The sequence below is a fragment of the Polypterus senegalus genome, chromosome 13 (assembly GCF_016835505.1).
Source record: "Polypterus senegalus isolate Bchr_013 chromosome 13, ASM1683550v1, whole genome shotgun sequence".
Lineage (NCBI taxonomy): Eukaryota > Metazoa > Chordata > Cladistia > Polypteriformes > Polypteridae > Polypterus > Polypterus senegalus.
The window spans coordinates 21,271,244-21,332,191 of record NC_053166.1 but is presented as its reverse complement, the minus strand read 5'-3'; the positions used below and the strand labels follow the sequence as shown (position 1 = coordinate 21,332,191).

Sequence of the window (60,948 nt, the reverse complement as noted above, 5' to 3'; positions counted from 1 at the left end):
AGTTCTGTATCTATAAGCCTCCCACCCCTCCCAAAATGTTCTTTTCCCTGATTTCACCTGGCAGACTGCCAATACTTCCAGAATGAAGCAAAGCTTCTTCCTATGGGTAGTCAGACTGCTGAACACAATGTTTCCGCTTTGTCCCTGTTGTCACGCATGATCACCTTCCAGGCTCAGACAAGGTATGCAATACTCCACCACAGCAACAGAGGGCACCACTGCTAACCATACCATCTCTTTTGTCTTTCATAGCTCAGAGAAGTCGTAGAGTTGAGGGCACCTAAGCCATGCCCACAGTCACACCTTTTCTGGTCGGGACATCAACTCGAGGGCTCCTGGAAAAGGGTGGCCTGGTTGGCACCACAACTTTTCTTTGGTTCTCCTCAACATCATGTGCACCTCACACTGTAAGTCTTCTGTTATCACTAACTAGCCATGTGCGCCCAACTACGTTGCGCATGTTAAAGTTGTCTGTGAAGAGCTCCCCGTTTAAATGCAGCTGCCAGTCATGAACTGGGCCCTTCGTTGCACAGCATTATGATTTTTTATAAGGGAAACAAAATTACAAAAGAAAACCCTTGGACATTGATTCGATAGGAACGGCCTACTTGGAATCACTGTCCGAATAGTAATTATGTGGTGGTGCAGCAGCATTTCTGCTTCTGTTCGTTCACAGTCCGTCTCATTTTCACGATGCTATCATTTCCTCTGACGATGTCTTCTCAACCTTTCTCCAATCTCGCAGGTTGCTTTGTGGAAATCCAAAGAGTAAGGCAATATACACGGAGCAATGGTTATAAAAGGGGGACACATAGGTATCCAGGCTCTTTAAAGCATAAATAGGGATCACTTCACTGACATGTGAGCAAGCCACTGTACAACTGTGAGACGCGCAGCACTCGCCAGCTACAACATAACAATAATAATTTCTGGAACGTGCTGTTACGTTGTCATTCATTTTACCCACTGTCTTTCTTTCATTCATATGTTACGTAGGCAAGTACCTTTTATCTTCGGCAATCTCATTCTCTAACCAGGCCTCAGGAGCTAACCAGCGTAACACTGTCCACCACCCCTTTCGTTATTCCAGCACATTGTTGACATCCGTGAGTAACAACAACGTACTAAACTGGAAGGTGGTCTACGCATGCGTGGAATTCGCGGACAAACAAAGATCAAGATCTAAATGAAGATCTCTTTAGTTAATTTAAAGCACAACAATCTGTTTAGTTTGAATGTCTGTGTTTTGAGGTGTGACTGGAGTACTTCAGTCTTCAGTAGTATAAGCCTGGAGGAGATTCTTAATGCAATGCCTATGTTTTAGCTGTCTCTCTACTGCCATCTAGTGCTTCTTCTTCTAATTCATTCGCGGACAAACAAAGATCAAGATCCAAATGAAGATTATATATAGAGATTATGCAGAGATTAGCTTTCACTTTGACATTAAGGAACCTTTTCTATTGCTCAGTATCAACAAATCCAAATTAAATCCATTGCAGATTTGTGTAACAATGAAACAGGAAAACTTGCAAGGAGTGAATACTTTTTACAGTATAAGCACTGTATGATTAATGGTAGTAAATATCTATGTACAGTATGTAAAATTCTTTTCGCGTTTGAAACGGAAATTACGTATGACCACAGAACATATCATAATGCACTCGCGTTTGAAGCAGAAATCACGTATGACCACAACAGTCAAGTTACACAGAGAAAGTGAGACAGAAGCAGATCGAGAGAGAAGGCTCGCTGATCAGCGTATACGACAATCACAACTGATGGCCTCACAAACACTTGAACAACGTGCTGAACAGAATCGAATTTGATGGATGCAGTATTCACAAGCTACCACGTCACACTGGCGTCAGGGTCTGTATATGGAGGGATTCAATTATAACATTGAAAAAGATTATTGACCACATCCAAAAGTTACAATAGGAGAAATGGACATCATGTGTGAGTACTGCCAAGCACAGAGGTTTACATTTGAATCACATGGGATGTGTTGTTCAGATGGCAAGGTGAAATCAACACCTTTAAGCCATCCAGCTGAACCGTTGTTGTCTCTTATTTCTGGCGCAAATCCACAGTCAACCCATTTTCTACAGAACATTAGAAAATAGTTTTTGTTTTCAGATGACATTGTTTGGCACCACGGCTGCAACCGAGGAGTCTGTCTTTATGCCAACATTTAAAATGCAGGGGAAAACCTATCACAGAATTGGGTCATTAATGCCGTTGCCTCATGAGAGCCGCACATTTTTCCCTTCCACTCAGTGAGCGAAGCCACTGGGTAATCTGCTAGTTTTCTATGAAATAAAAAAAATCATAATGGTATGGAAACTGCTTAATCTAGGGCCAGGGGCTGGAATCAAAGAACCCAGCTTCTGGAAACAGCCTTGGACTGGCGGTCAGTCCATCCCAGGGTCTGTTCATTCACACTCTACACTCATACAGGGTAAACTTGGAATCAGAATTTCACGTCTTTAGAATATCATTGGAAAGTCTATGCAGACGCTGAGCCATGCAGCTGAAGCAAAAATTTTGATTACCTTTAAGAAGTACCTAGGGGGGATATTGAGACAGCTTAGCGATTGATGAGCTTGATGAACTGAATGGTCTCCTCTCTTTTGTCAAATATGATATATTTTTATGACACTGAATGGACATACAAGTGCCACATGAACAGCAACCAGGCCCAGGATTTGAATCCAGGATAATGAATTCATATGGAAGCAGGATCACTGTGCCACGATACTGCCCAGAGTAAAGAAGACATGGGGAGAACATGCAAGCTCTACACAGAAAGTGACTGGGCTAGGATTTAAGTCAAAGGTTGTAGACCTTCTATAAGAGGAAACAGCGTTAACTCCCGTGTTGAGAAAATCTGCAAATAACCAAACTACCTCAAAAAGATACTTAAAGTTAAGTACATGAAATATGACAAATAACAATAACAAAAGCAGGAACTGTCTCTTTACTTCTGAGCAACTTTCTTGTGAATATGTATATTCCAAACTCTGACGCCCAAACAAACACTTTCATTGTGGTTTATTTTAAGGAAGTTGGTGGCTTCGGAGTTTAATCATACTAAAGATGGAGCTCAGAAGCTTCTCATATTTGTAACTGGAAATCAAACATAATGCAATTAGTATGCTTGCCACTCACGTGTAAGCAGATCCTTGCTTGTACTTAAGGTGGAGAAGTGAACAAAAAAGGCAGTAACATAACACAACTGTCATGTTCCCTTTTGGGCTTGGTTCCTGGTTCCACACTTTTCCCCTTTTTGGTAAGCCCTTCATTTTACTCATTTTGTTAACTATTGCCTATTATAGTGTAAAGCAGCAGTGGCTCTAATTCATATATTTCTACTAGTTGCTACGGCAGAAAATAGAACAGTTACCTGACGAACAGACCACAGCTTAGTGGTATCAACACTGATTCCCATCTTTATATCTGCCTCTGAGACAGGGTGGTCTTAACAGCATCATAGGTCCCTGGACAAAGTAGAGCACTGGTGGCCCCGGTTTGATAGCAAAACAGAAACATACATAGGCATCAGAAAAAATGTGGGCCCCTATGCTTGTGGGGCCCCCGGGCAACTGCTCAGCGTGCCCATGATGTCGTTAAGATGGCCATTCTCTCAGAACGTCCTTGGTTATATCTCTAAGACTTTTGTGTGGTGTCATTTGAATGGTTTTGACCCTCACTTGATTTGTTGGAACACATACTAGTTTTGCTTTTCTGGATTAGTGATGTCAACCATGTGTTGGAGCAGGCTCCCTTATATGTCGGATTTGGAGGTATTTCCAGTCCAACATTATATCCTCTGGGAAACACTTCCAGACCTTAAAAAAAGTAGGGAGGTCCTCCCCTGACAGTGTTTTCTATCAATAAGTAGGGATCCTGAAAGAGCTGCACTAACACACTCCAATTCCCAAGCATCCCTGCAGGTGTCCTGACTGGGCTCCCATGTGAGGACAACTGCCACCCAACACAGAATGGATTGAACAAGTCCTGATTCCTGGCTATTGCTGGTCTGTCCATTATTTTCTGCAGGTTGTAAACAAAGTTATTTCTGTATATTTACCTGCCTCACTGTGAATGCCAGTTCTTCTCCTCTCTCTCTCTCTCTCTCTCTCTCTCTCTCTCTCTCTCTCTCTCTATATATATATATATATATATATATATATATATATACTGTCACAGGTGGCTGGGGGTGGAGCCCAGCCGGGACGCCCAAGGGGACCGGAGGAGGGCTGGTGCCTCCTCCCGACCACGAGGGGGCGACCACCCTGGTTTTGTTGGTGGCCTCAGGTAGGGGGTTTGGAAGCCCAACCCTGTAGGGGCCCGTGGCCACCGCCAGGCGGCGCCCCGGTGCCTGAAGAACCCTGGTGTGGCGGAAGTGCTGGGGGAAAGAAGAATGGGGACACCCGGAGGGCTTCAGGGTGCACAGCTAGCACTTCCGCCACATGGGGGCGTGTCCAAGGAGGAGTGCCGGGAAGCAGCTGGAGCCCATCCAGGGTGGTATAAAAGGGGCCGCCTCCCTGCATTCGAGAGCGGAAGTCGGGTGGAAGAGGACGGAGCTGGAGAGAGGACTGGAGGCGGCCTGAAGGAAGGCATAAAGGACTGTGTGAGAGGCTCGGACTTTTGGGGAATCGGTGCTGGAGGCACTGGGTTGAGCACTTATGAACTCTGTACATAGTGTAGATAATAAACGTGTGTTGGGTTAAAAAGCGATGTCCTGTCTGTGTCCGGGTCCCGTTCCACAATATATATATATTGTGGAAGGCGCTATATAGCGCCCGACCCGGCACAGACCACGCAGAGGCAACGTGTACAAAAACACACAGGTTTTATTTTCTTCAGCCGTGGGCACACGCCTTCCCCGTGTCCCACAGGCCCAACACAGTCCCAAACACAGTCCCAAAACACAATCTTACAATTCTCCACCACTCCTCCCAGGCAAGCTTCGTCTCCTTCTTCCTCCCAACTCTGGCTCGCCGAGTGGTGGTGGCTGGGCCCTTTTATAGCCCACCCGGAAGCATTCCAGGTGATTAACCACCTGGTCCCGATTGCACCTCCGGGTGGGGCTGAAAGCTCGTCCAGCCGGGCTGTGGGAAGCAGGCAGCTCCCCCTAGCGGCCACGCCGGGCCCCAACCAAGCTGTGGAGGACTCCATCTCCCATGGAGCCCTGCGGGTGGTTGGGGAGTCATCGACGGCCAGGGAGGCTGCCACCAAGCGTCCCGGGGGAGGTATTGGACTTCCCATGGCGGCTCCCCCGGAACATAAGCAGCAGAGGCGTCCCTACCGGGCATGGGACCCGGCTGTCCTTCACAATATATATATACACTCACACAGTACATAGACATTGTCACGGATGGAAGGGGCAACGACCCGGGCGGGATGCCTTGAGGGACTGGAGGAGGGTCTACGCCCACCGTGGATCACGTGGGGGCCACAGGTTAAGGGCATGGAAGCCCAACCCTGTAGGGGTCCGTGGTCACCCCTAGGGGGTGCCCCAGTGCCTTGGGAAACCTGGAACCCAGTACTTCCGCCACACCAGGAACTGCTGGGGGGAAGAGAAGCAGGGACACCCGGAGAGCTTCCGGGAGAACAACCGACACTTCCGCCACACTGGGGCGTGTCAGCGGAAGATTGCCGGGGAGCACCTGGAGCTCATCCGGGTGCGGATAAAAGAGACCGCATCCCTCCAGTCGGGGGCAAGAGTCAGGTGGAAGAGGGCGGAGCTCGGAGGAGAGGAGTGGAGGTGGTCAGAAGGACTGAGCAAGGCATTGTTGTGCGGCCAGGACGTTAAGGGGTGATTGGTGCTGCCGCGCTGGGTTGTGCACTGTAAATATTAGTAAAAATAAAACGTGTGTGGTGAACCAACATGTCTGCCTGTCTGTGTCCAGGCTGTACCCCACAACATATACTTATATATATTTTATTAAGCATCTATAAAAAGCTGAATTTCACCCTGGATACATATAACACTATCTATCTATCTATCTATCTATCTATCTAATCACTCCCCTAAGGAGTTTAGGATCACGGTCATGATGAGAGGGTGTATGAGGACTCCAAACAGCAGGTCAGGACCTTCACTGGCAGCCTAGAAGAGGTTCACCCAATCTATCTAGTCCTCTAACTACTACCTGTTGGTCTCTGGCCTAGCACAACCCAAAATGGGAAAACTAGCTTTTAAAGTTTAAAATATATCTCAAAATATCACAAATGCCTCACACGAGGGAAAAACTGTGTGAAGAGACAAACCAAAACATTGAATATTCATAAAAAAAGAATGTATTAACAAAAATAGAATAATGGAGAAGTTGAAAAAAAAAAAAACACAAAAAGGAATTGCCTAAAAAGCAGCCCAAACTGATCAAGACCTAATACAATATCCAAGAGCAGAACGCAATAAACAGTATCACAAAAAAAAACTGTTTGAAAATAAAGAAACAACAATACTCAGTATTAAAACCCATCACAAACTCAATGAACCACAGCTGAGTCAACTTCTGTTCTTCACTTATAAAGCCAGAGAGAGGACCCAGGAGCAGTAATGGTAGGGTAGCACCGTCTTCTGGGGGCTTCACCCACAAAGAATAAGGAATGGACTCCACTATAAAAAGACTATAAATAATGAATAATAAACAAACTAATGGAAATAACAAAGAACAATGAAAAAATATGATTTAAAGTTAACAAGACCAAAAACAACAACAAAAAGTAAAATTAATGGGGGGTGACCTTGGCTGTAATATAACACATAAGGAGCCATGGAGAAATGAAAACAACACAACGTTAAAACAAAATATTAAGAAAAATATGTAAGAGTCATGATGTAAGTGTACTTTTTTATTTTAACAAGTGTAGTTTTAAATAAATACACCATTGAGAGTTCTTGTGTACATGCGAGAAAGGTGTTATGTATTCCAGGATGTGGGAGAGGGGAAGCTAGTGATCAGACGGGAATGGAGCATTACAGGCTTTGACCGCGTCTTAACTTAAAACATTATTTTGTTATTGTTGTACAAAATAAAGTTGTTGAACTGTTAAAAGTAGACTCGCATTACATCTATGCTACAATTTGAAAAATTGGAAATTTCATCCAGCATACAAAAAGAAGAGGAAACATTGTAAACAATATAAAAATGGGCTACAATCCTAATATATGCAGTGCATAACATTGTAGGAGCGCCCTTTTGTTTTTGAAAGAACCATGGAACCCCCAGGCGTTTATTCTCTCCTGCGTTTTTCAGGAGCCCCTCCACATTCAATTGTATCATTCCATTACCATTTATTACTTGTTTCCCCATAATGTCTGTCTTAATGTTTCTAAGTGTTTTGTAGTTTTTTGTGTTTTAGTGTTGTCAAAGTTCTAAATCTGTGTTACTGCTTTATGATTGTATTCTAGGAAACCTACTATCAGAATATATTCAAGTGAAATCAATTGAAAGATAACTTCACCACCCCCTGCTCTTATTCTACATGCTTTTAGTGGGCTTACAGTCAGACTGCAGTAGCTTTCAGCCGTTTTTTTATTCTTAATGTTTTATTTTTAATTATATCATAGGCTATGCTTTAATTATATGTGGTTGACAGTATGGTAAGACAAACTTCAAATACATCTACAGTACTTTTGGAGATCTGTGAATATCTAAATTTGTTAGGTATGCGTGACAGTTGCTGACAAAACAAAAATGTCACAGCTTTTATGTATATTATGAAATGCAACATTTAAGTCTGGTTTGAAGTTTTCCTTAACTAATCTGATGAAGTCGTAGTAATAGAAATCACACAGCCAATGCTGTTGCACTCATTAACAGGATTTCTGTTTGAATTTCTTTAGGCTTTTCTGAGGCTATAAAAATCATCTAATCATCATTTATCAGGTTTATAAAATTAATTCTGTGGTCATTTGTTTGATTGCAGTGTTCATTTAGAAATTTCCTTTTATTTAACATCATTGTGGATGCCATTTTGTTTACACTATGGGAGCAGCCATTTTGTGGTTTCAGTTGTCATGATGCAGGTCCTGGTTGCTAGGGGCGTGGCCTCTAGGGTCATGACATCTAGCTAATTGGTGAGGGGTTAAAAGGTCGCCTCTGCTGCCATTTTGTATCTGACATTGGACTATGTTAATAGTGACTTGCTTTAATTTTTTATTTTGATTCCTGGTAATTGAAATTGCCTTTCCCAAGATCTTGTCTTTGAGGCTGGGGGAATGTCAAAAAACAGGGCCTGTTAAAGCCTATTGAGGAATTCTTTTTGTGATTTTGGACTATATGAGAAATAAATTGGTGTTGCTGTTGTTGAAGCAAAGCTCTGGCATTTGACTTTGATTTTTGGTTGTCAGTTCAGTTTTGACCCTTTCTCTTTTTAACTTTGGGTTTTGACCCTCACCTCACCTTAACTCATTCTTTTTTCTGTTACTTTCTCCTATTTTCTGAATTGGCTGCCCTTTTTGCAGACCTCAGTGAATGAAAACACTAGGCACTGTGTCCCATTAAGAGATACAGCAAAGTTCCTCACTGTACAAATCACAGTACATCACATTTGATAATACATTACAAGAGAACAATGAAATGCATAATAAAGAATATCCACCACACTGCACAATTTGCTGCATCCCCACTGAACTGCACCACTATAAAATATACCACAGTGAACTGCTCCTTGCAGACCTGTGACATTTTATACACTTTAAACAGCTCTTCTTTACAACATGTAACAGCTACCCAATGAACAGAGTTAACAGCACCACAATAAAATACCAAACGTTGACAAAGCACCCACTTATTGGAACCTCAATAAAAAGCTGAAAATGTTGTGAAAGCTGGCCCTGGCACAGACAGACGGACAGCATATTTTCACCCACACACCGTTTATTTACAATAATGTTATTTACAAATTGCTCACGTGCACCCCCAGTGCCTTCTTGCACCGATTTCCCCAATGTCCAGGCCCACAGTTTCTGTGCCTTCCTGGCCGCCTCCCGTCCTCTCTCTCCAGCTCTGTCTGCTTCCTCCCGACATCCACCAATGACTGGAGGGAGGCGGCCCCTTATATAATGCTCCCGGATGAGCCCCAGGTGTTCCCGGTATCCCCTCCTTAGCCACGCCCCAGCGTGGCGGAAGTGTCGGCTGTCCTCCTGGCAGCTCTCCGGGCGCCACATAAAGTCTTCCCCGTCACACCAGGAAGTGCTGGGCTCCAGGGACAATTAGGCACTGGGGCGCCGCCTGGCGGTGGCCACGGTCCCTACAGGGCTGGGCTTCAAAGCCCCCTACCCGAGGCCCCCTGCATAACCAGGACGGACGCCCCCACTCGGTCTGGAGGAGGCACACGCCCTCCTCTGGTCCTCCAAGGCGTCCCGGCCGGACTCCAGCCCCGGCCGAGGACCACACGGGATAAACCGGCATCGGGGCGCCGCCTGGCGGTGACCACGGGCCCCTACAGGGTAGGGCTTCCATGCCCTCGACCCGTGGCCCCCAACAGAACCAGGACGGATGCCTCCTCGCGGTCTGGAGGAGGCACAAGCCCTCCTCACGTCCTCCTGGGTGTCCCGGCCGGGGACCACAATGTAAATAGCATTCCAATAAATTGCATTCCAGTCAGCAGAATAACAGAAAACTGAATGGCACCTCACTATACTTGTAATGACCTAGGGAGTCCAAGAAGGAAAAGGCAATTGACCAGAAAATTAAACTGATCAGTGGGAAAAGCCAAAAAAGAAATCTGAAAACAGGCCAAAAGATTAAACTGGAACTAGCAAGAGCCTAGTGTCAAAACACAAAACAAGAAGCAAACAAATTATTCAAAAATAATATCTCTATGTACTGTAACATTGAGTATGCTGAACCACCATCTCAATTAGATGTTGCATGTCACAAAGTCAGCAGTCATGCAGTCTCACAGAGCCAGGCATAAATTGTACATGTCTGTTGATGACCAAGAGTGAATTTGTCTTAACCCTTTGAAACCTGCCATCCCCAGCATTCTGGCACTATAGCCCTATAACCCATGCCTCCCCTGCAGTTATCATTTTGGAAACCAAATATTTTGATTTATAAAAGTAAAATCCTTTTTATGTAACGATAATTGATACTATAGACCAAGCTGTATGTCATACAATGTTGCAGTTTTCATCATTTTGTAGAATCCATTGTTAGTCCCTAAGTACAAAGCTGATCCTTTGAGTAGTGCCAGAAGCAATGCAAAAAGACGCTTCATATAATTTTCACCACCTTTCGATTAATCGCCATGTGTCTCCCCTTATTACTTCTGCTGCCAAGCACCCAAAATCACTTGGGTGTGGTGCAACCACTCCGGAAAAAGTGGCAAGTGAAGACTTTGACTGGGGCGGTACACCTGTCACACTTTAACGCAGGGGTCCGAAGACAAGCTAAGGGAGAAAAGAAACTTCCCGTGGAGAACAAGAGCTAAAGGTTTCTTTGCCGCCTTGTATGTCTCTGTGCACACTAAGCATCTGTTGTTTTCAGTTACTTCCATGCTAAAGTACAACAGAAATCCTTTCCATTTTCTTCTGGAAACCTATGAGAAAAAACGAAGCAGACCTGCAGCGTAAGTAGCGTAACTAGACTGTGGTAGGGACGTTGAAAAGGTTTCTGCACTATTTTTTTGTAACTCTATTTATTAAGAATTTCAAAAACAAATTACATCACTTCACCTTCATTTGCGATGCAATTTTCCCAGCATCGTACCAACTTTTTAATGCCCAATTACTACACCTCCCACCTTCACTGTTTCCAACGAAAATATAAAAGTGCACAAGCTTTTTGAACGTCCCTTGTATTATATGCTTATTCTAATACAGTGAAGGCTGGTATTACGTCCAGCCGGGTTATGACAGCAGACGTGTAGCGGTCTTTTGCAAATATGTGTCTATGGCAGTGGACTGCAAGATATATTGAGCAGAGTAGAATAACAGTAGCATAGCATAACAGATGTGTAGGCCATTATTACTACAAGGACACTTTCAGTCATGTGCAGTTCCGCCAATCTCCTTGTTAGCACTCTGAGTTTTTAAATAAGGCACCGACACCCGCAGTAGTATAAAGGGGATGTCTATGCAGGATAGAGGGAGAGGGGGGCACAGTGTGATAAAAGTTGGAATGCGACATCAGAGTCCCTGTTTACTATCTATATCTGACAGAAAGGTGCTTTGAGGATCCTCCGTGATCGCTTTGATGTTTGAATGGTTTGATGTGGTGAAGCAAAATGGAGACATACAGATACATTCCCTGTGCTTTTATATTCAGGCGTTGCCTGTTCCCGATCGTAATGACACGATACATTTTAAAAGTCTCACATGCCATGTTTTGTGCTGTCTTTGTTTTTCTGGGACTTCCTCTTGATCTGACAGAAGTGGCAAACAGCAATAGATCACCACACAGAGCATATTAAATGTATGATATTCCAACTCTCCGCACATTTAGAATCCTTAGATTTATACTTGATATCACTTTCTTGATGAAATGCATTAAAGTATGTATGTTACATTTTATAGAGAAATTGGTAATTTCATTTAAATAATGAATACTGTTAATAATTGCACACATGAAACAGGCCAATGAATGGCTGTGACAGGAATTCCAACAGGCAAATGAAAGGCTCCGTCAAGAGGTGCAACTTGAGCTTCGACATGTGCTGGGTAAAATTGAAGAGCACATTCAGGAAAACTTGGTTAAACTGAGCACGCTTACTGATCAATTGGAGCATTTTAGGAGACATTCACGAATCGGATTGAAATGGCCAACATCTAGCTGCCAGTGCCGAGGAAAGAGCAGTAAATGTCAGTTCCGAATGCAAAAAACTCGGAGAAAAACTTGGAGACAGACTGGCTGCTTTAGAAGATGGGAGTAGAAGGTATAATGTCAGAATTGAAGGCTGCCGGAGAATCGAGAAAGTTTAAACCGTGAAATTCGCAGCTGAACTTTTTCTAAAATAATCGGGGACAACTTTAAAGCAGAATCTGAGATAGCAGCGGCTTACTGCGTACGCGGATCAAACACCGTCAGACCCCAACCAAGATCTTTTATAGTTCGTTTTGAACGATTATCATTTAAGTTAGAGGTGATGGAACTCCTCAGGAAAAAAGGAAGATATTATATATGAAGATTGCCACATTCGTCTTCCTGACTTCTCTCCAGCAACAGCTATCAAGCGCGCGCTTCTATAATATTAAACAGTGGCTACGGCAAGCCAATGTCAAATACGGCCTCCTGTATCCGTCAAAACTGAAAGTGGAATGGCAGGGTCATTTCTATGTTTTCGCTAGCAAGGAGGAGGCAGAAAATGAGTTAAGAAAGCTGATCCCGGACTATTCTGATACATAATTGTGAGTCATGGCGGTAAATGATAAAGCTAGGATTAATAATCTACTGTCTGATCTATTTGTTTTAAAAATGGGTTTTTATCAGCATATATTCTCATATATTCTTATTATTACTTACTTATTACTAGAGCTTATCTTTTGTTTTACTGTGCTTAATTACTTTTTTTTTTTTTTTTTTTTTTTTTTCTTTTCTAATTATTTCATGTGTACCCTAAATGAGACTGTTCAATATCATACCCTTGGTTTGCTGTTATTGCTATTACTGCATTAAGACTTGTTATGCTTGTTTTGGACACATCTTTAACACCATCACCTGGGTTTATTATCTGGGGATATCATCTTAATGCACTAAAATTGATGAAGATATATATATATATATATATATATATATATATATATATATATATATATATATATATATATATATATATATATATATATATATATATATATATTTTTTTTTTCTTCTTTTTAAAGACTATATTGGTAACAGATATCTCTATCTTTTAACCTTAAAAGCCACTGCATGGGGCTTGATGTGCTTTGGACGTGCTCTGTCTCTGGGTATGTCAGAGGACTGGGACTGCATGAAGTGGGTTTTAGCCTCACCTGGGGAGGCAAAAAGGGAGGGTGGGGGTTAAGGGGAAGAGAAAGAGAGCAGGCTTGATCTATATCTAATCTATCATCTCAATCTTTATAATTATAACTATCAACGTAATAATAAGCTGCATGGCAACAACTCTTGGGGAATAGGAAATTAAGACCTAAACTATTTCACTTCCAGTTAAGACTATAAAATGACGACAAAAACTCAGAATCAGTGTCTCCATGATGGGACAGTTAACTTCGTAAGCTGGAATGTTAAAGGCCTGAATCACGAATTAAAGAGAAAGAAAGTACTTTCTCACCTAACAGGTCTAAATGCTAAAATAGTATTTTTACAGGAAACCCACTTACTAAGTAAGGATCAGTTCCGCTGCAAAAGACTGGACTGGCCAAATGTTCCATTCTAGTTTTACAAAGAAAACTAGAGGGGTGGGAATTCTCATACATAGAACAGTACCATTTGTAGCATCAGATGTAGTATTGGATCCTGAAGGGAGATATGTGATGGTCATGGGAGACTTATCTAACTGTAAAATGATTTTGATAAATGTTTATGCACCTAATGTTGATGATAAGGAATTTATACAAAATTTATTTGCATCCATTCCCAATCTGAACACTCATAAACTTATAATGGCTGGGGACTTTAATTGTGTTCTAAATCCACTTTTAGATAAGACTTCCTCCACAGGGGAACTAACACCGCAAAGATAATTACAAAGTTTATAACTGATCACAACTTATCAGATCCCTGGAGGTTTTAAACCCAAATTCAAGAACATATTCTTTCTACTCACCAGTACATCATTGCTACTCAAGGATTGATTACTTCTTTATAGATAATAACTTCTTGCCTAAGATTAAATCTTGTAAATACGATGCTATTGTTATTTCAGACCATGCTCCTATGATCTTGGAGCTGAAATTACTAAGCCCCATACACTCACCCCGCAGATGGCGCCTCAACCCGCTTCTATTAGCTGACGAGAATTGTACTGAATTTATATCCAAACAAATTGAATTCTTTCTAGAGACAAATACATCCCCTGAGATCTCTGCAGGAATACTCTGGGAAACTCTTAAGGCCTTCTTAAGAGGACAGATTATCTCATATCTTTCCCACAGAAATAAATCCGAAGCAAGAAAGTAGCAGAGATAGAAAGCGAAATTACTAAAATAGATGAAGAACATGCCAGACTACCAAGCGAGACTCTACATAAGAGGAGGCAGGCTCTACATTCAGAATTAAACCTCTTGACAACTAAAGAAACTGAACAACTAATTTACAAATCCAGACATCATTATTATGAACATGGAGAGAAAGCTAATAAGCTTTTAGCTCAACAAATTCACAAGCAAGAAGTGCAACGCAATCTCGTAATTACTAACACGAACGGAGATAAAATCATGAACACAAAAATATAATGTACACTTTTAGAGACTACTATAAATCCCTATATACTACTGAGTTTAAAGAAGACAATATACAATCTAATGCATTTCTGGATAAATTACAGATACCACAAATAGACGCTTTTAGTGTGGAGGAACTTGATAAACCTCTGTCATTATCAGAATTACTGGATGCTATAAAGTCACTCCAAGGTGGAAAAGCAGCAGGCCCTGATGGCTACCCTGCAGAGTTTTACAAGAAATTCTCCGCTCAGCTAGCTCCCCTCCTATTAGCAACATTTACAGAAGCCAGAGATAACCAATCTCTTCCACAAACCTTTCACCAAGCACTAATCACTGTCTTTCCAAAACAAAATAAGGACTTATTACAATTTGCATCATACAGACCAATTTCACTTCTGAATAATGACGTTAAAATACTCTCTAAAATCATAGCCAGAAGGATGGAGAAAGTGCTCACCTCGGTAATATCACAAGACTAAACTGGATTTATTAGGGGCCGACACTTATCTTCAACTCTTCGACGCCTGTTTAATGTACAGTGGTGTGAAAAACTATTTGCCCCCTTCCTGATTTCTTATTCTTTTGCATGTTTGTCACACAATGTTTGTGATCATTAAACACATTTAACCATTAGTCAAATATAACACAAGTAAACACAAAATGCAGTTTTTAAATGATGGTTTTTATCATTTAGGGAGAAAAAAAATCCAAACCTACATGGCCCTGTGTGAAAAAGTAATTGCCCACTTGTTAAAAAATGACCTAACTGTGGTGTATCACACCTGAGTTCAATTTCTGTAGCCACCCCCAGGCCTGATTACTGCCATACCTGTTTCAATCAAGAAATCACTTAAATAGGAGCTGCCTGACACAGAGAAGTAGACCAAAAGCACCTCAAAAGCTAGACATCATGCCAAGATCCAAAGAAATTCAGGAACAAATGAGAACAGAAGTAATTGAGATCTATCAGTCTGGCAAAGGTTATAAAGCCATTTCTAAAGCTTTGGGACTCCAGCGGACCACAGTGAGAGCCATTATCCACAAATGGCAAAAACATGGAACAGTGGTGAACCTTCCCAGGAGTGGCCGGCCGACCAAAATTACCCTAAGAGCGCAGAGACGACTCATTCGAGAGGTCACAAAAGACCCCAGGACAACGTCTAAAGAACTGCAGGCCTCACTTGCCTCAATTAAGGTCAGTGTTCACGACTCCACCATAAGAAAGAGACTGGGCAAAACGGCCTGCATGGCAGATTTCCAAGACGCAAACCACTGTTAAGCAAAAAGAACATTAGGGCTCGTCTCAGTTTTGCTAAGAAACATCTCAATGATTGCCAAGACTTTTGGGAAAATACCTTGTGGACTGATGAGACAAAAGTTGAACTTTTTGGAAGGCTAATGTCCCGTTACATCTGGCGTAAAAGGAACACAGCATTTCAGAAAAGAACATCATACCAACAGTAAAATATGGTGGTGGTAGTGTGATGGTCTGGGGTTGTTTTGCTGCTTCAGGACCTGGAAGGCTTGCTGTGATAGATGGAACCATGAATTCTACTGTCTACCAAAAAATCCTGAAGGAGAATGTCTGGCCATCTGTTCGTCAACTCAAGCTGAAGCGATCTTGGGTGCTGCAATAGGACAATGACCCAAAACACACCAGCAAATCCACCTCTGAATGGCTGAAGAAAAACAAAATGAAGACTTTGGAGTGGCCTAGCCAAAGTCCTGACCGGAATCCAATTGAGATGCTATGGCATGACCTTAAAAAGGCGGTTCATGCTAGAAAACCCTCAAATAAAGCTGAATTACAACAATTCTGCAAAACTGAGTGGGCCAAAATTCCTCCAGAGCGTTGTAAAAGACTCATTGCAAGTTATCGCAAACGCTTGATTGCAGTTATTGCTGCTAAGGGTGGCCCAACCAGTTATTAGGTTCAGGGGGCAATTACTTTTCCCACAGGGCCATGTAGGTTTGGATTTTTTTCTCCCTAAATAATAAAAACCATCATTTAAAAACTGCATTTTCTGTTTACTTGTGTTATATTTGACTAATGGTTAAATGTGTTTGATGATCAGAAACATCTTGTGTGACAAACATGCAAAAGAATAAGAAATCAGGAAGGGGGCAAATAGTTTTTCACACCACTGTAATATACTCACCAACTAAATCAAACACCCCAGAAATATTATTATCATTGGATGCAGAAAAAGCATTCGACATGATTGAATGGAAATACCTTTTTACTATATTGGAGAAGTTTGGGTTTGGCCCGAACATTTGTGCATGGATTAAATTACTGTATACTAACCCAGAAGCTTCAGTTTGCATCAATAACATTTGCTCAGACTACTTTAAACTAGAACGTGGCACTAGACAAGGATGCCCCTTGTCACCGCTGGTGTTTGTGATTGCCATTGAACCACTGGCAATACATTGTCGAAATACTGATCAGATAAAGGGGATTAGCAGAGAAGGACTGGAACAGAAAATCTCATTATATGCAGATGATATGGTACTGTATATTTTGGACCCAGAAAATTCTGTGCCTGCAGTCTTAGCAGCACTCACAGAATTTCAAAAGATCTCTGGTCTCAGAATTAATCTGAATAAAAGTGTACTCTTTCCAGTGAATTCTCAAGCATATAATATTAGATTAGATACCCTACCTTTTATCATTGCAGAACAGTTTAAATACCTAGGGTAAACATCACAAGTAAACATAAAGCTCTTTATCAACAAAATTTTGTCGTCTGCATGGAAAAAATTAAACAAGACTTGCATAGATGGTCAACTCTTCATCTCACACTAGCTGGAAGAATTAACACTGTTAAGATGAATATTCTTCCTAAGCTCCTTTTTTATTTCAAAACATCCCAATATACATTAATAAATCGTTCTTTAAGCAATTAGATTCAACAATAACCTCATTTATTTGGAATTCAAAACATCCACGCATCAAAAGAGCGACCCTACAAAGACAAAAGGCAGAAGGTGGCATGGCTCTACCTAACTTCCAGTTTTATTACTGGGCAAATATACAGCGATAAGAACCTGGACACAAATAGAAGAACATACACAGGCATGGACCGCAATAGAAGTAAAATCCTGCAGTACTTCTTTGTATTCCTTGCTCTGTGCTCCAATAAACACACGTTATCGGCAATACACTAATAACCCAATTGTGCTCCACTCACTTAGAATCTGGAACCAATGTAGAAAGTATTTTAAGACGGAGAAGCTTCTATCTGTGGCACCCTGCAAGAGAACCACCTCTTTCAACCTTCACAAACATGCAGTTTTTAATATCTGGAAAAAATTTGGAATTAACTTGCTTAGAGATCTTTATATAGACAACGTCTTTGCATCCTATGAACAATTACATTCCAAATTTAACATTCCAGCTACACATTTCTTTCACTATCTTCAAATCAGGAACTTTGTTAAACAGAACCTTCCAGATTTTCCTCATCTTGCACCCTCATCCATGCTGGAAAAAATATTGCTCAATCTCAAGGACTTAGACTCCATCTCTACAATATATAAAATCATTTTACAATCCCTTCCCTTCAAAGATCCAAGAGGACACTGGGAAAAAGATCTCTCAATTAATATATCAGAAAAGGAGTGGAAAGTAGCAATGCAGAGAATTCACTCGAGCTCCATATGCGCAAAGCATACAATTATACAACTCAAAATTATATATCGAGCACATCTGTCTCGACTAAAACTCTCAAAATGTTTCCAGGGCATGATCCAACCTGCGAACGTTGCAACCAAGCCCCAGCCTCACTGGGTCACATGTTCTGGGCCTGCACCAAATTAACATTATTCTGGACAAAAATTTGAATTACCATTCAGACAGCCTTGGACTCACAATCCCTCCTAACCCATTAACAGCCGTGTTTGGGGTTCTCCCAGAGGGGCTTAAAGTGGAGAAAGACAAACAAATCGTGATTGCATTCACTACACTGTTGGCACGCAGACTCATTCTGATAAACTGGAAGAACCCAAACTCTCCTCTTTTAAGTCAGTGGGAAACCATTGTGTTATATTATTTGAAATTGGAAAAAATCAAATACTCAGTTAGAGGATCCGTACAGACTTTTTCAAAACATGGCAGGATCTAATCAGTAATATTTTAAAATAAGTTCATGAAGCACAGAGAATTTATTAATTTAGGTATGTTTACAAGCCTTAAATTTTACACGTTTGGCTTGCTCTCTCTCTCAGGGTGGGGATCGATCTGTTCTTAACTCAATTTTTCTTTTTTTAAAAACTTGATTGCTTAGTATGGATTGTAATAAAATTAATAAAGATAAGAAAAAAAAATAATTGCACACATGGGGGTGACACTGTGGCAGAGCGGTAGGGCTGCTGTCTTGCAGGGAGTCATGTTGCTGGTATTCCCTGACTGGAGTTTGCATGTTGTTTTCCTACTGGGTTTCCTTAGTGTGTTCCAGTTTCCTTCCAAAGATACGCAGATTTGGTGACACTAAAATTACGCCAGTGTGTGTTTGTATTCACCTTGCGATGAGCCGATGCCCCATCTAGGGATTGTTTCTGCCTTGCGCCAAATGCTTGCTGGAATGGACACATCCTTAGATTGATAGATTTAATCATTAAACATCCTTTTCAGAAATATTGCAGTAAGGTGTCCTCTGAATTTAATGGGTATTCTAGGCAATTCACAACACAGCAAAGCCGAACCTATTCTCACCATGATAAAATCTCGCACTGCCACCTGGTGGGTTCTTCCAGATTTACGTAAGGTACATGTGCAAGTATAAACAGTAAAAAGCTTGCATAGCAGGAGCATCCGCTGGAGCATGTGTCACGTCACGTCAAGTGAAGTATAAACCTGGCCTTATACTGTGTAACAATGAGGCAAGTCAAATTGGAAAACCAAAAAGAAATGTGTTCAATTGTGTCATCCATCCATTTTCCAACCCGCTGAATCCGAACACAGGGTCACGGGAGCCAATCCCAGCCAACACAGGGCACAAGCCAGGAACCAATCCCGGGCAGGGTGCCATCCCACCGTAGGACACACACAAACACACCCCCACACCAAGCACACACTAGGGCCAATTTAGAATCGCCAATCCACCTAGCCTGCATGTCTTTGGACTGTGGGAGGAAACCGGAGCGCCCGGATGAAACCCACGCAGACACGGGGAGAACATGCAAACCCGGGTCTCCTAACTGCGAGGCGGCAGCACTACCACTGCACACCACCGTGCCGCCCCTCAATTGTGTCATAAATGTTGTAATTGCCTTGGATTAAAGTGTCAGCCAAATAAGTAAATGTAAGATTGTATGTGAAGACCAAATATGCTGCATTTTCTGGAAAAGAGCTGACACATTTCCAATCCGACACTTCATGTTGGTCTCCATATCTCCATTTTGGTATATGATGCTGCCCAGGCATATAAACTTCGCCACCTCCTCCAGCTTTTGTGTCCTAACTGTAGTTCCATTTACAGCACCTTCATTGCCGATGTGCATAATCTTCACTTTCTCTGGGCTTATTCTGTGGCCACTGGAGGACTAATCGATATCAAAGGCACACATATATTTTAAACTGAGTATCAACCACGATGGCATCACCATAGCTTTTGTGTTCCCCTGAGAGCAGAATGATAATCAATAGCCCAGTGATTCATCTCAGAAATTCCTCCATTAAAATGTATACAAATCCACACAATAAGACTTTACCATTGTATTTCTTTACATTAATAAATACAATAGGGTGATTTTAATTTGAAAAGCCTTTGTCGTTGTTGATAACATTATACAGAATTTCACTTTTTATCGTAAAGTACAATATTTCTCTGTATTTTGTTCCAGTATAACACAAAAACCACTGAGGCCAAAAACTTCACAAATTTTAAAACTACAAATATTAAAAAAAAAAAGTTCAGTATTTATGAGGACAAACTAGATGTACTAAAACTAGAGTGGCTGCAAAATATAAATCTGTTTATCTTTCCTTTTGTTCGTTTCGAAAACATTTAATTCAGCCCATTGAAAGACTGCATTGACTCCAACTATTTATTAAATAGAGAGCTTTTGAGTGTAAAAAAATAAATCCCAGGTCAGTTAGCTAGACTGGTGACTAATGCGGTGCTGGTATCAATAATTATGTGCTTTGATGTCTGGCCATACATGGATATGGAACATTACATTTGAAACGGGAAGGTCCTACAGTTTGTGGGTGAGAGTCTGAGGGGCCTAAATCTGAGATGGGGAACATAGACTGGCCACTTGAGGTAATGAACATACACTTTAGAAAAATTCTAAAACAAAAGACTAGAGAAGCAGAACTAGAAACCTGTATAGTACACCACTTAATTATTTTAAATAAATTCTGATCTTTTAAAGTAACTTTGTATAATGTTTCTATTTGCCACTATAATGGCAAAACATTAAATGCTGTAAATAATGCTTTATGTTCTTTAATAAGCAAAACGCCAGTCATTAGAGTAGATGTACAGTGCCTGTAAAAAGTATTCTGTCCAAAAAGTTATCACATTTTATTGTTGTATAACACTGAGTCCCGATTACATTGAATTGAATTGCAAAGTGGTCTAAATTAGAAATATAAAGCACAAAATAATCGGTCACAGAAGTATTTACCCCCTCTAAATCATCACTGGTGAATCCCTTTGGTTTTAGAAGTCACATCTTTAGTTTAATGGAGACCTCCTGACTGGGGTTTCACTTGATTATAGCACAAATGCCCCTGAATGTGGAAGGGGCAAGTTGTGGTGAGTCATTATGGTGGCCTGACCTACACAATAACGACAAAAGAACACTCCAAGCAATTCCTTGGAAAGGTGATTGAAAAGTAGAGGTTGAGGGATGGAGATGGGAAACAATCTAAGTCGCTGAATACCCCTTGGGGTCCAGTTAAATTAATCATGAAGAAATGGAGCAGCTTATCCACAAAAACTGACAAAGATGAGTAAAGGAGGTCACCAAGAGATCAATTAAAACTTTAAAGGAGTTACAAGTAGTAGCTTAATGGGGATATGGCAAAGAGAATGCCCCTGATAAAGAAATGCACATGATATCTAAGCTAGAGTTTGTTAGAAGGCACATAGGAGACTCTGAACTCAAATGGAGGAAAGTTCAATGATCTGATGAGGCCAAAACTGAGCATTTTGGACATCAGACTAAATGCCGTGTTTGGACACTGTACATTTTCAAAAGCAGTTCATGCAAAGGGGATACCTCTCTAAAGCAGGCCCTGGACAGCATATGGAGGTGAAACGAATGCAGAAAAATATGGGGAAGTCTTGGAGAAAAACAAGGATCCTTCACTTTGGGAGAAGATTTGATTTCCAACAAGATACTGACCTCAAGCATGAAGCCAAAGCTGCACAGGAATGGCTTCAGAACAACAAAATGAATGTCCTGAATTGGACGAGTTAGAGTCCAGATTTCAATCCAAAAGGGAATTTGTGGCTGGGGTAAATAAAATTTGTTCATTCACAATCCCATGACACCTGAAGGAGCTTGAGCAGTTTCACAAAGAAGATTGGGGAGCAATGGCAGAGGGTACTAGCTGTGCAAAGCTGATAGAGAAATACCTGTGGACGCAGACTCTAGGCTGTCATGGCTGTCGATGGTCTACTAAATACTGACTTGAAGAGGGTGAACACTTATGAAATCAATTATTTTGTGATTTTATATTTGTAATTAATTTAGACCACTTTACGGAGCTCCTTTTTCACTTTGACATTAATGTGACTTTAATTTCTGTTGATCAGTGTCAAAAAATCCACATTAAATCTGTTGTAATCTGCTGTGATTCAATATGAAAACTTCCAAAAATGGCTAATCATTTTTATAGGCAGCACAGGAACATGATGTATAGAGATGTATAGAACACTAACGTACTGGAGTGATCATTTTTAAACTCCCAGCTAATGGCTCTGGACTAAAATGAATTTTATACAGATGTCTTGATGTCTTTTCGAATTTCTCTTACTTTGGTAATATGAGATTTTTCAGGTATGGAAGACAGACGCTTCGAGGTAAGGAAGGTTTTCCCACTAATCAGGATTCCAGGGAGTGGTGAGATGTTGCATGTTGATTAGTACATGCAAATAAGAGTGTCACCATACCCTGTACATGTGATAATTAAGCTAATTAAAACCTGACTTCTGAGATGACCTAAAAGTCAAGTGATGGGAATGGTCTTCCTCTTTTAGTCCATACACCCAGCTAGACGTGTTCTTCATCTCCTTTTCTCATTTTTTTTTTTCTTCCTCTTTTCAAATTCTCATGCACAGGTATTGCAAGATTTTCTTCCATCTTTCTTTATTCATCAGCAGTTCAGAATAATCATTCAGTTTGGGACATCTGGTCTTCATTCTCATATTCTGAGTTACTTTGTGGCTCGTCTCCTGCAACAAAACAGAAAAGCTGCTTCAGAGACAATAATGACACAAATGGTGTCTAGGCTCATTTACTTGTGTGCAAATTCTGAAATATTCTGAAGTATACTTGATACAGCCCTACAGATTTACGATGTCTAATGCTACTTACTTTTCCTGTCAAAAGTTCTTCAGCGTATTGTAGCCTCCCAGCTCACCAATTACTTAACCACTAATAATTTGATGGAACCCTTTCAATCTGGTTTCAGGGCGCGGCACAGCTGTTAAACTGCTCTGCTACAGGTAACCAATGATTTGCTTATGGCTGCAGACTCTGGACAAACCAGCATATTAATTCTGTTAAACCTCAGTGTAGCATTTGACACTCAGGTCAGACATGACATTCTACTGTCCAGAATGGAGAACATGCTGGGTATCTCTGGCACTGTCCTCCAGTGATTCAAGTCCTATCTTACTGATAGGCAAGAGTTTGTTAGTCTTGGCAACAGCAGATCCAGCTCAGCGCCAGTCACACAAGGAGTTCCTCAGGGCTCTGTCCTCAGCCCTCTTCTCTTCTGTATTTATATGCTTCCCCTTGGCCATACTATTCGTAGCTATGGACTGGGTTATCATTTTTATGCAGATGATACTCAACTCTACTTCAATGTTAAAAGTGGAACTTCATCAGAGCTTTCTCAGCTCACAACCTGCCTCAGTGAAATTAAAACCTGGATGGAGCAGAACTCTTTAAAATTAAATTGCAACAAAACTGAACTCCTGCAAATTGGGACTAAAATGCAACTTAATAAAATGAGCTCCTTCCCAGTCCATCTTGGCGGTGATCTCATCAGACCTGCCTCTACTGCAAAGAATCTTGGTGTCATTTTTGATTCCTCCGTCATAAATCACATTAAGAAACTTTCTTACTTTCACCTCCATAACATATCCCGTGTTCACTCCTTACTCTTCTTTTCTAATGCTGAGAAACTTGTCCCTGCTTTTATCACATCCCACATCAATTATTGTAACTCACTGCTGGCAGGTGCCCCTTCTAATCTTATATCACAGCTCGAGCTTATTCAAAACTCAGCTGCAAGAGTCCTCACTCAAACCAGCAGCAGCGAGCACATCACACCCATCCTGCTCCGTCTTCACTGGCTCCCTGTGTCTTACAGAATCGAATATAAAATTCTAGTAATAACCTACAAAGCCTTAAATAACCTCTCGCCAAACTACATCAGTGACCTTCTCCATCACTATGTGCCTGTCCTCCCACTAAGGTCCTCTGATTCTGGCAATCTTGTTGTGCCCCACACTAATCTACACTCCATGGGTGACAGCAGGGCCTTCAGCTGTATAGTGAGTGCCCCGACTCTGGAATGACCTACCAAAATTAATCAGGTCAGCTGACTCCATGAATTCTTTTAAAAAACAACTCAAAACTCATCTGTTCAGGAAGGCTTTTAGCTCTACTTGACTTTATTACCCTTCTCTGTTTACCTCTCTGTCAAGATGCTCATGTAACCTGTGTGTGTGTGTGTGTGTGTGTGTGTGTGTGTGTGCTGGACCATCAATTATGTTGTCTGTTAGGCTTTTTTTTTCTCTGAATTCACTGTCGTAATCTTCTTTATTTATTTGTTTGGTTTGTACAAGGCTATATGCTGTATACTCTGCCCTTCTTTTTTATATTCTGTAAGTGCCTTGAGCATGGGAAAGGCGCTATATAAATAAAAAGTATTATTATTATTATTACTCATTATCTTGTATGGTAACCCGCTTGTGTGCATAGTTCACCTAACCGCTGACCATCCAGGCTCTTATTCTGTTATATGCAAGATGCATTCAATTTTTGCTAAAATATTGTTTTTAGAAAAATGAAAGTAGTCCATAAACAGGAATGCCCTTTATACAGGATCACACGTGGTTTACTCTTAAAGTTCACGGATCAGGGAAAGGGGATATAAAGGTTTTTAAAGCTTTGAGAGTTCTCAGGAGCATGGCGGCTTCAATAATTGTAAAACAGAAGAAGTTTCAAACTACCAGGACTATCCTTAGAGTTGGCTATCCAGACAAACTGAATAAACGGGCAAAAAGGCCCTTGTTTAGGGAGGTGACCACAACCACAATGGTCATTCAGAAGTCCTTTGCTGAGACGGGGTAACCTGTTGGAAGGACGACCACCTCTGTATCACTCCATCAGTAAGGCCCTTATGACAGAGTGGCTTGATGAAAGCCTCTCTTGAGTAATTGGCATTGGACAACCCACTTTGCCAAATGGCATTTAGAAGACTCTGAGAGCGTGAGGAAAAAGATTTTCTGGTCGGATAAGACAAAAATTAAACTCTTTCAGCAAAACTCCAAACAGTCTGTCAAAGACCAGGCACTACTCCTCACCAGACTAAAACCATCACTTTAGGGAGGCATGGTGGTGGTAGCTTCATCCTATGGGGGTGCTTCTCAATGGCAGAGACGGTTATACTGGTCAGAATTCAGGGAAGGATGAATGTAGCCAAATACAGAGAGGCCCTTTAAGAGATCCTGTGCACATAACCTTAGACTAGAGTGATAACTCATTTTTCAGCATGGCAATGATCCGAAGTATAGAGCCAAGACAATTCTGGAGTGTCTTTGAGACAAGTCTGAGTGGTCTTGAGCGGCACATTCAAAGGCCTGGGCATAACCCCCATAGGACAACTGTGGAGAGACCCAACAATGGCAGTTCACAGACTCTTTCCGTCCAGTCTAATAGAGCTTGAGAAGATCTGCTAGGAAGAATGGGATAAACTGCCCAAACTCAGGTTTGCAAAGCTTAAAGGCAGAAATACTTTCTGAATACACTGTACATGCTGTATTGCAGGTGTTAGGTTCGTGGAGATTGAGAAGTTATATTTGTCTGAATGACCTGTTCTCATTGTATTTTTTCTGATATTCTAATGTTCTATTGAACCTGGAAATTTTTGGGAGCAGTAAGTGGCATGAATTAAAATTTATTATAGGTCAAATTTAAACCATTATAGGCCTTTCTGACTAAGTAGATTTATGTCCTGTTCCTTTTTAATAATTGTTGTTTTTCCTAAAAAATATCTCTGCACAGCCATATCTGAATCTTTGGACTTATATTTCATATTTACTATATGGCTGGTGTTATCATTTAGTTGGCCAAAAAAAAAACTTCCCTTGCCATTAGGTCACTTTTTAAAATTAGAGTTTCAATAGTTAAGAAAAAACTGTAATAGCAATGGCTCTCGTGAGTTCACCAATCATAAACATACAGTATGTTCCCATATGGCAACTATGCCCACAGCAAGTCATCAATACACAACGTAAAGATGTAAAGAGAATTAACAGAAGAGAAAATGGATTAACAAGCATTAATAAAGGGAAAAATGGCAAACAGCAAAAGAACAGTGTGAAAATGTACTCAAACTTGCAAACATCTCAAAAGTAGGGCCTCGTGGAAACATTCACCTTCAGAATCCTCGTCCTCCACTTCGTCATTCAAAAAGATTTGCCTTTGATAACTTCTCTGCCTCCTGCTGGTTAAAACAAACAAAATGTAGTTGGCCATGTTAATGATGTTCACTTCTTCAGGGATCATCAATATAAAACTTTGACGCGTTTCATTTAGTTTGTAAAGTTTCAGTCTTTATAAAGAGAGGACACACTTGTCACCCTTCATTTTAAGTTAAATGGTTTTTCAGGTTATATGCATTTGTATTCATTTATAGACAATTACAATTTTGGTAATTCCTTTCAATGGTTTACTAATATTAACAACAAAAATCCACTACTGTGTTTTTTGCGTGTGTGTGTGTTTAAGCCTCAAAGGGAAAGCCAAAACACCCTGCCAAAATTATACTTTTAATTGAATCATGTAAACTAAATCAAATCTAAGATTTATTATTCAAAAGTGGTACTGTGTCTCTCTGGAAAATCTCTCTACTGTCACTTCATCTTGGGTATGATAATCTGCATCCAACCCTGCAATCAAGTCCTCCAACATACAAGGAAACCTTAGGGGTTTGGTGGCAAAATTGGCATTCCTGTTCCAGTGTGGTGCTGATTTGTCATCCGTTGCATGGCTACACTTGGGTCCCAATCCAGGTGGTTCGTCATGTGGTGGGTGTGTCAATGGGCTGTATCATCACATGCTCCCAACATCTCTCTCTCTCTCATATGTATTTGAAGAAGGCACATGTAGGCCTTCAACTCAGCAATTCTTGTGAATTGGGGGATGCATAATGATATGGCTGTGGTGGGTTGGCACCCTGCCCAGGATTGGTTCCTTCCTTGTGCCCTGTGTTGGCTGGGATTAGCTCCAGTAGACCCCCGTGACCCTGTGTTCGGATTCAGCAGGTTGGAAAATGGATGGATGGATAATGATATGGGCAACCATCTCAGGGGAGTCATTGTGTCTGACAGTTGCTCTGCGTGGTTGTATTAAGGAACATGGAGCCATTTTACATGAACAATGGAGAGGTGGCCTCCTAAAGACTGACAAATTAAAAACAAGCCAGTCTAGTGGCCATCTTGGAACCTGACACTCTGCAGTATGAATTTTGTATCCTTAAAACATCCTATTGAATGAAGCTTAATATGTCTCCTAATACTACGACTCTTAAAAGTAATAGATCTGTAATGACATTTGATGGTTCTTTACTGGGTTGGATGGTTCCTTGTAGAACTGTTTCCTAATAAAGCACCATTTAATTCTTGGAAATGTTCTTTATTTATTTTTTTTTTTTTTCTAAATTTACTGCAGAAAACTATTTTGGTAATTCCTTTCAATGGTTTACTAATATTAACAACAAAAATCCACTACTGTATTTTGTGTGTGTGTGTTTGAGCCTCAAAGGGAAAGCCAAAACACCCTGCCAAAATATTTTTAGTTGATTAATGTAAACTAAATCAAATCTAAGATTTATTATTCAAAAGTGGTACTGTGTCTCTCTGGAAAATCCTTGGGTACCGCTGGTTTGATGTTGTGTTGCTCATGAAGTCCCAAATGAGGCATATTGCCTGCATTGTGAGGGAGCATCAGTTACGGCACTACGGCCATGTGGCACGTTTACCTGAGGGTGACCCAGCTTGTAAGATCCTCACTGTTGGGGACCCGAGTGTCTAGACCAAGCCAAGGGGTCGCCCACATCACACCTGGCTGCGGCAGATAAAGGGTCATTTCCAGTGGGTGGGAATGGACCGTGTGTCCGCCTGGGGGCTTGCCAAACGGATCCCGAGTTGTTTCGTCGTGTGTTGGGTGCGGCAATGCACTGTACCAGTGCATGCTCCCAACTTGACTTGACTTGAAAGTACCAAAAATGTATACATAATTTAAAAAGCCGTATAGCCGTGCCATTCTCCGTGGGCACTATTGCACGACCACGGGAAGTTAAAGAGGTGGTTGGAGCGAATCGTACGTGTGGGTGTTCTTGATTGCCTCATTGGCTTCCTGCGGTGTATGATTAAGGCGCTGCGCCAATGGAGGCATGCGTGGGGATGTGTGTATATATACGGGTCAATACCAGAAAAAGGGGGATATGAATAGAGAGATCAATCGAGGTGGGAGAAATGGAAAAATGGAGAGAAAGGAGGTTAATTGACAGGAAAGAGCAGTCCGAGAAGAATGATCTGGCCACCTAGAAAGAGGAGACAGAACGAGCTGGGGCCCCTCAAAGGAGTGTTAGGATGATGCCCTCTAGGGGCTAGTTTGCCCCACTGAAATTTCGAAAGAGTGGGGTGAGCAAGGTAGGTGTCCTCCCGAGGGATCTGAGGAGCGACTACGGGTGCGGGAAGTATGAAGGGAGGAGAGCCAACCTCCTCGGTCTGGCAGTAACATCTGTAAGGGGGCCAAGACAGAGGTTGGCTTAAGGAGCTCGTGGCTGTTGGGTCTCCGCCGGCTGCGAGAGCAATGGCTGAGACGGGGCGAAAAAGAGACGGAGGTGGGCCGGAAAGGAGAGTGAGGAGAGAGACTGCATTTTATTTTAAACTATGGATTTTAAACGATTTATTTATTGATGGTTTATCTCCTCACTGAACACTTGGTTTTTATGGATTTATTGAGCCTGATGTACTGCACTTTGGACACTGTTTGATTGTTGTTTTAATAAAAGCACTTATGCACTTTTTTGGAAATATCCCCTGGCTTCATGTTTGAGAATTGTCCTCACTTGTCTCATCTCGGTGACATTACTGATGTTGTTGGGTTCACAAAAACCCAAATTAAAACTATAAAAATAGCAAAGAGCTGAAAATAACAGAAATTAACAGAGCTAAAAATCAAACCAAAAAAATGGTCAAAAATATGCAAATCTTACAGCAAGGCAAAGCACTATGGGGTTTGAAACATGCAACTGGGGAAGCAACAAATGCCACAATGAAGAAGCTGTGGTGGCAGGTGACTTTCAATAATCCTTCAGGTAACTGCAGTGCTGGTAACGACAACACCTGAGGGTGTTCATTTAACTAAAAAGTCCACCCCAAAGAACAAGCAAAATAACAAATGGTAAGGGGCCAAGGATAAAATGAAAAAATAAAAGTTGTGTAAGGAAAGCTCAAAGAAGGAAGTTGGGGAAAAATAACACAAACAACAGAATTTAAGATGGGAAAGGCCAGACTCAAGTTTGATCTAAACAGTTTTACCTCTTGAAAAATGATTCCAAATATACAGGAAGGTGTTATAATGCATCTACTTAAAACACACACAAATACTTATATATGCACAAATCTGAGAGAAAATCGATGTACTTACGCTTTGTATTGTGATTTGCAGCACATTAAAATGAGGACTGCGATAACCAACAGTATCACGAGGGAACACAAGGATATGAGCAAGTAGATGACTCTCACAGTTAGGAAAACTTTGAATATAAAGAAAGAATCAAGTAAAGGTTTATGTGGAAAAACATTAAGAAACAAACTCAATGATATATAAATGTTTACTTGGTTAATGCCTTTACGAAAGGCAGCCTACAATATCAGAATTCATTATTTTTAAATCTGGATCATTTACATGGAAGTACAGGTTATGGAGGAATATTTTAGAAAAAACTAAATACCAAAAATAAATACATGCACTGTAAAATTCCATATTTAAATAAAACCCCAATGACTTCAGCATGAAAAATTAAATGTGCCATAAAAAGTCCTTTTTGTAGTTTATTCACTTATGTCCTTATTTTTATCGATTTCTTCATGTTTCTACTTCTGCAACACCATGTGCATCATGAAATATTCCTTGAAATGAGAACTGTCATTTTCACCTGTCAAAGGTGAGATGACGGGCTCAAGTGAGACCAACTTTTTTTTTTTTTTTTATTGGCGATTTTGTCAAATTTGCACCTGCCCCAGAGCCCCAAGATCCCCAAGGCAAGCAAAGCACATGCTGAGAGTTGTGATTGTGCGAGTGTAGAAGAGTTGGCTAGAATAATTCAAAAAGCCCTGAATCCATCAGAGTCTCAGGAGTGTTCATTTGTGTGAAGCCAAATCCAAAAATCCAAAAATGGATCTCCTTAATATCTTTTTGGTTTCTCCTAGACAACAATGAGATCAGAAAGAAATAAAATGGAGACACGTTCTTTCGTCTCTTGCTTCTCAGTTTTTTTTTTTCTCCCAAAAAAAAAAAACCCTGTTTTTCTCACAAGTGCCTCCTCTTGTGTTTCAGCAGAGAGCGAGCAAAGCGCTCAGATCTTCCAAGTCATATCTTCACATATTTATTTATTTTTTTGCAAAGTATTTACATTGTGTGCTCAGCAATAAATGGTGAAATGTATGGACAGATTGTTTGTGGTAATTAAATACTTTACTATGATTACCAAACTGTAGTCAGTGCTTCTAAATAATGCTTTTAGTTATTCTAATGTATACTTCTGCGCTCCAGTTAGATCATATAATATTCTGGAAGAAAAGGTAGGCAGCGTAGCATGGTGTTTAAGAATTTGGACATTAAATCCTGCAATTGTGAGTTCAAATCCCACTACTGACACCATATGACCGTGAGAAAGTCACTTCACCTGCCTGTACTCCAGCTGGAAAAACAACAGAAATGTAATAGATGGAAGTGAAGTTAGATAAAGGCTTGAGTCTAATAATAAGTAAAAATATGAAGTGTTGAAAGAGATTAAAACAAGACTAGAATGAGATCTGACAACATATAACATGCTTTTAAAGCCACATTCTCAATTCTGACTCCTTTTACCTCAGTTGTATCTCATGTCCCCTTTATTCTAAAGCTTTTTCTTCTAAGAAATTTTAGGAGGAACATCTGTGACAAAGTTGACTCTTGAATGAACCATAAATGAGACTCTCTTTTAAGTCTCATGAGCCATCAGAGATCAACATTTACATAGTAAAATATTCGTAAGCGTTAATGGCTAAAGAATTACATGCACTCTGCCAATGATTCACCAATCAAAGCCCTGTACTCACTACAGCCCGCCCTCTCCACTTGACAGGTTTTCATTTTAAGGCGTATTTCATGAAATAAAGGCATAAATAAATTACAAATATATTTCATGAACCATTTAGTTTATGGTCACATATGATAACATTTGTACATATTTATTGGCACATTTACTTGCATAATTATTTTTATTTTCTCCAAAAATGTATCTGTAATAGTTGGCCATGGTGACACAAGGAGTCTGTGGTGTGTTTTAAAGTCCACATCTTAATTGCCTGTCAGTTAATTACATTAATTGCAGTTTCTTATTACAGAATCATCTTCCTATTTACATGACGTGGACTAAATATCAGAAACTCGAAATGAAATTGGAGTTGAACATCAAAGCAATTAAATCACAATTTCAAATGTGGCTGCCAAGATGAATCCTTTTAGGTAGATTGCCAGTTAGCAGTACGTGTTGGCTATAAAAGACATTGGATAATTAGCACTGTGACATGTGAATTTTTAGAGCCATAGGACGTAACTAGCGGAGTTCAGAAGTGGCCAAATATTTGGTACCCAGTTTGCATGTGCATTGGTCACAAAAACTGCAAAGTTGTTTCCTGTGCCCAGGAGAACAGCCCAAAAATCATGACAACATATATGCTAAAAGTAGAAAGACTGCATTGTTAAAGAAGAGAGGTACTTAAGATTTGAAAAGTTATTTCAGAGGATGGTTACCAGATACCCCAAAAATTACCACCGCTTCCCGGTCTCAACAAAAACTGTACAACAATCAGCTTCAAAAAGTTACAATTTGGACAGGGCTGACATTCGGAAATTCTGTATACAAGGTTGATGCATAAAGATGCAAAACCTGGTATAAGGGTAATGGAACCTGGACCCCTGAGCAATGCAAAAAATCAGTATGGTCTGCAGTCATCTTTCAAACTATTTCCTACATCCATATGTGGTGGCTCTGAGCCTGGTGTTCTGCACCGGCAATCACAACGTTGCCAGTTCGAATCCCGTAAACACCAAAAGTGGCTCTACTCGGTTGGGCCCTTAACCTGCTGTCACTTCATCTTGTGTATGATAATCTGCATCCAACCCTGCAATCAAGTCCTCCAACATACAAGAAAACCTTAGGGGTTTGGTGGCAAGATTGGCATTCCTGTTCCAGTGTGGTGCTGATTTGTCATCCGTTGCATACGACGACTGGTTCGTCATGTGGTGGGTGTGTCAATGGGCTGTATCAGCACATGCTCTCAACATCTCTCTCTCTCTCTCTCATATGTATTTGAAGAAGGCACATGTAGGCCTTCAACTCAGCAATTCTTGTGAATTGTGGGATGCATAATGATATGGGCAACCATCTCAGGGGAGTCATTGAGTCTGACAATTGCTCTGCGTGGTTGTATTAAGGAACATGGGGCCATTTTACATGAACAATGGAGAGGTGGCCTCCTAAAGACTGATAAATTAAAAACAAGCCAGTCTAGTGGCCATCTTGGAACCTGACACTCTGCAGTATGAATTTTGTATCCTTAAAACATCCTATTGAATGAAGCTTAATATGTCTTCTGATACTACGACTCTTAAAAGTAATAGATCTGTAATGAAATTTGATGGTTCTTTACTGGGTTGGATGGTTCTTTGTAGAACTGTTGCCTAATAAAGCACCATTTAATTCTGGGAAATGTTCTTTATATATGAAGCTGGTTCTCTGCACTTTGAAAAACCTTGAAAATGTAGGAAAAATGTATGGTAGGCTACCTAGCAGGACACTAACAGATTAAGAAAACCTGAACTTAGCCTGTGTTATTGCATGCAACAAGAGTCCTTCTAAAATCAGGACCCATTGGTATTTTACAAATCTGTTACCATCTATTCATGGCTAGTTACAGTATGGAGCCTGTTATGGATCTAAATAAAAGGTTCTTTCTAGAACCTTCATGTGGATGGGTCTTTTGGGAACCAAAAATGATTTCCCTATGTCATCACTCTGAAGAACCACTGTGACACCGTTATTTTTAAGTGTGTAGATAGTATTGTAGAGTCTGTTGAAGTATCAACATAAAGTTGTTATACTCGGTAATCATGCTGCCTTAAATTGGCAATGTTCTGCATGGTAATAAGAATTTCACTCCACTCTGTATATGTGACAGTAATGTAATGTCTCTTTAAACCTATTAGGTTGTTAATTACTCCAAATCGCACCTATACAAATGTCTGACTCCTGGTACATGTGTGCTTTCAACGCTCCAGCCCTGTGGGTACCTCACTCCTTGTTCAGGTGGTCACTACAGGTGGATTCTCTATCCAAATCAGTATTTGTTTATTCCCTTCCACATAAAACTCCAAAAATACTGTAGCCATTTTATAATTACCTTCACAGAAGAAGGGGACAACGTCACTTTTGCTTTTACTGACTTTATTCTCCACATGACAAGAGATGTTACCAAAGAGTTTTCCCCGAAGCAGCAAAATGTTGTTTTTCCTCCTGCTGTTCAAAGTTTCATTGGTCACGGGTGTTTCCTCGTTCAACAGCCACCTGAGCGAGACCCCCGAGTACTGATTTGAGAGACACTCAAACTTTACTTCTCTTTCCGACAAGCACTGAACTTTTACAGTAGGCCGTGATAAAGAATCTAGAAAGAGCAAGAGAGTTGGATTAATTCCTTTTTGGTAAATCATTGTCTTATTTAATGTTAAGTCATATTTTTTAACGTTGGGTAGTTAATCGACACACACTACACAAAGCACCCAAACTCTACAAGACAGAAAATGACACGACACCGGGAGCAAAAATGACCAACTAATGCCTGATCTCCTTTTTTTTTTTTTTTGCTACAGATTATGTTCTTGAACATTACTTTACTGATTACTTTTTATTACCTTTAGCTGTTCACATACGTTATTAACATGGATCTTAATCCTTTTAAAGACTATAGTGCAGTTTTAAAGCTAGAGTTCAACTTAAAAGAACTGACCAGTTAGACATATTCGATATGAAAGCTTTAGGAAACCACTGGGCAAGCAGTCAGCTTCTCTACTATCTGCCTCAAATTCTGGCCAAATGAACCAGTTAGGTTCTGCTTAATAACATACAGGACTTTGTGTCCCTCTCTGACTTCATTATTTTAAACAGTAAGCTGTAAAAACTAACTTCAAACTGTTCCAGCAGTGATGATCGATCTTTTTGGGGGAAAGCAAATTGACAAAAGTGTAAAAGATGTAAAGGCTTTCCATGACTATTCCAGTAACAGTCCCATGAAGCAGCTGCTTTATTACAGCAGCAATGCCTGTTAAATTTGGTGGATAAGGTAAAAATAAATAAAACTGTAAAATTATCTAAAAAAATGTAGACTGTAAAATGTGATCAGTCAAAAAAAGAAAATGTTCCTTTGGATGAAAAGCAGACGTTGAACCAGATAAAACTTTCAGTTTCCTTGTTTCACTCATTGCCCCTTTACTCAAAATGCATAAAACTTCCTCAGTTCTCTACACTTCCCAAAAAGTCACATATGAAATGACACATAACATTTTAAAAACAAAAAATCAGTCCGTTGTCATAATATTCATGTCTATCTCCTCTGATTTTAGAAATGAGTCATTACCAGAAATTGCGACAAATGAAACTTTTTTTCTTAAAGTTGTAAGAAAATACTTTACAACCAAAAATCGCTGTAAAGTGTCTTGTCTGTATGATGTACCCCATTAACAATGTCTGCCTGTCTGTCAGTCATAATAATAATAAACACCCACCTCAGACAGTATAGATAAACGTTATAAACATAAAGAAGTGATTTGTAAGTTCTCTTAACCCTGTACTATATTTAAACACTACATCAACACATGATTTGAAGTTTTACCTTGTGAATTTCATTGTCCTTCTGAAAACACACACTCGTGTCAAGTCTCCAAAATGTTGGGACAGTTGAGTGTTCAGCACTGTGTCAAATCACCGTTTCACTTAATAAGCATTTGGGCGCTGAAGACCCCAGTTGCTTGCGTTTAGCAAGTTTTAGCTTTTTCCCCTTCATCTTTTATGCAGGTCTTCAGCAGTTGTACGGTGCCTTCGGTACTTCGTAATGTGCGACACATTCTGAGTTGGAGACTTGTCTGGAGTGCAGAGACCAATCTCGGGCCCGCACTCTCAGTTTAAGCCGATATGCACCTGCAAAGCAGCCAGAACGTCATTGACTTTGTTCCTGGTAGGACTTTTCTCTTGGGAAAACACGACGGCTGTTTTTATTTTTATTATATATATTTTTTTAATCTAACTTTATTTCTATTTATTTTTTTTTTTTTTATTTTACCCAAAAGCATTTGAAATGTTGACTTGTCAGACCAGAGAACATTCGATGCTACTTTCAACCTCAGGCGAGACCGAGCCTAGAGAAGACCATGATGTGTGGCTTTGCCTTTGCATAGTAACATTTTAACTTGCACCTGTGGATACAGCAGCGAATGGTGTTGAATGACAAAGGTTTGCTAAAGGATTCCCGAGTCAATTTCTTGATGTCCGTTATAGGAGCATGACAGTTTTTAAGACAATGACATCTTTGGGATCAGAGGTCACACACATTTAGAAGTGGTTTACAGCCTTGCCCATTACACACTGAGATTTGACAGGTGTCATTAAATATTTGAATTACTGTATATTGCGCATTTTAGGGGATGGAATGCCCAAATCCTCTTGATCTGTCTTTGGCAAACATTGTTCTCAAAATGCTGAATTATTCGATAATGCATCTGTTGGCAAAGTGGCGATTCCCGCTGCTCTTTAAGGACTGGGCTTTTTCTGAAGGCTCCTAATATCCTGTAACACGGTTGCCTTACTCGTTTCACATGACCTTGTTATTTCAACTTGCCACATCAGCAATAGTAATAATAATAATAATAATACATTTTATTTATATAGCGCCTTTCCCATGCTCAAGGCACTTAATAATAATAATTCATTACATTTATATAGCCCTTTTCTCAGTACTCAAAGCGCTATCCACACAGGGAGGAACCAGGAAGCGAACCCACAATCTTCTTACTGCAAGGCAGCAGCACTACCACTGCATTACCTGTGAGGACAATAGATAAACTTCTTAACGTCTTAACTCTTGGGATGTGTTGCAGGCATCATCATTTTCAGAATAAATGTATATGTTAAAAATGTAATTGACTAGGTAAACATGAAATACTTTGATTTATGCTATTTGTATCTGAATACAAGACAAAGTAAATTTACAAATCAGTCCTTTTTGTTTAGCATTTTCTATACTGTCAGAACTTTTTTGGAATTGGGTTTGTAGTACTAGGTTGTTGTACCGTGTTAGCCATTATGAATGTAGAGAAAAGCCAAGCAAAATGACACCTTTTATTGGCTAACTAAAAAGATTACAGTATGCAAGCTTTCGAGGCAACTCAGGCCCCTTCTTCAGGCAAGATGTAATACAGAAACTGAAGTTTCCTGTGTTTATATCCACACACTAGGACAAGAAACAACAATGGTAAATCTTTAAATGAAAACTCTTAAATGTAAAAAATTAATAGGTTCATTCAGGCTAAGAATAAATTTAACAGGAGATAGAAGAACAATGTATGGTCAAGATCTTTAGATAAGATAACTGTCCAACAGAAGAAGGGGCCTGAGTTGCCTCGAAAGCTTGCATACTGTAATCTCTGGAATTGGGTTTGTAATACAACTATTTATTATTATTATTATTAATAATAAAAAAGAATATTTATTTATTTATATAATAATAATAATAATAATTTACAATAAAACAATATTTGAAAATGAACCACAGCATCACAGTTCATGCAAGAATTTTTTAAACTGTTTATCAATCCATAATTGTTAACTATTTAAAGCAGATTAATAATTCTGCATTGTTGTGCAAACTTTTGAAAAGCTTTGAGGTAAATTGTCACACACAAACTAACATAGATACGAGAGAAGCTGATTTAGATAAATAGAGAGCATATATTCATATAATTGAATACCCGGCCCAACCAGAAATGATTTGTTAAAACAAAACACAGAAAATAAGGATTAATTTGTGCCTCTTGTTAACTTTTTTGACTGATTGACTCTGTCTTGATTACCATACTGTACATTGGTTTTGATTATTAGTTTACCTTCTACAGATATGCTGACAATCCTTCTTTCTTTAATTCCATGTCTATAGAAAAACTCAACGCTGTATTCTCCTGAGTCATCCTTCTGGAGTTTGTGTATTTCCACAGAGCCATTCTGATGAATGGATATTCTGTTTTTGTAGGGCCTGTAGTAAATATAGGATTGACCACTGAGCTGTGCAATAGGAGAATGCCGTTTCTTCCAATGAATATCATAAGCCTTTTCAGAAGGACTTGCTTTGATGAACAAACGTGCTTTTGTACCTGTGGTCATGGCTATTGGAGCGTCTTCAATTGTGTCTGGAATAACAGTGATTACAAAAATGCTTAGAAATGCTCTGCATGGGGAGAGAAAAGAAGTCATCATCATTCAAAATTTTTTCTTTTTAATTTTCTAAATCATTAATAAATTGCTTAATAATTGAATAATTGAGTTCTCCCCATTGTTTTCTTGTAGCTTTTTGCTACAGTGAACATACATGGATAGAGACTGAGGAACTGGGCACTCTGCATGGGCATCAGCTTATGAGAACATGTAAGAAGGCAACTAGGAGAGCAAAATAGAAAGAGGAATTAAGTGTTAACTTACAGTACATGTAAATTAGACAGCAGGCTTATTCATTTTTTAAAGGAATGGATTGAAATATTGCATTGTTTCAATATGTGAATTGGTGCTGCTAAATTGGTGCTTGTGTGCATGTGTGTTGACCTTAAATGGACTGACTCCCAGTCCTGATTTTGTTCCTGCACTGTGCCCAGTGATTGCTGGGATAGGTTTCAGCTTCCCCACAACCCAACCCAGGATATACCAATTATGAAAATGAATAAATGAATAGATAATAATGATAATGAGTTGCATCTCTCCCTTGAGCAAGCTGAACACCCAAGATGTTAGTAAGATAAGTCAGGGTGTTGCCTGGTTGGTGCTGTGGCGAAGAAGAGTTTGAGCTTTGCTGACTACAATAATATTAATAATAATAAAATTATTATTGGCTGTGGTAAACTGTGACTAGAAGAAAGTCACTGTTCCACTTGCATTTCGTAAAAGGTGGCTAAAGAAAGATGACATTAAAAAACATAAAATATAAAAAGATAATTTTTCTACTCCATTACCCAATTTGAGTGGGGAACAAAATGCGTCAACCAAAACAACATTCAGACGGATTATTATTATTTTATTATAATTAAACTAGCTGTGAATGCCTGTGCTGTAAAAAGCCCGGGCCCTTGGAAACCATAGATTCTGGCACTTCAATAAACCAATCGCATCGGTTATGTATTAACGGCTACTCATCAGTTTCGCTTTGCTGACGCGCTCGCCTCCATTGTCTATCAGCTGCTAAGCGAGTTTTTCTCTCCTCAGAGGTTTCGTTTTGCCGATGTGCTCGTCTTGCTTGTGTATTAGCGGCGCCGGTTTCACTTTGGTGACAAAATCACTTTCTTTGAGCCTCATGCTGTAGCCTCGCACTTCCGGGCCAGCCAGACAGACACTCTTCCACGCATAGACGTTTATGTATAAGATATAATACACAGGAGTTAAAGTACTGCTCATTATTTTTATAAACGATTAAGAACAAAGCTGAAAATCTGGTAGTCTGTGTGAAAGTTCTGAATGATGGCCCTTTTGAAGCCTTTGATGCCAAATGTCTTCAGATCCTTCAATTTAAATGATATTTTCAATATTGGAGAGCTTTTTGGTGCCACACTGTTAACAAACCTACTTAATTCGAAGTCTGTCTAAGAAGCAATGCAGGAAATAACAGCAGACGGAGCCTCAGTCCATTTACATCGGCCCAGTTTTGAGTCAACAGTTAATCTGACAAGCATGGCCTTGGCATACAAGCCCACACACACCTATGTAGAGTAAGCAGACTCCTCACAGAGAGAGTGACTGCATCTGAGAAGTTCTGAGACCGGGACTTGAGAGCTCTGAAGCCTCACAAATAACCGACGCACCACCTCATATTCTATTTGTTACTAAAAAAAGACAAACCGTGGATGTTTGAGTTTTCTACAATGCATGGTTCGTGACATGGCTGACTCTGTAGCAGATGCTTTGATTGTCCACTACAAGCATTACGTCTAATGAAATAAAACAATATTCTGAATCATTATTTTGTAAAAGCTGTATTTGCAGAGAGTTATTGTAAATAATGAATAAAGACATTAATCAAGTAATCAGTCCATTTTTCAATTGAACTGCACACTTTTGCTTGGTAGATATTTGTTTCTGCTGCTTATCTTCAAAGGACACGCAGAGTCAATTTTTTGAGCTGTGTTGTCATGACTGCCAGTTATTTTGGGCCACTGATCTGCCGAAACTACTAAAATCATGTTGTTTAATGAACAGAGTATGTTGCAAATATAGCCTAATTATAGCAACCATTGATGACTGTCTAACTGTGGCTGATACACATATCCGTTTAATGTGTATCTAGTGTTACTTTCAAGTTACAGCATTCAAAAGAGTACGCTATGTGTGTGTTAAGAAAATGTTCCATTCTACCAGCATGCTTAGTTTTAATTTAAACCTCACTGTAATCAGAATATAAGTTTAATGTCACTGTGCTCTGTACAAAAATTATTTTATAAATCCACTCACATGTACAGGCCAGGCCAAAGTTAGCACACAGGGGCTCTCAGCATTTAGAACTGCTAGGCAAGCATTTGAAGCGAGAAGGGAACAACTACGAAAATAGGCATTGTACTATTTCTGTATGTTAGAGATGAAATCGAATCCTCTCCTGGCCTTGTTTGGAACCTAAGTAAGGGTCTGCGCGTGGAGAAGACAGTATAAAAAGACTTGGACAGCAGCCAAACACCTCGAAGCTAATAGACGGATGGGTGATAATGTCATCCGTCCTGAAAATCCTTTCAGCACAGAGACGAAAATGACAAACTATACACAAAGTGTTGTCATGGCTTCCTCGTCTGTTATGCTGCGTAAATCGTCGTTAAAGAAAGCTAAGTTATTTTCTCTTATGTGATTTTTTTTTTTACCGCCATATCACTATTGGAGGGATATCGCCTTTTACATTATATCTATATAGTTTCAGGTTCCTTAAAATGCCACAATTAAAAAGAACTTATTCCAACTAGGGAGCTAGCAACACCTATTGGAAATACTCACCCCGTGTAAATTTAATGCTGTGAATTTGTTGCTTATCCCATCTGTCATTTGCTTCCTTTAAATGTCTCTGGTACTTTAAGTTATATATTTTGGGATTGTCCTCCAGTCTTTGCTTTCTGGTCTTATGTTTCTAATTGTCCTCTTAGTTAATTTTCCCCTTTAGTCTCATATATTTCCACTCCTTGATCTCTCTTTCTTCAGCTTGATTTTCATCTAGCAGAGGTTTTTCAGTCTGGGCACTTTCTCTGTAGATTTTTCAGTTAAAATCTCCTGATTTGCTCTCTGAAAGCTTCCGGAAATCCTCCTCTTTTTTTTTTCCCCTTCAGGGTAAGTGCAAGTTTGGTGATGGGGTTGAAAATCGCCAATTTTGGAATGGTGTCTCTACTAGTGTGTGTCGGTGGAAAATCAAAATTGATTTTCACATATGAAAAAAGATGATCCGCTGTGGCAAACCCTAACAGGAGCAGCCAAAAGAAGATTACAATTTTCAATGGATGACTCCATACTAGCTGAAAACTAAAATTTAGAACAAGTGCTTTCAGACATATCTGCCCTGAACCCAGTGACCTTTGTACAATGATATCTTCTGGAATCTTCTGGCACTATCTTTGCATGATGTTTGCCTTGTCACAGGCCCCATGCCTATTGGTTTTGTCCAGTTTGGTTGTGTACTTGTCTCCATATTCTTCGAAAATAGTTTGACCCACTGTATGTCCATTGATAATTGCCGTAGACATTGTCTAATTTAACCTGGCAGTTTTGTAGTCTGCTCTGTTTAATGATGGAACCTGACCTATTCATTTTCATTTGCAACATTTTTACATGAGGATTTTTTGAGATATGTAATTTATTTAAATATACATTGTAACGGGCAGCCAGAGGAAAGAGCTTGCATGGGGCACTACCTCCCTCGGGATGACAGAGGGCAGTCCCCCTGGCTTGCTACAGTGCCACGGAGCTGGGAAGCTCAACCCTTCTGGGGCCTGTGGCCTCCGCCAGGGGGCATATGGAGAACGGCTGAGACCTCTTGTGCAGGGCGGCCATCACACTTGGAAGTGCATCCAGAAGGAGATCATGGAGCAGCTTGAGCACTTCCAGGTGCCCTATAAAAAGGGGCCAGTCCCCGCCATTCTGAAACCAGAGTCAGGAGGAAGAGGACAAACCCTGAGGAGGAGTGGAGTCTGCTGGACTGGTGGCAAGGAAGGGACTGAATTGTGTGTTGTGTTGGTATTTGTGTACAGTGTGCTTAATTGTAAATAAACCGGGTGATGTGTTGAACCTGTGGTCTGCCTGTCTGTGTGCAGGTTGGCTTCACAACATGTATGCTCTCAAAGAAGATAGCTGAGAGCTTGTTTGCCCTACCAGAGCGCATGCTGGTTGACGAATATGGTTGCGAGGATAATGTAAATAGTAAGGTGGAAAGATTTAATACTAACGTGAGAGCTGCTGTTGACATAGTTGCACCTGAAAAGACAGTGAAAAAATCTTCTAGCATTGTTATACCATGGAAGACCCAAAGTGTCGGATTTAAAGAGAACATGCCGCAGAGCTGAGCGCATAGCAGACTATACTTTCTGAGAAGGTTGGCATCCTTCAACATCTGCAGTAAGATGCTGCAGATGTTCTACCAGACGGTTGTGGCGAGTGCCCTCTTCTACGCGATGGTGTGCTGGGGTGGCAGCATAAAGATGAAAGACGCCTCAGGCCTGGACAAACTTGTTAAGAAGGCAGGCTCTATTGTAGGAGTAAAGTTGGACAGTTTAACATCTGTGGCAGAGCGACGGGCACTAAGCAAACTTCTGTCAATCATGAAGAATCCACTGCATCCACTGAACAGTGTCATCTCCAGGCAGAGGGGTAGCTTCAGTGACAGACTTTTGTCACTGTCCTGCTCCACTGACAGACTTTTGTCACTGTCCTGCTCCACTGACAGACTGAGGAGATCGTTCCTCCCCCACACTATGCGACTCTTCAATTCCACCCGGGGGAGTAAATGCTAACATTAATTTTATTTAATTTTTTTTTTTTTTCATTTTTATTACTATTTAATTTAATATTGTTTCTTTGTATCAGTATACTGCTGCTGGATTATGTGAATTTCCCCTTGGGATTAATAAAGTATCTCTCTCTATCTCTCTCTGTCTCTCTCTATCTCTCTATCTCTATCTATCATGAAATATTAAAAGTTAAAATAACAGAATACAATAACACTGTCCGTCTTGAGAGGCGCTGTTAATTCTCTAAGATTATAAATAACAATGCTAGTAATCCCAGAGTTTTATTCTCTACGATTGATCGTCTGCTAAACCAGGTAACTCAAAGGAATGCCTCCTAGGTACTTCCAGTAAAGCCTGTGAGGCTATCGCTGTATTTTTCAATCAAAAAATTAATGATATTAGAAATAACATAGTATATCCCTCCAACACTAAGGATCCTCCTAAACCCCAGCATTCTGTTATAAACAAATTAAACTCTTTCACTAGGATAGATTTACCTGATTTACAAAAATATCTCAATTAAAACCCTCCACCTGTGTCCTTGATCCAATACCAACAAATTATTTCAAAGAAGTATCGGGCGTGTTAATTGATGATGTTCTTGACATAGTAAATTCATCATTAGATACGGGGGTCTTCCCAGACTGTCTTAAGACTGCTGTAGTTAAACCCCTTCTTAAGAAACATAATCTCGACTCCTCGGCTCTTGAAAATTTTAGACCCATCTCTAACCTGCCTTTCGTAAAGTTCTGGAGAAGGCAGTCATTATGCAGTTAAATGACCACCTCAATAAACATGCTATTCTTGATAAATTTCAGTCGGGTTTTAGAACAAATCACAGCACAGAAACTGCACTCGTTAAAGTAGTAAATGATTTGCGAGTGAATGCAGACAGAGGCCATTTATCTGTTCTCATCCTCTTAGATCTGAGTGCCACATTTGACACCATTGATCATAATATTCTTAGAAATTGCCTTAGTCAATGGGTGTGCCTCTCTGGCAGTGTCTTAAATTGGTCTGAATCCTCCCTGACAGGGAGAACTTTCTTTGTTAGTTGTGGGAATTACAACTCAAAGACACCTGATATCCAATATGGTGTTCCACAAGGCTCTATCCTGGGTCCGCTGCTCTTCTCAATCTACATGCTTCCGTTAGGTCAGATTATCTCAGGTTACAACGTGAGCTACCACAGCTATGCTGATGACACACAGCTGTACTTCTCAATAGCACCTGATGACCCTGATTCTCTCAATTCACTAACACAATGTCTGACTTGTATCTCAGAATGGATGAATAGTAACTTTCTCAAGTTAAATAAAGAGAAAACTGAAATCTTAGTGATTGGCAATAATGGATACAATGAGGCTATTAGAAATAAACTGGATACATTAGGATTAAAAGTCAAGACGGAGGTAAAAAGCTTAGGGGTAATTGTTGACTGTAATCTGAATTTTAAATTGCATATTCATCAGACCACTAGGACAGCATTTTTTCACTTAAGAAACATAAGTAAAGTTAGACCTCTTATATCACTGAAAGATGCTGAGAAATTAGTTCACGCGTTTGTATTCAGTCGACTAGATTACTGTAACGCACTCCTCTCAGGACTACCCAAAAAAGACATAAATCGTTTGCAACTAGTGCAGAATGCAGCTGCTAGAATCCTAACTAGAAAAAGAAAATCCGAGCACATTTCTCCAGTTTTAATGTCACTACACTGGTTACCTGTGTCATTCAGGATTGACTTTAAAATTCTGCTTATGGTTTATAAAGCCTTAAATAATCTCGCCCCATCTTATATATCAGAATGTCTGACACCTTATATTCCAAATCGTAATCTTAGATCCTCAAATGAGTGTCTCCTTAGAATTCCAAGAGCAAAACTTAAAAGAAGTGGTGAGGGGTGGCCTTCTGCTGCTATGCACCTAAAATCTGGAATAGCCTGCCAATAGGAATTCGCCAGGCTGATACAGTAGAGCAGTTTAAAACACTGCTGAAAACACATTACTTTAACATGGCCTTCTGATAACTTCAATTTAACTTAATCCTGATACTCTGTATGTTCAATTCATCATAATAACTATTCATGGTGGCTCTAAAATCCGTACTAACCCCTACTCTCTCTGGTTTTTTTGTGCACCATCTACTCAAAGCATCATGATGTTCCAACAATGATGGATGGATTTAAAGGCAGAAGTCTACGTGACCATCATTTTCAAGTCCTTCTGTGAGAACCCTAAATCCAAAGAGGGCTGTTTCATTTATGTTAGGTAGAATGCCCAGAGGGGACTGGGCGGTCTCATGGTCTGGAATCCCTACAGATTTTATTTTTTCTCCAGCCGTCTGGAGTTTTTTTGTTTTTTCTGTCCACCCTGGCCATTGGACCTTACTCTTATTCTATGTTAATTAATGTTGACTTATTTTATTTTCTTACTGTGTCTTTTGTTTTTCTATTTTTTTATGTAAAGCACTTTGAGCTACTGTTTGTATGAAAATGTGCTATATAAATAAATGTTGTTGTTGATGTGTTTATGGATATTGAATGCACAAAAACACACATGCACAATAGATCTGTAAAGGTGGGCATGGCCAGAAGTATTAAGACACCCCCTTTACCAATCTGCCTGTCTACAAAGCTTTTTTAACTTGTTTTTGACTCAGTGTCTTGTTTCCAATTAATAATGTTTGAATTAGTGTAAGACGGTCTAATTTGACGTGTAAGAAATGTAGTCATTTACTTCATGAAATAAATATAAGCGTTATATAAAAGAAATATGTGAAATACTTGAAATATTAAAATGTGTGTTTTCATTTAAATATTCACAACTGTAATCAAAATCCATAAATTTTCACCCTCTGACAGGGGCCTACTAGTATAGGATCAAAACTCGAAAATAACATCACATTCACATTCACTGGCCTTGAAAAAGCCTAAAATGAGACCCTACATGCTTCTAATAAAATAAAAATAAAAGGAGGAATACCCTTGGAGGTCAATCATCACCCCGATAGCGGATAGTAGACGTCACGTAGTATACGTGTACCAAATTTCAGGTCAATAGGTCAAACGGTTTGCGAGCTACAGGTGATTTAAAATCCTGGACAAAGGGACAGCCACGGTAGCGTGTTATAGAAGAAGATTACCAATCCCCTTATTGGTCAAAGTTTTGCAAAAAGGAGTAACTTTAAACCCTTGTGTCCCACTACGAGGTGATCCCCTGAGGTGGGTTGATGTGTCCTGCACAACTTCAAGTCCTTCTGATCATTTTTGCTGAAGACACCTATTGGTTTACTCTTTATCATAAGGGTGTTGTTATTTGCATAATTGTCCAAATGTGGCCTAAAAATGAGGGTTTTTTTTTTTTTCAGCTCTTGAGGGACAAAAACAGCGGGAACCCCAAAAAACACTATCTTGCTTAACTTGACTTGACATCAAGACGAGTCAAATGGTATATCATATGAGGGGATTTTCTCATACCAGTGAGTCAAGAGGCGCTGGACCAAGAAAAACCTGAAGTGATTTCAAAGCGTTCAAAAGTAATTTTTTGAACCCAATATTATAGAAGTTTTTTTTTTTTTTGCAAGTTGATTTTCAGAGGATGAGTGGTTTCTCATTGTTGCTATAATTCATTTTTATCTCTGATTGTCTATTGTTTTCTGCCTATTGAACTCAAAATTTAAAAAAAAAATTTAAATTCATGCCTCTTTGTAACTTGAACTTTGCACTCACCTGTCTCTTATTATTTTTCAGTATATTAAAATGTCCTTGGGGCGGCACAATGGGGCAGTGGGTATTGCTGCTGTCTCACTGTTTGGAGACCTGGGTTTCACTTCCCGGGTCCTCCCTATGTGGAGTTTACATGTTCTCCCTGTGTCTGTGTGGGTTTGTTCCCACAGTCCAAAGACATGCAGGTTAGGTGCATTGGTGATTCTAAATTGTCCCTAGTGTGTGTGCACCCTGTGGTGGGCTGGCGTCCTGCCCGGGGTTTGTTTACTGTCTTGCGCCCTGTGTTGGCTGGGATTGGCTCCAGCAGACCCCCGTGACCCTGTAGTTAGGATATAGCAGGATGGATGGGTAAAATGTCCTTCTCTTTAAACATCTGTGATAGACTAATGCCCCATCCTGTTTTTTCCAGCCTTTTATTTGATGCTTCAGTTATTTGCCCCAGCCTTACGCAAGCATGAATGAAACAGTTTTTTAGCATGCTGTGCTCTCTAGTAGATTGCTCTACTCTGCTAGTTATGTCATTTTTCTAAAAGCAATTACCTTATGTAGAAAAGTATAAAAGATACTTTACACTATGGGCACTAAACGTGTTCTCCATTATGTTAAAAACAACCTCAGGGCTGCATTATCTGCACATTATAATGATTCAATATCTGTCTGACACTCCTCTTTCTTGGAAAAGCACCACTGTGATCTGTTATTTATCATACAGTATTTGGATATAGCTAATAATTTTAAATCCATCCATCCCGCTGAATCCTAACACAGGGTCACGGGAGCCAATCCCAGCGCACAAGGCAGGAACCAATCCTGGGCAGGGTGCCAACCCACCGCAGGACACACACAAACCAGGGCCAATTTAGAATCGCCAATCCACCTAACCAGCATGTCTTTGGACTGGGAGGAAACCGGAGGAAACCCACACAGACACAGGGAGAACATGCAAACTCCACGCAGGGAGGACACGGGAAGCGAACCCGGGTCTCCCAACTGCGAGGTAGCAGCGCTACCACTGCGCCACCGTGCTGCCAATTTTATATCTCTATTTGATATTTCCTTGAAAAATTTGATATTTAGGAAATTTAAATCACAATTAGCTACAGAACTTCCACATCCAAAAGCTAACAACAACACAAAAATATGTTTATCACATGATATTATAAAAGCATTTTTCATGTACTGCAGTGGGCTGGCGCCCTGCCCGGGGTTTGTTTACTGCCTTGCCCCCTGTGTTGGCTGGGATTGGCTGCAGCAGACCTCCTGTGACCCTGTAGTTAGGATATAGCGGGTTGGATAACGGATGGATGGATGGATATTTCATGTACACACAGTACATCTAACTGTACTCAGTTCTCACTGTTATTTATAAGATAACTCACTGTTACAAAAATATGTAATAAACAAAATAGTGATAACAAACTGTTTGAAGTGACTAAAATTTAAAAAATGCTCCAGCTTTCCAATAAGCTAACCAAATGCACCAGAATGTTACAGCAGGCGTATATTTTCTTACTTGTTTGGTTAACAAGCAGTTCTCTTCACAGTCCTCCAAAGGTGTGTATATATTGTTTTAAGGTAAGTCCTAAATTGGCACAGGTATAATTAGATGTTTGCATGCATGTCCTGCGACTAACTTCCACCCCATGTGCTATGCTGTCCACCAGCTCCCTGCAACCATGATGTGGACAAGCTAGGTCAGGTCAGGTTGGAGACCATGGACTGACACTGCAGGTCATGTATCTCATTTGGGACTCTGTGAGCAACCACTCATTTGACACAAAGTCAAACCAGCAGTACTGAAGGATTCTCTGAAGTGACACAGTACCGAAGGAGTCCAGTCTTCGTCTCAGGTCACTGGATAGCATCCATGTCTCACAACCATATAGCAACAGAGGAAGCACCAGGACTCTAAAGACTTGAACCTTCATCCTTTTGCAAAGATATCCAGCAATTTCATGACCCCCAATGTTATCCCAATCTGTCAATTGACTTCATAGGAAGAGCCATCAGAGACGTCAATGTCACTGCGGAGGTAAGTAAACCTCTCAAAGAGATCGACATTCTCTCCACTGACAGACACACTGCTGATGGCTGTGCCTAAGAGGTCATTAAAAGCCTGGCTGTTGGTTTTCATCAGGACATTTGTAAGCCCAGACACTCGGACTCCTCATCCAGTCTCTTGAGAGCCCCAATCAGAGCCTCCATTGAGTCTGTGAAGATCATAGCATCACTAGTAAAGTTAAGATCCGTGAATCTTTCTTCACCAACAGATGGCCCTTCAGCCGCTGGACCCCACAACCTTGCTCAACACAAATTCCATGCAAACACTGAAGAGAGTAGGAGCAAAAGCACACTCCTAACGAACCCCAGAGTCAACTGGGAAAAACACAGAGGTTCTGCCTCCACTCTGCAAAGCACTCACAGTAGCAGTGTACAGGCCGGCCATGATATCCAGCAACCTTGAGGAGATCCTGCGAAGTCTCAGGATGTCCCACAGGTCAAACGCTTTACGAAAATCAACAAAGGCTGCAAAGATACTCTGCTGATATTCGTCTTTGCGATCCATGAGAACCGACAGTGCCAGGATGTGGTCGATAGTAGATTTCTTAGGCGTGAAACCGGACCACTCCAGTTGCTTGTAGGTAAGCAAACGAGTAAGAAAATTGATGGATGATTATTCTTTAATCATAATAATAATAATAGATAAATAAGTAACTTTCACTTTTTAACTAGCCTCCTGAGTTTGCGTGCGTCAGATGGATTGGCATCTTATCTAGGAAAGGTTTTTGCATTCGACATGCCAGACATCCCTTGGAAATTCTAAACTGAATTAACCGACTCTGAACAATATTGTGTTATTTTATGTTTTCTCATCCATCCATCCATATTTTACATCCATTCATTAATCTGTAGAGTCGCGAGGAAGCTGGATAATTTTACCTTAAACACAGCAACTGTCCATATCAAAGCATTAAGAAAACTTACTGGTGATGAATAAACGAACAGCACCGACGTCCTCGATCATCCCGTTTTCATACAAGTGGATGCTGTAGATTCCGGCATCGTCTTTTTGCAGTCTCGTGAGCTTTAACGTGCCGTCCCCATCCACCTCACATCGGTTTTGTAATTGCTTGAAGCAAATGGCTGACTTCAGTTTATACTCTGCTACAGTGCTGTTGTCCTTCTTCCATACAAAATGGGAGCTATTGAACATTCTCCAGAGCAGGGGGTTGAATTCAACCGAGTCACCTTCCTGCCCTTCTTCCTCTTCAAAATAATCAGTTTCTGCATATTAACAAACAAATGAAATTACTGTTAAGCTATTGTTGTTGTTAAAGATGTTTTATAATTTTATAATTACATCTGGTTGTCACCCTGACATTGCTAGACTGATCCCAGTGAAGGTGCGTGTGTGTGTGTTCACCTTGCGATGGACTGGCGTCCTGTTCAGGTGTTGTTCCTACACTGCGCCCAGTAACTGCTAATATGTGACCCTGCCTTGAATAAGCAGGTTAAGAAAATGGAGGGATGGCGCATAATCCAGGAACATTCCTGCATCCCGGCTACTGACTTGTACCTGAATTTGTGTTATCCATAACCCTGGCCAGAAGAAGTGGACCTGAAACTGAATGGACTGGCGTTTAGGTGTCAGGTCAGTGTTTTCAAAGTAGTGGGGAAGATTCACTTTAATTAAAACCATGCTGTTCCTAGATTATTTGTAACTGTATCTTACTAGCCCCTTCTATATTAGGAATTTAAATCTTTGTGATGCCTAGTTCAGTGGCTCCCATTTTATTTCCATCTAGTGCAAACTTTCAGTTGAAGGATGGATGTGCAGCTACCATTCACTCTAAAAAACATACAGGTTCTAAAATGGCATTTTAATGTGCTGTGTTGTTCCTTGTTGATCTGCTACAGTACGTACTTGACAAACAACCATTTCATTCTGTGAAGGGTTCTTTTCATGTAAAATTGTTTCTATGGACTTTGAAAAGGTTCCTAATATGACGACAAAACAGAATTTTTGAATGCATAGTAGTCTATTAACAGATGATGCAAACCTGAACTTGTCCCAAGTTATTGTATAGAATAAGACTCTTTTTCAATTTCAGGAATCCAGTGATATTTCATAAATCTGTTACTATCTATCAATGGCTACTTATCAGACCTGTTATGGATCCAAATATAAAGTAGTGTTCTTTCTGGAACCTTCTTGTGGATTGTTGTTTTGGGGAACTAAAACTGTTTCTTCTGGTGCATCGCTTTGAAGAACCATATTGACATCTTTATTTCTAAGGGTTTTATTTCTAAAAAATAGAAATCAACAACTTACCAAGGATGATTAGCTCAAAATACTCAGCATCTAAAATTGAGTTGTTGCCATCTGATTGCTCCACTGTGTAAGTGCCAGTATCATTTTGTTCAACGTGACCCAGCCTCAGAGTTCCATCTTCGAAAACACTATATTTCTTGTCCGAAATTTTAGAAACGTCAGGAACAGAAAGATTTTTTACAAATATGACACCTGTGTTACTCTTTTTCCAAATGATGCTCTGAGTATTATTTTGAATTTTATTCTTTAAATACAGAAACAGTGGTTTCTTTGAAATCCCATAAACTGTTGGAGCTATAAAACAAGAAATATGAAATGGCAATAAATAGATAAATAAATACATTAAATAAATCAATAATTATTGTTATGAATGAATAAATAAAAAGAATAGGAAAAAGAAGAAGATTCAGACATTATACTTGAACTGCTACAGTCATCCGTTGATATCCTGCATGCTAAACACACTGATGTTCTCTAAATTTAGCTTCCTTCAAACTGGCAATCAGTTTGACACAAAATAAAATTCAAATTTAACATCGTAAATAAATCTTGGTCTTTCTTTCTTTCTTTTTTTCTTTCAAAGTGATTCACAATTTGCAAACTTATATAGAACAATGGTGTGTAATGAATGCACTTTGCAAAATTGTTAATGAGGATTGTGTTTTTCCATTGTGAATTAATTATTATGAAACTCTGGCAGGGTATACAGTTTATATATTATATTATATTATATTATATTATATTATATTATATTATAAAATATATATATATATATATATAATATAATATATATAATATATAAACTGTATATAGTTTATAATATAATATATATATATATATATATATATATATATATATATATATATATATATATATATATATATATATATATATATATATATATATGAGGATCTTATTTTTGATGTTTTCTTTGTTGATGGTTAATGTTTAATAAAAAGTATATTCAAAACTCAAACTATTTCTTTCTTCAATAAGGTCTCAACAGAATTGATTACCGAGATCACGTATGTCCATTATAAATTTAACACAAAATAAGAATCGGCCTAAACATCAGAAATAAATTATTTTCTTTCTTTCTTTCTTTCTTTCTTTCTTTCTTTCTTTCTTTCTTCAATACAACTTTGAAAGTATTGATAAGGGAGAGACGTGATCTTGATTATCAATTTTACACACAATAAGACTTAAGTTAAACATTGAAAATAAATCAGATTTTCTTTCTTTGTTTAAAACGCTTTAAAGGTATTGATAGAGGACATATGACATTCTGATAACCAATTTCACACAAGGTAAGACTCAAGTTATACATCGTTAACAAATCATGGATTTTCTTTCTTTCTTTCTTTCTTTCTTTCTTTCTTTCTTTCTTTCTTTCTTTCCGTCATAAACGAATTGATCATCAAGATCACGTATCTGCGTTATCAATCGGACACATGTTAAACATTGGAAGCAATTCTTGGTGTTTCTTTCTTGTATGAAAACTGAACTTTGCGAGCCGTATTTTCTTACGTTTAGAACAGTGCGACCTCATGAAAGAGAAGACCGCGGCCTACAATTTTACTTTCTGATAAGTATAAGACAAATCTCATTTACACGTGAAAAGTGCAGACGAAGTCGTCAAAGCACCGACGAGTGTATTCGGGCATCGCTTACCTGCTAGATAGACGCCATAGACCGCTTTGCTGAGGCTCTTGCCTTCCTTGCTGTAAATATCCACTGTGTAATTTCCAGAGTCGGTGTTTCGAGTTTTACGCAACAGCAAAGTACCATTTGGAAATATTTGTACTGACATACTATTGGAAAGGAGTGTACCGTTTTTTAATTTTGCCAGGAGTGTCTTGTCCTTTTTCCATGTAATTTCGTGAATTTGTTTCTCTTGCACTTCTTTTTCCAAGTGTAAAGTAAGCGAGTTTCCCATTTCTGAATGCACTGTAGAAAAAGTGCTAGCTTTTGCTGTAAAAATATAGCAATATAACAAACAAAAATATAAATAAACAGATGTGTGCATACTTGTACACGTTCACAGATTTAAGTCATTAATTAATAGATCATAATAAGAAAATTGACAAATGACAGCAAGTATAAAGACCCTGAAATACGTGTGCTAATTTAAACAGCCTTATACTTATGCATATGTTTTTTTAAAGACGTAAATCTAGTAATGTCAACATCTCATTGTGCTGGTGATGTTTAATTGTGTTCAAAACTTTGTTAATAAAGGGAAATTTTAAAGAAGAGAACGAAAGTATTGCAGCTTGCAGTTTGTAAAGTAAGTAAAATGCGACATTCAGTGACTGCGTTGATCTTAAAAATAACGATCGTATAAATTGCACGGTGCTGGGTTTTGTGGTTTCTTGCAGAGCCATTACTTGACAAAGAACCATTTGACTCTGAGAAGGCTATTTATTTAAATAGCTTTGTGTGAAATCAGTTTTTGGAGTTTGAAAAGCTTCTTAATATGTGAACAAACCCGGAATCTTAGGCTACCTAGACCAGACTACAGCAGATCAAAATCTGAACTTAGCCTGTGTTATTGTGTAACAAGACTCACTTATAAAACCAGAAACCCATTGGTTTCTCAGAAATCTATACAATCTGTTCATGGTTATTTAATGAATCGATTACAGATCTAAATAAAACTTTCCTTTTGGAACTTTCGTGTGGACGGTTCTCTTGAGAACCAAAACTGGTTTCCCAATGGCATCGCTCTGAAGACCAACTTTAGCACCTTCATTTTTAAGAGTGTTTTATTATGGAAGACGTGTTGTTGTGAAGAAGAGACGGCCGCACGGTCAGAAGTGAGGGATCACGGAAAGCGCAGCCTAGCCAGACAGCACATGAGGCACAAGTATATATTTGGTCGAATAAAAATAAAAGTGTTTTATTTCAGATTCATTATTAATATCATTGATCAGTTCTGTATCGTTGATGATTATTTATAAGGTGCAATGAGCATCAGTCCAGGCGTGGCTGCTGCTTTGCGCCGCACCATCTACAAGCCTAAGTGCAGATTTCTACACTTTATCATAGACACAACACATAGAGATTCAGCAAAAACGTGCTTACCAAACAAAGACGAAGAAATCATCCATTTGAGGACCAGTAACAATAAATAGACGTTCATGTCCTTCTAATAGTAGTGCACGGTTCACCATAAGTTAAAAAGATGAAATCGACTTGGATACCTGCATGTCAGAGAAGTGAAACTCCGGCGGTGTTAGCAAAACCAAACCATCCTGCATATAAAAGGACTTCCTCACTTAATTCTAGCGGAAGATAAAATGAATCATCTAAGCGACAGGATCTTGAGAGAAATCATATTTGCACAGGTTTATTTTAAACACTAAGAGCACAGCTTTGGTTGACCGTATCTGCATATACGTGTTTTCGAACTAATATTTGATGATGTATACACTCTTAAAAATAAAAGTACCACATTTGCTCTTCAGACCAATGCCATACGCAACCAGTTCTGGTTACCAAAACAGCCGTCCACTTGAAGGTTCTAGAAGGAACTTCTTATTTGTTAAGATGTGTAACAGACGCCTCACTTATAGCCACCAATAGATGATAGCAAATTTGTGAAAATACACTGGATTCCTGGAGTTTGCATGTTCTCCCCGTGTCTGCCTGGGTTTCCTCCTGGTGCTCCGGTTTCCTCGCACAATCCAAAGACATGCGGGTTAGGTGACTTGGCGATCCTAAATTGTCCCTAATAATAATTTTTGCATTTATATAGCGCTTTTCTCACTACTCAAAGCCCTCAGCAATTGCAGGTTAAGGGCCTTGCTCAATCAATCAATCAATCAATCAACATTTATTTATATAGCACATATTCATACAAAAAAAATGTACCTCAAAGTGCTTTACAAAATGAATAGAGAAACAGAAGACACAATAAAAAATAAACATAAGTCAACATTAATTAACATAGAATAAGAGTAAGGTCCGATGGCCAGGGTGGACAGAAAAAACAAAAAAAAACTCCAAAGGCTGGAGAATAAAATAAAATCTGTAGGGGTTCCAGACCAAGAGACCGCCCAGTCCCCTCTGGGCAATCTACCTAACATAAGTCAAACAGTCCTCTTTGTATTTAGGGTTTTCATGGAAGGACCTGATCATGATGGTCACGTAGACTTCTGGCTTTCAGTCCATCAATGCTGGTGCATCATGATGCTTTGAGTAGGTGGTGGTGGCGCAGGCCGCCACCACAAAGAACCGGAAAAAGAAACAGAAGAGAGAGTTGGGGTCAGTACGGATTTTGGAGCCACTGTGAATAGTTATTATGAAGAAATGCTCAACGGGATTCGAACCGGCAACCTTCCGATTGCCAGTCCTCAGAGTCACCACTCCGCCTTCCTAGTGTGTGCTTGTTGCGTGTATGCTTGTGCTATGCGCTGGGCTGTTGCCCTACCTGGGGATTTGTTCCTGCCTTGTACCCTGTGTTGGCTGGGATTGGCTCCAGCAGGCCCCCGTGATGCTGTGCTTTGGATATAGCGGGTTGGACAATGACTGACTGACACTGGTTTCCTGATTTTAAGAAGACCCTTAATGAATATATTAATGGCACAGGCTCAGTTCAGATTTTCTTGATCTGCTAGTATCCCGCTATCCACATATTAGGAATCTTTCTCAAGCACAAAGAACCAATTTTATATGCCAAGAACCCAGGAGTGGACTGGGTCTCAAAACCGGCCTGGGCATCATTCAATGAGTGAGGTGACAAGGTTGACCCACTCAGCCCATCATTCATTGCAATTTTCTTTAGAATTTGTGATGAGTACGTGGCTCACTATTGCTATGAGCCTATGATATGAACTCTATCTAAACTGTGCATATAAGGGGAGTCGGACAAAACAGCAGGGGGAGATGAGATGGAGAGGCTCCCAGTATATTTTCGGGAGAGTGGAGCCATCCTGCTTCAACACAATTGGTTGCAGCTGTGGGTCAGGCCAATGGCAGTGAGGAGAGGAGGATTGGACTAGGAGGAAGTAAATGGGTGTCCGATCGAAAAGAAGAACCCACAAACCCAAGCCTGGGTAGACTTTTAAGGACTTTGAACTTTAGAATGGACTTTTTATTTATAACTGAATTTAATATCTGTTGTAAAGTTCTTATTCATGTGATGTCCTGTTTTTAGAAGGGGACATGAAATTTTGGATTTAGTGTTGGGGTATTTTGTGCTTTGTTTATTGAATAGATTGTAGCGCAATGATAGGGCCATTCCACGGACCTGTGCCACCAGTTACACTGGATTGGTAGAAGCATGGAGCCTTCCCATGCAACTAGCGGTTGGGCATGTGATATAGTGAGTCCGTAGCTTAGTAACTGGTGCTCAGTTTTATAAAGTAATCAACAGCTGGCTCGATCTCCATGGGTATGCAGGCTTGAGCAGCTTCATGGAGTTAGTGCAGTGATTGAGATGGGGTGTCCCCCAAGTGGTCAGACTTGACTGCCTCTTTGGCTTCATGTTGTTTGCATTAGAGTCGCTGCACCCACAGAGGCATATAAGGGCGAGTTTAACAAGAGGGAGGGGGAACCTGAGATAGAGAACCTCCCAATAAAGTTTCAGGAAAGTGGAACCAAACTGTTTCGACATAAACTGTTTGTGATTAATGGGTCAAAAGAAGCACAATGCCTGAACAAACTAATCAGGAAAGACTGCTCCATCACAAGGAGAACCTTGGACACATTGGAAGCTGTTGTGGAAAAGATGATTATAAAAAAAAATCCCCTCCATTCCCTCAAAGAGCTGCTCTCTTGGATCACTTTTAGCCACAGGCTTATTTCACCACAGTGTGCTAAGAATCGTCACTTAGAGGTCTTTTCTGCCCCCTGCTAACAGGCAATTCAAATCTTCCACCTGATGTACTCTTTAAGATCATTTTCAAATTTCTGCACAACATCCATCCATCCATGCATTATCCAACCCGCTATACCCTAACTACAGGGTCATGGGGGTCTGCTGGAGCCAATCCCAAGGCAGGAAACAAACTCTGGGCAGGACAAACCCACTAGGGACAATTTAGGATCACCAATGCACCTAACCTGCATATCTTTGGACTGTGGGAGGAAACCCACGCAGACACGCGGAGAACATGCAAACTCCACGCATGGAGGACCCGGGAAGTGAACCCGGGTGCCCGGCTGTGAGGCAGCAGTGCTACCCACTGTGCCACTCTCTGCACAACATACATTTATTTATTAACTTATTTATTGTTTGATTGGCTATATTATCTGACCTGTTGGTCTGCATCCTTGTTTTTTATGTTTCTACTGCTGTATGCATCTGAATTTCCCCTTGGAATTAATAAAATTATTCTAATATAATGTAAGCAAATGTAATGTAATACAATATAATGTAATCTAATCTAATTCAACATGGTCATTGATGTAATGAGGGCTTGGCAACTTGATACAATTGACCTGAAAGACAGTTTGAGGAATCTGTTAGGTGTGAGAGCAGCAAACATACAGCAGAAAAAATGTGATGTGTCTGAGAAACTGGTGGGAGTTTGGAGGAGGCAAAAAAGAGGAGTCTGATTTTCTTTTTTTTTTATCACTTATTTGGGTTTTCTGTGGTGGGTTGGCACCCTGCCCAGGATTGGTTCCTCCCTTGTGCCCTGTGTTGGCTGGGATTGGCTCCGGCAGACCCCCGTGGCCCTGTATTTGGATTCAGCGGGTTGGAAAATGGTTGGTTGGTTGGTGGTTATTTGGGTTTTAAGACCTGACTTATATGCGAGTATATACTGTATTTCCCAAATCACAATCTGTAAACCAAACCCAATAAACAGAGTAAACCATAATCACTAGTTTGTTAAATCTAATCCACAAAAGACTCCTACAGAGTCCAAGAAACCACTACTGAGGCCTCTGCCCTGACAGAATATATAGTGAGAGGGGTAAGCAGCAGTGATATCAGGGTTGTCCTGCCCCTTGGAGAAGGTGGGAGCGGAGGATGCCATCATCTATATGCTTCATCGATCCCTCTCCCACCTGGACAGAGGCAGTGGTGCTGTAAGAATTATGTTTTTGGACTTCTCTAGCGCCTTCAACACCATCCAACCTCTGCTCCTTAGGGATAAGCTGACTGAGATGGGAGTAGACTCACACCTTGTGGCATGGATTGTGGACTATCTTACAGACAGACCTCAATATGTGCGTCTTGGGAACTGCAGGTCTGACATCGTGTGCAGCAATACAGGGGCGCCGCAGGGACTGTACTTTCTCCAGTCCTGTTCAGTCTATATACATCAGACTTCCAATATGACTCGGAGTCCTGCCACGTGCAAAAGTTCGCTGATGACACTGCTATTGTGGGCTGCATCAGGAGTGGGCAGGAGGAGGAGTACAGAAAGTTAATCAAAGACTTTGTTAAATGGTGCGACTCAAACCACTTACACCTTAACACCAGCAAGACCAAGGAGCTGGTGGTGGATTTTAGGAGGCCCAGGCCCCTCATGGACCCTGTGATCATCAGAGGTGACTGTGTGCAGAGGGTGCAGACCAATAAATATCTGGGAGTGCAGCTGGATGACAAATTGGACTGGACTGCCAATACTGATGCTCTATGTAAGAAAGCTCAGAGCAGAATATACTTTCTGAGAAGGTTGGCATCCTTCAATATCTGCAGTAAGATGCTGCAGATGTTCTACCAGACGGTTGTGGCGAGTGCCCTCTTTTACGCGTGGTGTGCTGGGGTGGCAGCATAAAGATGAAAGACGCCTCACGCCTGGACAAACTTGTTAAGAAGGCAGGCTCCATTGTAGGATTAAAGTTGGACAGTTTAACATCTGTGGCAGGGCAACGGGCACTAAGCAAACTCCTGTCAATCATGAAGAATCCACTGCATCCACTTAACAGTATCATCTCCAGACAGAGGAGTAGCTTCAGTGACAGACTTTTGTCACTGTCCTGCTCCACTGACAGACTGAGGAGATCGTTCCTCCCCCACACTATGCGACTCTTCAATTCCACCCGGGGGAGTAAATGCGAACATTAATTTTATTTTAATTCTTTTCATTTTTATTACTATTTAATTTAATATTGTTTCTTTGTATCAGTATACTGCTGCTGGATTATGTGAATTTCCCCTTGGGATTAATAAAGTATCTATCTATCTATCAAAAACACAAGGGACATAAGATAACAATACATTACACTACACATACAGGTAGATACTAAACTAATTATAAACATATATAATTAACATGGGCGGCATGGTGGCACAGTGGTAGCGCTGCTGCCTCGCAGTTAGGAGACTCAGGTTCACTTCCTGGGTCCTCCCTGCATGGAGTTTGCATGTTCTCCCCGTGTCTGCGTGGGGTACTCCAGTTTCCTCCCACAGTCCAAAGACATGCAGGTTAGGTGGATTGGTGATTCTAAATTGGCCCTAGTGTGTGCTTGGTGTTTGCGTGTGTCCTGTGGTGGGTTGGCACCCTGCCCAGGATTGGTTCCTGCCTTGTGCCCTGGGATTGGCTCCAGCAGACCCCCGTGACCGACCCTGTGTTCAGATTCAGTGGGTTGGGAAATGGATGGATGGATATAATAAACACTTGACAAATAATTTTAAATTAACAAAAAAGTCCCCAGGCTAAACTATAATAACATCAAATTTACCCCTCCCTATACCACTTATTTTTGTACAGCACTCGTCACTGGAGAAATTCTTTGGTAAAATAAAAGTATAGGTTATACTAATCTGTGCATAACAAGAGTAATAGGATCTTGCAATCTCTAAAAGTCCTACCAGATGACATCTTTTATTATAGATTATTGAATCATGTTATTCTTTTGTGCCAGGTGTGGCCCACCAGGCTGGCACCGCCAGCTGAACCTGACACAGACAAGCACGGGACAAAGTTCAAGGCACACAAGGTTTATTTTTTATTTTTCCCTTGTGGGAAATGCTTTCCCCGTTCCCCACAAGTATAACACCATCCCAGCACAAGCACAGCACAATACCACAAGTCTTTATCGTCACTCTTTTCCTTCTCCTCCTTCACTCCTTGGGTCAAGCTTCGTTGCTCCTCCTCCTGACTCTGGCTCCCCGAGTAGTGGCTGCTGGCTCCTTTTATAAAGCACCCGGAAGTGCTCCAGGTGCTTGATTACTTGTTTCTGGCAGCAATTCCGGGTGTGGTTGGAAGAAATGCCCAAAAGGGCTCAGCAGCTCCTGCTGCAGCACCCCCTGGCAGTGCCTGTGGATCCCAACATGGCTGCACCACACTCCAACTACCATGAAGCCCTGCAGGAGTCTGAGATACTGCTGCAACCCAGGGGGGTTGCCATCTAGTGCTCTGGGGGAGGTAACGATCTGGCCATGCTTGCTCCCCCGGTCCTCCCATTGTGGAGGTGTCCCAGCCGGGGAAGACCTCCGGCCACACGCTACACAGGGTATTTAGCTGATTATCTACACCCGGATTACCTGAAGTGAACCTGTAAGTGTAACACACTATGTTTTCTTATTCATAAAAGCTTTGCTGTGAATACTGTACTGACCATGTAAATACTATACTTTAAACCTCGACTGTACCGAGCGAGTGGTCGAGGAGCTGGTGACTCAGGAAATGTGGGTGTGACTCACTCACCCCTCAGTTATTGTCAATGTGTCACCAGTGTCGGCCGTGTACACAACCTCTTAGGAGGACCACATAGAAAATCCAGACAAGATTTCTGCTACAGATGGTCTAAATGCCATCGAAACGGCACTTTAGTATATTGAATAGCATGAAGACAATACATCTACTGAAATTGTGATGCTGAGGCAACTGTGGAACATTGCAGCAAAGAAGAAGCGAAGAACATTAAATTCACTAAGGTTTGAAAAGAGGCTTAAAAGTGATACTGTACAATATAATTTGGCAAAATCTTTTATATCCATCATTTTTAAAACGAAATGGGTGTGACCATCCGTTTTATCCGAGGTTACAGTTTTCGGAGTTAGCATCGGTCCACATTACCTCAGATAATCGAGTTTCTAATATAACAGGAGGTGCTCAGGCTGATCTCCCAGGATCAGGTGGGCGAATAACGCTCTCCTGCAGCTGAAAAGGAATGTTAAAATTTCTGATATATAAAAATGTTTTATTCCTTGACTACATTTTTTTCCTAGCTTTCGAAGGCAGAATTTGTTACATGCAGAATGAAATCTAATTTTTTTTTTTCTGTATTTGGTTGTGTAATTAACAGTCAGTTTTTATTTTAATTTTATTAAATGTTCGCCATTCAACCATTTTGTTTTCTGGTGGTAGTCAGGATGTGGCGTGATGAATGCATCATAAACATGACGGTATTAACCATAAATTGTGGATGATGACAAGAGTTTGGTGCAATACTTTTGGATCTTCTGTTATTGAAAACTGTAGTTATTTCTGTTAGATTTGGGTTTTGCCAAATAATATTTTGATTTCCTAGTTTTGACTTCTTTTATGGTATTTAGACTTTCATCTCCTGGTC

The 60,948-nt window shown here is 40.2% G+C and overlaps 1 protein-coding gene across 3 annotated transcripts; it reads right to left on the bottom strand.

Annotated features, from left to right (window-relative positions):
• Positions 1–22,679: 22,679 nt before the first annotated feature.
• LOC120542624 lies at positions 22,680–53,773 on the bottom strand. Of its 3 annotated transcripts, none has more exons than XM_039775207.1 (9): positions 53,560–53,770; positions 52,147–52,446; positions 50,476–50,769; positions 49,128–49,427; positions 37,289–37,588; positions 33,538–33,798; positions 29,516–29,624; positions 26,236–26,303; positions 22,680–22,797 (listed from the first exon to the last, which is right to left on the bottom strand). In XM_039775207.1, exons 1-9 carry the CDS (start codon positions 53,615–53,617, stop codon positions 22,736–22,738), a joined length of 1,752 nt encoding a protein of 583 aa, XP_039631141.1. In that variant the 5' UTR covers positions 53,618–53,770; the 3' UTR covers positions 22,680–22,735. The 3 variants fall into 3 exon arrangements, with proteins under 3 accessions (XP_039631141.1, XP_039631142.1, XP_039631143.1); XM_039775208.1 differs by having other exon boundaries at positions 26,236–26,300; XM_039775209.1 differs by lacking the exon at positions 37,289–37,588 and having other exon boundaries at positions 53,560–53,773.
• Between the last annotated feature and the right edge of the window lie 7,175 nt (positions 53,774–60,948).

Bases quoted from the DNA above. Each gene is read 5' to 3' on its own strand.
- LOC120542624 (XM_039775207.1), bottom strand. From the start codon at position 53,617: ATGAACGTCTATTTATTGTTACTGGTCCTCAAATGGATGATTTCTTCG. The intron at 52,447-53,559 runs GTAAGCACGTTT...ATATTTTTACAG, and splicing joins GATTTCTTCGTCTTTGTTTG to CAAAAGCTAGCACTTTTTCT. The intron at 50,770-52,146 runs GTAAGCGATGCC...CTTGTTTTATAG, and splicing joins CTATGGCGTCTATCTAGCAG to CTCCAACAGTTTATGGGATT.